This window comes from Symphalangus syndactylus, chromosome 17, assembly GCF_028878055.3.
Source record: "Symphalangus syndactylus isolate Jambi chromosome 17, NHGRI_mSymSyn1-v2.1_pri, whole genome shotgun sequence".
In the NCBI taxonomy this organism is placed as follows: domain Eukaryota; kingdom Metazoa; phylum Chordata; class Mammalia; order Primates; family Hylobatidae; genus Symphalangus; species Symphalangus syndactylus.
The window spans coordinates 36812556-36872680 of NC_072439.2; the positions used below are offsets into that span (position 1 = coordinate 36812556).

General features: G+C 51.1%; 3 protein-coding genes across 5 annotated transcripts in view; all 3 read left to right on the forward strand.

The window, feature by feature from the left end:
• The window catches only part of KRT74 (keratin 74), an 8007-nt gene extending 209 nt beyond the window's left edge, over positions 1-7798 (forward strand). The window contains exons 1-9 of the mRNA XM_055247992.1: positions 1-328; positions 968-1182; positions 1631-1691; positions 2162-2257; positions 2784-2948; positions 3619-3744; positions 5192-5412; positions 5887-5921; positions 6412-7798. The exon at positions 1-328 is cut by the window's left edge and continues 209 nt beyond it. Of these exons, the coding sequence (XP_055103967.1) occupies positions 1-328; positions 968-1182; positions 1631-1691; positions 2162-2257; positions 2784-2948; positions 3619-3744; positions 5192-5412; positions 5887-5921; positions 6412-6611 (1447 nt within the window). The 3' untranslated portion in view covers positions 6612-7798. The remainder of the gene's footprint in view (positions 329-967; positions 1183-1630; positions 1692-2161; positions 2258-2783; positions 2949-3618; positions 3745-5191; positions 5413-5886; positions 5922-6411) is intronic.
• Positions 7799-19583: 11785 nt separating this feature from the next.
• LOC129465838 (keratin, type II cytoskeletal 71) lies at positions 19584-28831 on the forward strand. Its single transcript, XM_055248450.2, has 9 exons — positions 19584-20098; positions 22489-22703; positions 23379-23439; positions 23945-24040; positions 24423-24587; positions 24757-24882; positions 26227-26447; positions 27142-27176; positions 27997-28831. The coding sequence occupies exons 1-9, from the start codon at positions 19652-19654 to the stop codon at positions 28206-28208; spliced, it is 1578 nt and encodes a 525-aa protein (XP_055104425.1). The 5' UTR covers positions 19584-19651; the 3' UTR covers positions 28209-28831.
• Positions 28832-52196: 23365 nt separating this feature from the next.
• KRT5 (keratin 5) lies at positions 52197-58049 on the forward strand. Of its 3 annotated transcripts, XM_055247362.2 has the most exons (11): positions 52197-52681; positions 52718-52899; positions 53474-53688; positions 54472-54532; positions 54643-54738; positions 54880-55044; positions 55402-55527; positions 55777-55997; positions 56804-56838; positions 57372-57413; positions 57465-58026. In XM_055247362.2, the coding sequence occupies exons 1-11, from the start codon at positions 52345-52347 to the stop codon at positions 57680-57682; spliced, it is 1698 nt and encodes a 565-aa protein (XP_055103337.1). In that variant the 5' UTR covers positions 52197-52344; the 3' UTR covers positions 57683-58026. The 3 variants fall into 3 exon arrangements, with proteins under 3 accessions (XP_055103337.1, XP_055103336.1, XP_063476201.1); XM_055247361.2 differs by having other exon boundaries at positions 52197-52899; positions 57372-58049; XM_063620131.1 differs by having other exon boundaries at positions 52197-52899; positions 54880-55050; positions 55408-55527; positions 57372-58026.
• The last annotated feature ends 2076 nt before the right edge of the window (positions 58050-60125 follow it).

A 60125-nucleotide genomic window follows, 5' to 3' on the forward strand; every position in this document is an offset into this window, starting at 1 on the left:
GAGCCTCTATAGCCTTGGAGGGAATCGGCATATTTCTTTCAATGTGGCTGGTGGCGGCGTTCGGGCTGGAGGTTACGGCTTCAGGCCTGGCTCTGGGTATGGAGGGGGCCGGGCTAGTGGCTTTGCTGGCAGTATGTTTGGCAGTATGGCCCTGGGGCCTGCATGTTTGTCTGTGTGCCCGCCTGGGGGCATCCACCAGGTCACTGTCAACAAGAGCCTCTTGGCCCCCCTCAACGTGGAGCTGGACCCTGAGATCCAGAAGGTGCGCGCCCAGGAGCGGGAACAGATCAAGGCGCTGAACGACAAGTTCGCCTCCTTCATTGACAAGGTGGGTCTCATATGAGGAGAATGAGGCAGCCCCCTGAGGCCTGAGCAGTTTTCCTGCTGCCTGGGAATGGACTGCGCACTGTGGCTGGAAAGGTGCAGCTGGGCCTCAGGAAGGGCTTCCTCATCATTAGGGAAGAAGAACAGGTCTGTGAGCCACAAGAGGACAAAGGAATACACGAATATATTGGCTTTTTTGGCGATTTTGCAGGGAAGGATGGGAAGCTGGGTAAAGAGCAGGGCCCTTCTTTGACAAAAAAGTGATGAGTTTCTTGAGGACAGCTGGATCTTCCAAGAACATGAAAGGCTATAGAATCCAGCAGTGTTCAGAGGGAAGGGCTCGTGGTACAGGAAGAGACACTTAGTTGAGACATAAGGAAGGACATCTCCTGGGACCAGGGCCGAGCAACAGGAGAAAGCTGTGGAATCTCCTTGAGTGAGTTCTCAGTGACGGCTTGTCCAGAAGGCTAGGAAATGAGCACTTGTAAAGGATCTAGTTTGTGTGGAATGGCAAGGGTGGAGAGTCAAGACATGAGCAAAATGACTACAACAATCTATGGCAAACCTGGGGAGTCAATGGTTTGTGTCCGGGGGCATGACTGCACCCATTGTGGTTCCAGGTGTCTGTTTATTTGGGTTCCAGGTACGGTTCCTAGAGCAGCAGAACCAGGTTCTAGAAACCAAGTGGGAGCTGCTGCAGCAGCTGGACCTGAACAACTGCAAGAAGAACCTGGAGCCCATCCTTGAGGGCTACATCAGCAACCTGCGGAAGCAGCTGGAGACGCTGTCTGGGGACAGGGTGAGGCTGGACTCGGAGCTGAGAAGCATGAGGGAACTGGTGGAGGACTACAAGAAGAGGTGAGCAGGCCCCACCCGAGGGTCACAGACCATGTTCCCCTTGCCTCTGGGCTCACTTGATCTCTATGCCATTATTTTTTAGGAGATGGGGGAGTACACTCCGGGCTCAGGAGCTCACATCCCCTTCTCTGGCTGGGGGGAAGGGCCTATACTGTTTGATGATAACTTCCTGCCTAGTTGATAGGAAGCAGTTCCTGTGCTCCTTGACCCACTGAAATGTTCAGTTGCTGGTGTCGGGGGCCCAATAGGCACCTGGGTGTTTTCCTAACATGCAAAGAGTAGGAGGCAAGTGAGGCAACTCAGAGATATCTTACTCCTGTCACTAGCCTCTTACTGCTCATCCCAGAGACCCTGCAGGGACCCTGTATCCCAAACATTTGCCTGGCCAGCAGGAAGAGGAAGTTCCTTGGCTAAGGGGGCTAAGGCCATCTTCTATCCCTGCTGGCAGATATGAGGTGGAGATTAACCGGCGCACAGCAGCAGAGAATGAGTTTGTGGTGCTCAAGAAGGTAAGGGAGGGAGGATCTTCCTTATTAGGGTCTCTTGCACTCCCATCTTAACAACTGTGCTCAGGACTTCAGCCCAGGAGGCTGGGGAGGGGACTGGTGCCTGGTGAGGCTGGAGTCATAGTCCTGGCCTCCAGTGAGTTGGAGAGGAAAGACACACTCGGGAAATGGACAGAGACAGACAGAGAATTCTGGTCTGGGAACTGTGAAACTCGGGTCCAGCTCAGCCTTGCTGTGTGACCTGAGGAAACCTACTACCTCTCTGGGCTTTGTTTTCTCCAGGCATAACAGCGCTGCCCCATCCTCCTTTCCCTATTCCCAAAGCTTCAGGGAGTCTGAGAAGAAATTGATATTGAGTGAGCTTTCCTTTGTGGGCAGAAAGTAGAAAATCAGGTGGCTTTGGGGCAGGGGTTGGGCAGGGCAGCTGTGGGATGAGGGTTGCATCCCCCAATGACTCTGGGGCCTCTTGGCAGGATGCAGATGCAGCCTACGCGGTCAAGGTGGAGCTTCAGGCCAAAGTGGACTCACTGGACAAAGACATCAAATTCCTCAAGTGTCTGTATGATGCAGTAAGGACACTCCTATCCCCCCACCCTCACCCTGCCTCCTTCCCGACTCTTCCAGGGAGATACCAAAAGGAGAGATTTAGGATCAACAAAATGAAAGATGTTTCAGTAGAAAGGTGCAAAACCCTGCACCAGGAGACTATGGAAGTGCAGGATGCTGGTCCTTGGAGGCCATACATACAGAAGGAAATTGATCTCAACCACAATAGTGGCCTTGCCCACAGGCAGGAAAAGATAACCCAGTGAGGTCTTACAAAGCACAGACCCTTGGATTCTGTGAAATTGTGGGAAATGCATTCTTCACCCATCTGCATGTGCCAGCAGGCATCTGCCATATGCAGGGGTTCCTGCTGCTGTGAGCTGCTCTCCCTCAGCTCTGTAGACACATCCCAGAGGGCACTTCTTCCCCCTACTTTGTCCCCGTGGATCCTAGCAGCCTATTGGGCCAGGGACCATGGGCCCAGAAGACTGATGGGGCAGAAGAGGGAAGCCAGGGGGTTGCTGAATCTGTCTTCCTATCTCAATGCAGGAGATCGCTCAGATCCAGACTCACGCCAGTGAGACCTCTGTCATCCTGTCCATGGACAACAACCGGGACCTGGACCTCGACAGCATCATCGCCGAGGTCCGCATGCATTATGAGGAGATCGCCCTGAAGAGCAAGGCCGAGGCCGAGGCCCTGTACCAGACCAAGGTGGGCACCAAGCGGATCTCCTCCCACAGCAGCCCCTCACTTCCTAGGAAGGGTCACCTGCAGAGTGAATGTGAGGAATACTTTTGTGGGCATGCTGAACGAAAGAAAGTTTCCAACCAATGCTTCAAGGACAAAAGGAATTCTTAGCAGAGCTTGTTATCAAAGATAAATCATGAAACTGGTAGGGATTGAATATGTGCAACAGAGAGGATCCCTCACTTCTTTCCTCCATCCACGAACTGCCTGTCTCTCTCTGTTGCATGTGAAAGAAGTGAGGGGGTAAAACAAATACACTTATAGGAATGGGGGCATGCTGCCACAGGGCAGAGGGAGAATCACAGACTTGCGGGAGCACAGCCATGGGTGAATTTGGTGGGGGTCGAGTGAGAGAAGGAGAAGCCTGTAGCTTTTTCCTGATCCCCACGGGAAGACTTTCAAAAGGAAATGGAAGGCAAGGAGTGCTCTGAGTAATGGAACTATGCTTTGGGTAAACTGTTTTGGGGCTGTCAGGGAGAAAACCCCTTACTTGGGGCCCCAGGACCCTGTTCCAGCACTCCTCTTCAGCTCCGTTAAATCCCACTGACAGCCAGGGTGGCAGGGGTGGCTTATTTACAGGACCCTTCCCCACTGCCCTTGTCTCATCGCCAACTTCCTATCTTTGGGAAATCAGATCCAGGAGCTGCAGCTGGCAGCCAGTCGGCATGGTGATGACCTGAAACACACCAGGAGCGAGATGGCGGAGCTGAACCGGCTCATCCAGAGGATCCGGTGTGAGATCGGGAATGTGAAGAAGCAGGTGAGCAGCAGCCCCACAAAGAACTCTCGGCCTCCACGGCAGGCTCTGGGATGAGGAAATGGGGCCTGCCCTTTGGGAACAAGCAAATCTCCCCTGCCGGGCTTAGGGGTCCCTCGGCCACCCACAGTCTCCCTTTCCCACCCTGCCTCGGTATCCCACCATCAGAGCTGGCACCCCGCCCAGAACTGGGAGGAGCCTCAAACCTATTTCTCTGACTCCTCATTTTGCAGATAAAGCAACTGGGCTAGGAAGGGGAAGAGACTTACCCAGAGCCCCAGCTGATAATGAATGGAGCTAGGATTAGAACCCAGGTTCCTCTTCTGCAGATTTTTTCTGTGTCCAATGAACCTGCCCCATGTCCCCTTTGGGTGTCCCCTCTGAGGGCAGACCCTCTGTCTCCTCCTCCCACTGGACATGGAATGTGTGTGGGGTGCAGGGAGTATGCATCAGGCGCCTCTGTGGCCACACCAGGTTCCTGCCGTTGGAGTGGGGCATGGTCTGGCCACTGAGGAACACAGCCGTCGATGAAGCCTTCCTGGGTTCCCTTGCCCTGTGCCATGGTACTACTTCCATGTTAGTGGGCGGGGTGGGGGGGTCTGTCTTACCTGACAGCAGCAAATCTTAAACACTGCATCAGTGGGGAGATGATTTTGGAGGCTGGAGGATCCTTCCTGTGACCTGAGAACCAGGTCTGCTCTGCTAGTGATAGAATTGCCCAGGGGAAAGATCTAAGCCTATTCTTCTTCTGGTGACCCTCCATGCTCTGCAGGGGAACACAAGGACAGCTCTACGACTCTACATTTGGCCGATTCACAAATTCCATGAGCATGGTTCCTCCTCCTCTGTTAGCACCAGGCATCGCAATGCCCCCCAGATGTTCATAAGAGTCCAGCTTCTGAGGTTGTGCCTATAATTTAGGGCCTTACCCTCCTGCTCTAAGGGAAGGCCAGATGTGGGAGCCTTCAGACAGACCCTCCCCAGAGTGCTGGAGTCCAGAAACACTCATCTGGATGCTAATAGATCAGAAGGATCCCCAGTGGGGAGAGATCCTACAGCAGGAATCTGATTGCAGTGGGACAGTGGCATACTGTCTTGTCCCTAGGGCTGGCCTTGCTAGGGGATCAGGCATGATTTTCCTGAACCTGGAGTATTTTGAATCTATAGATACTGGTGGCCTACAGTCTCAGGCACTACCTAACTTTGCAAATGTTGACATTTCTTCCCGACCTCCTGAAATGCAACTGCTTCCACAGCTTCATGTGACAACAGCTTTGAATATTCCTCTGCAATAGAAAATAGAAGAGACAAAGTTCTGATGTTGGCCTTGCAGCTGTTACTCCTTGTCACCTAGGGCCCCATCTGCAAAATGAGGGCTTTGTTCTACTTAACTGGTATGAGCTAAATGTAATTTTCTGTTCTGATGGTCTCTCTGTTCTTTGCCCTTCAGCGTGCCAGCCTGGAGACGGCCATCGCTGACGCTGAGGAGCGGGGAGACAATGCCCTGAAGGACGCCCGGGCCAAGCTGGACGAGCTGGAGGGCGCCCTGCACCAGGCCAAGGAGGAGCTGGCGCGGATGCTGCGCGAGTACCAGGAGCTCATGAGCCTGAAACTGGCCCTGGACATGGAGATCGCCACTTACCGCAAGCTGCTGGAGGGCGAGGAGTGCAGGTGGGCGGGGTGGAGGGGAAAGTGTGAGAAGAGACTCGGTGTGGCTCCTGTTTGGCTGAGGGGCCACCTGGAAAACAACATGGTTAGTGCCAATAGAAGCAAGGGATGTGGTGATTTCGTGAATTCAGAGGCAGCTTCCTGCAAGGGGTTGTTGGACATGAGCCATGAAGCATAGGTGGCCGTGTGCTGCTGTGAAGAGAACGAGGGGCTCAGACAGACCTGGGGCTAATGATTGGCTATACAGCAGGGGCTAATTATTGGCTTTACCCCATGCTAGTGGTGTGTTCTCAGTAAATCATCTAGTATCTCCAGGCTTCTTGTTTTCTCATCTGTAAGATGAAGGTGATAGTGTCAGTTTCATAAGTTGTTATAAGAATGAGTTTAAATGATGCATGTATAAAAGCAGGAGCCCATTAATGTTCAGTGGAATCTCGACACTGAGTTTTTATCTTTCTCTAACTTTCTGTCTCACAGGATGTCTGGCGAGAATCCATCCTCTGTTAGCATCTGTGAGTATTCTTGAGAGATGCCTTGGGTTGGGAGAGCCAGGGACCCTGGGACTAAGTGATGTCACCTCCATTTACTGTCTCACCCCCCAAGAAGCTTCTGTTACTGTCTTGGGAAGGTTTCCGGGCTTCAAAGGAAATGTTCTCCCTTTTCATCCTATGAAATGGTGACTGAGGTCATGCCCACCCCTTTCCCTTCCTGTTTCTTCCCTGGGGTGTTGTCATTTGGAGAAAGGGTTGGTGGACATGGATTTTCCTAGAATTTCCAGGAGGGCAGGGACTATATCTATCCTATGGGGTCTTCACCTCACACAAAGTCCAGCCCATAACAGGCTCTCAGTTCATCTCTGTAGTGCTTCTTGGCTACTGAGGGTCGTTCTGCGGATTAAATGGGGTGTTGTTGTAGAGAAGCCCTTGGGGACAGCCGTTACCATAGCTGTTATCTGCTGATTGACACTGCTCCTCTCCTCTGCTCTTGGCCCCTCCTCCTCAGCCGTCATCAGCAGTAGCAGCTACAGCTACCACCACCCCAGCTCTGTGGGTACTGACCTCGGGGCCAGCGCTGTGGCAGGCAGCTCTGGCAGCACCCAGAGCGGGCAGACCAAGACCACAGAGGCGCGAGGGGGAGACCTCAAGGACTCCCAGAGCAAGAGCACCCCAGCCAGCATCCCAGCAAGGAAAGCCACCCGCTAGACCCATGGCCTCACCCACCTCAGCACCTGGAAGCAGAGGTGACTTTGCCATCCCCAAAGGTGTCTGCCACACCCAAGTTCCCAGGCCCTGAGTTTTAAAACTGTCTGTAGTACACTCAACTGTCTGCATCATGGTTTAGCTTTTACTTTCAAGCTCTGATTGACACAGTCACCTTCCCTGTTTCCTTAGGTCCCATGTGGACTAACGACTTCCCATTTTCCTTGCTGCCTTTGGCTGGCAGGAGGCTTTGGAGGCACAAGCCATTATAACCTTCTTGGCCCTAAGGAAGCTGTGATCACCCGTAGAAAGAGGGAAGGAGCAGGAGAGGACAGGGGAGGGGCTGGTTTGTTCGGTGCTTAGGCCAAGTTAGCTACTGTCTGAGAGGTTTTACATCCCCTGGCAGCATGGTGGGGTGACATGAGACCTGTAAGCAGGTGGTGAGAAGTTAGACAGCCTTTACTTGCTCCATCAGAAACAACTTTGCAGGATGACGCCAATATTTAGGACACCGTGTGTACATCTGTAGACCACCAGCTGCACCCATCTCCACAAAGCCAAGTGAAGGTGTATTGGGGATTCTCTGCCAGCCTGTGTCACCCACCCACCTCCTTCATTATCAGCAATAGCTACCATCATTTGTCAAGCACCTACTAGATGCCAGGCACCCTACATGCATTGCCTCCCATTCTCATCCAGTCCTGCAAAGAAGATGCAATCAGCATCCTTAGAACAGACTGGGAGCCTGATCCCAAGAGGCTGCAGAACTGGCCCCAGTCACCCACCTACGTGCCAGAGTCAGGCCTGGCTGACACCAAGATCTATGCTCTTTCTGTGGTGTGTCACTGCCTCTTTAACAAAAGGGCTGTCAAAGTCACCGTTCTTTTCGATGAGGGCAGCGTAGTTACATTGCCTTTTGTCAGGACTGTGGGTATGTGATTTGTTTTCTGCCATCTCTCTGGGGCTGTGTCCTACATAGCTTCTGACTCTCAATTTCTGGTGCCATGAGCTGAGCTCAGTGAGTGGAGCTGGCTTTTCTGTCGCTGAGTGGTACTGCCTAGTCCAGGTGTCGTGGCTCAGGGTGTAAATATTCCTAAGAATGGCAGCATCTATTTCCTCTTTTGCTTGAATTAAAGACTCTGAATCTCTGCTGTATATTCATCAAATTGTCCTTGAGTGGTGTCAGAGGTATGCTTCTGTCAGTCTGTCAATCTTTCCAAATGTTCCACCCTCTAGTGATGATGTGCCACCCTCCATTTCTCCCCAGCAAGCGTGCAGGACTCCTGCTGGGAAGCTGCAGGCCAACTCAGACGAGGCTGCTCTGGAGGCAATCTCAGGCTGCTGGAAGAGACAGATACACACTCGTGTAAATTAGGGAAGGGCAGCCTAGGGCAGCAATGCTATCAAGAGACTGGAATAGAGAGGCTAAGCAAGGAAGGCTTCCTGGAGAAGAAGGAGGAGAGTTTAATTAGATAACCAGAAAGATGGGCACATAGGCTCCTGGAAAGAGAATTTAAATCACAGCAACATAGTAGTTTGGACACAGGCTTTCATGTGCTTATTTAGTAGTGGGTGGGAGATCTTTCCGAAAAGACCACATTCCCAGTGAGGGACCCAGTAAGAGGGCCTAAGGTGAGAGAGGGAATGAGACCCACAACCTGAAATAGCCTTTGGAGAAGTATTAATACATGAGCCTCCGTGAAATCACTTCTTTCAAGGCTGCTGTGCAGCATGCCCCTGACTACAGGGCACACCTGAGCTGGTGCTGTTGGGCTGTGATGGCTGCATGTGCACGTGGCTCTTGATGCAGAGACGAAGAGCTAAGCAGATGTGATACGGTGTGTCCTCTGCTAGAGTGCTGAGATGGGCAGAAGGAGCAGCCTCTCTGGCTGCAGCTTATCCACCTGAGAAATGGAGAGATTCTCTGCCACCTGGGATTATGAAGATGCTGAGAGGTGCACAGGAGTGACTGTGCTCTTGCTTTTGGACTCATAGAGTCCTCTGAAGCCCAAGAGGAGAAATCATGAAGGCAAGACCAGAGGCAGTTGTTAATTTCAATTATTTACAGTTATGGCCATTTTGACACGGTACCAAGACCATTCAATGGGGGAAAGAATAGCTTCTTCAGCAAATGGTGCTGAGACAGTGAGGTATCCACATGCCAGAGAACGAGGTTGAGTCTCTATTTTACACCGTATACAAAAATTAATCAGAATGAATCAACAACCTAAATATAAGAGCTAAAACCATAAAACTCTTAGAAAAAATGTAGAGGGAAATCTTAGTGACTTTAATTTGGCAATGAATTCTTGAATATGACATCCAAAGCATAAGCAACACAAGAGAAACTAGATAAATTGGACTTCCTCAAAGTTAAAAAACTTCTTTACAGTAAGGGACATTATCAAGAAAGTGAAAAGACAACCTGCCAAATGAAAGAAAATATTGGAAAATCATAGAGCTGTAAAGGATCTAGTATCCAGAATATATAAAGTACTATTGCAACTCAACAATAAAAAAACAAACAACTCAGTTAAAAAATGAGCAAGTAATTTTAATAAACTTTCTTTAGAAGATACACAATGGCCAAGAAGCACAGGAAAAGATGCTCAACATAATTAGCCATCAGGGAAATGTGAACCAAAACCATAGCTATGCACCAGTTTATACCCACTAGGATGATTTATAATAAAAATAACAGAAAATAATGAACGCGGTGAGATTATGGAGAAATTTGAACATTCATACATTACTGTTGGAAATGTAAACTGGTTCAGTCACTGTGGAAAATTTGGCAATTCCTCAAAGAGTTAAACAGATTTGCCATATGACCCAGCAATTCCACTCCTAGATAGAAAGCCAAAATAATTGAAAACATGGCTGAGCCCAGTGGCTCATCTCTGTAATCCCAGCACTTTTGGAGGCAGAGGCTGGAGGGCCGCTTGAACCCAGGACTTTGAGACCAACCTGGGCAAGGGAGGTTGCCCTTGGGCAACCCAGGGCAAGGGAGATAGGGAGACTCTGTCTCTTAAAGAAAAAAAAAAAAGCTAGGTATGGCGATGCATGCCTGTGGTGCCAGCTACTTGGGAGGCTGAGCTGGGAGGATGACTTGGGCCCAGGAGTTCAAGGCTGCAGTGAGCAGTGATTGTGCCACTGCACTTCAGCCTGGGTGGCAGAACAAGACCCTGTCTCATTAAAAAAAAAAAAAAAATTAAAACCAGGTTGCTCAAACAAAAACAAGTACATGCATGTTCACAGCAGCACTATTCACCATAGCCAAAGGTGGAAACAGCTCAAATGTCCATCAATGAATGAAAAAAAAAAACTGTGGTATACACTTTCAGTGGAATATCATTCAGCCATAAAAAGGAATGACTTAAGTGATATGTGCTACAATGTGGATGAATCTCAAAAACATTATGCTAAGAGAAAGAAGCCAAACAAAAAAAGCCACACATTATATAATTCCATTTATATGAAATGTCTAGAATAGGTAAATTCATACAGATAGAATGCAAATTGGTGGTTGCAGGAGTTGGGGAAGGGGAAATGGGGGTGACCGCTAGTAGGCACAAGGCTTTCTTTTGGGGTAATGACAATGTTTTAGAACTAGATAGAGGTTATGGTTGCACAACATTGTGAACATACTAAATGCCACTGAATTGTTCACTTTAAATAGTTAATTTTATGTTATGTGAATCTCACCCCAATAAAAAATAAAATAAAATTTGGGAGTGCAGCAGGGAAAAGGCCAGAGAAACTGTATCCCTGGACTTTGCTTTCCATCTTCCCTACCACGTGGCAAATAGCAACCTGGCATAAAGACAGAGTTGTCCAGGGCCAGCAGGGGGACAGACACCACTTACCCTCATTTTGACTGGCCAAGGCAAGCCTGGGGGAGCTGGACTTCTGATGGCCAAGAGCTGACCATGTCTCTGACACTCAGCCGCCACCCAGGTGAGGGCAACCACTGGCTCTCTCTCGGCTAATTAAGTGCTTGCTTAACTAACCACCTGAGTCTCAGACTTTGGTTATGAAGAGCAACTCAGTGCCCTCGAGTGGCTCTCATAGCTCTTGCTGATGCCTGTTGAGTTGAAGCAACCGAGGCCAAAAAACTGCAATATTTCTTTTCTTTGTCAGGGTCATGACTTCTGCACAGTGACTTGGATTAAGATTTTAACTGGACATCCAAAATCTTGCTTAAGTTCCCAAACTCACTCTATCTTGGTTCATTAGCTGAAGTGAGCACAAAACCCAATTGCTACTGGAATCTTCTCTCCACCTGGGGTTTAATGAAAGCTACAAGGCTCTGCAATGGCAGATCTATCTGCTGGACTGAGAAGTCCTCAAAGGCAGGCTGGTGTCTTCCTCTATCCCTGTATGTGGTAAATGCTTGGCACAGAGAGGCTGCTTAGTAAGTGTCAAATGGATCACTGAACGCAAAAGAACACAGCAATCAGTGTCTGGGTACTGTGTCCTGGGACCTCATCCACCCTTTCCTGCAGCTTCTTCCTATGCCTCTCCCTCTGCCTCTGACCTTCCCATTTTCTGATTTTTCTAACCATTCTCTCTAGGTTCCAAACTCTTTGTTGCAGGAGGCTTTAACTGAGTAATCTGTGTTCATTGGTAGAGAAAGTCTCATTGAAATGCATCCTCTGTGACCTTGAAAAGTCACCTTGGCCATCCTCCTGCCCTGGGGAAGGGATGTTCTTTCAGGTCTAAACTGTCGTGACTTCTCCTGCTTTCATGGTCTCAGAGATGTTGAATGAATGAATGAATGGATTTGATTCCCTCACTTGGTCACCAGCTGGGAGTCACTGCATTGCTCCCTCCCCTCATGGCTATTATTGAAAAAGAATATATTGAAAATATATGAAAAAGGGACAATCAGCTCCCTGTTAGAAACCACTAATGGAGAATAATGGAGACTCAGGGGTCTGAAAGCAACAGCTAATAGAAGATGGGAGCAATTATCAGGTGCAATGTCATCAGAAACCCATGTACACATGCATAGACATGAGGCTGTAGGCTCACAAAGCTGATGTCTATGGAAGATGCAAAACATTTAACAGCTGGTACAAGCAGGCACTAACCAATCAGAGATGTCAGCCATGGACAACCAGGACAGCCATGTTCATAATGGCTGGACACCTGTTCTGCTCCCAGCTGTTCACATACAGATGTGCACACACATCTTCCGATATGCCTTGGAACATGTCTGTCAGCTGGTAAGACATGCAGTGCCCACAGTTCACGCATTAAGCCCTGGAGCCTTTGGTCATTTTGGGGTGGAGGGATGCTCCCAGAAACTGAGCAGCAGGAGAAAGCTGCGGCCTGACCCTTACAGGGAAGGGGTGGAAACCAGGGGAATTCGGGAGGGCTTAGGGGAGGCTTCTTGGAGTAGCTATGTCCTGCCTGGTAGGCAGGAGGCTGGGAGAATTGCCCAAAGCATGACATCAGGAAAAAGGAAGCTGCCCATAAGAAACATGTCAGGGCCTCACAAGCATCCCCAACCCCATCCTCACCCAGGTCCTGAAATAACATCTATTTTCTCCAAAAGAGCAAAGAAGGCTGAAAAGGGGACTGAGGGGTCAGATATGGCTGGCTGGAGGGTTGTGACAGCAAGACAGGAGTGTGTGAAACGTCGATCCTGGAAACCATAGGCTTATAGGGTGGGCTGGCGGCAGGACCACCCAAGAGGCTGCTGCCAGAATTCCAGAGGGGAGAGGATGAGGGGCAGTCTGGGCCATGCCGTGGCAATAGATGCAGAGCAACTGCCTTAAGAGACGGCAGGTGACTTCTTGAGAGTGGGGAGCACCTGGGTGAGTGGGGGCATGGGCACTTGTGGGGTGGGAGGGCATATTAGGGATAGAAAGTGATGACCTTAGCTTTTCACACTGTGGTTCAGGTGTTGGAGGGACAGGAGAGAGCAGAGACCAGAGCTGGTGAGGGTTAGAGGTGGGCATGCTCACCTGGGAATAGGACACACAGGGGCACTAGACATTTGTACTCAAGAAAGCCAGGATGGTGTGGAGGCTAAGGGCACAGACTGTAGCCAGCCTGCCTGGGTTTGAACCCTGGCTCAAATCCTGGTTGAGTGCTGAGCTCAGTGGTTCACACTTGTAATCCCAGCACTTTGGGAGGCCAAGGTGGGCGGATCACTTGAGGTCAGGAGTTTGAGACCAGCCTGGCCAACATGATGAAACCCTGTCTCTTCTAAAAGTACAAAAATTAGCCGGATGTGGTGGCCCACACCTGTAATCCCAGCTACTCGGGAGGCTGAGGCAGGAGAATCGCTTGAACCTTGGAGGCAGAGGTTGCAGTGAACTGAGATCGTGCCACTGCACTCCAGCCTGGGCGACAGAGTGAGACTCCATCTCAACAACAACAACAACAACAACAAAAATCCTGGTTGAGCTACTCTCTTGAGTAAGCTGCTTAACTTCCTGTGTCTCAGCATCTTCAACTGTAAAGTGGGGACAATAATGGTACCTACCTCATAGGGCTGTTGTGAGAATTAAATGAATTAATATATGTGAAGCGCTTAGAAGGATGCCTCACAGCACTCACATTGTATATGTGTTAACCACTGCTATTATTATCATCATCACCATTATTCTTATTTACAAGGTGCCTCCCAACCACCTTGGGGAGTAGGTGGAGCAGGTGTTGGCACCCCCTTTTTTAGAGATGTGAAAACAGAGGCTTAGGAAGGCAGGAGACCTGCCCACAGTCACGCGGCTCATGAGTGGCCAAGGCAAGACTGGGACCTGGGTCCTCAGAGTCTCAAGTCCATGCACTTTGCCAGAGGCTTGGCGCGGGGCTGGAGCATGGCTCAAAGGAGGTGCTCCCAGCCATGGAGCTGAGTGAGGAGGAAATGAGGAGAGGGGCAGCCCGTCTCTGTCAGAAATACGGCAGAATGGGAGGGGAGCTGTGCCTGGAAGAACAGCCCTCCTGTCCTTTATATCCCAGCTCCTCTGGGGTGGGCACACCCTCAGCCTTGGCAGCTGCAAAAATGCTGGGCAGCTGCAAAAATGCTGACCAGCTGTCCTGCCCCCTGATGAGCGGCGGGTTGTGGCCAGGCCCCCGGCACTGTGCTCCATCCGCCTGGCTGGGGCTGAAAGCTCTGCGTATCTGAAACCACTGGAAGATGAAGGGGGTACCAGGAGGGGGGCTTCTGGGGGATCCATAGATGACATGCTCATTTCCTGGGTTCATCTGCTGAGGAGGGCTGGCAGGACCTGGGCTGATGTCATCCAAATAGCTCAGTTCATTCTCTCTAATTTTGGAGACAATTATTTGCTCAGAGAACCACCTGCCCCTCTCTCGGTGCCTCCAGCCTCTCTCCACCGCCACTAACCCTGCCCACATAGCACCTGGATTCTGCTGCCTCAAACATGGATTGCTCAGGCCCTTCCTGGCTCAGTAGCCCTCAATGGCTCCCCATCACTCGCCCGCCCCATCATGTGCGCAGCCTGGCATCTAGAGTCCCCCAACCCAAAGTCGTCCTTTATTCATGATTGCTCCAGCCTGGTGGGTCTTTTCCTCACAAATGACCTGCCTCCTGCCACACAGGGCAGTTTTCCTCATTCCTCCATGCCTGTCCATCCAAGCCTTCTTCCCTTAAGAGACTGGGATCCAAACTGTGTCCTCCAGGCAGCCCTTGTGCGTTCAGTGTCCCCACATCTGTGCATTCCCCTTTCCTCTCACCCAGCAACTACCCTCTTATATTGTACTCAGTTTTCTTGCCCTGCTCTTGGAGGCCTTCTCTCTCCAGACTTATCAGACCCAAGAGCACTGAGAGGAAACAGCAAGATACAAATTAGAGCCATGGGTTCACACACAAATGTGTCAAACTGGTCACGATCACAGACACAGAAACAACAATCGAAGGAAAATTACAAATTATACATGTAAGCCAAATTAAACATGTGGCTATAAAACCAAGAGCCACACAAATGTAATGTAACACACCATTTAATTTTTTTCTTGAATGTCCAAGCCAGATGTTCCTGGTATCTTAGGGGTTTGATCCTCTGATATGATGCATTCCCCCGACTGTTTCACAGATGGGTATAACTGGCCCGGAGATGCCCACGCCTGCCCAAACATTGCTCAGAATTCAATTCTCATGTGGAAAGCTGGACCCCCTCCCATGGAGGGCGTGAAAGAAAAACAAAGCCAGATGGGCAGCTCAGATCCTGCCTCTCCACCAGGCCAGAGGACTCCCCAGGCAGGGGTGCTGGCTCCTCCCACCCCTAGATCTTCCCAGATCTCGGTTAAAGCGGGACTGCGGGGAGTGGGGGTTTAGTCCCCCTAGTGAGCTGTGGCCCTGTCCTGGTTTCCTTCAGTTTCTCCTTTTTTCCCTCCAGAAAAACACAGGTACCTCAGGAGCCCCACCTAGGTCCTCCCTTCCTGTGGGAGATCCCCAACTCTCCTTCCTTCTCTATCACTGGCCTCATCAACAACACTCGGTGTCTCATGCCTAATGGCCAGTGTCTGATTAACTAATTCATGCTAAGGTGTTAACCACTTGTTAATAGCTTGATGAGCTGCTTCTCCCAGGGTTGCTTGCATTTGGAGGGATCCAGAGACTAAATCCTTTGAGGGCAGGAAACTTTTTATGGCCCCCCTCAGCACTTGGTAGGTGCCCAATAAATATTTGATAAAAGGATCAATACCAAAAGATCTGAGACAATGTCTGTAAAGTGCCTCCTACTGAGTTTTGTACTTGGCTAGCACTTATTAGATGGTGGATGCTGTATTTATTTATTTATTTATTTATTTATTTTTGAGATGGAGTCTCGCTCTGTCGTCCAGGCTGGAGTGCAGTGGCGCGATCTCGGCTCACTGCAAGCTCCACCTCCTGGGTTCACGCCACTCTCCTGCCTCAGCCTCCTGAGTAGTTGGGACTATAGGCACGAGCCACCATACCCGGCTATTTCTTTTTTTTGTATTTTTAGTAGAGATGGGGCTTCGCCATGTTGGCCAGGCTGGTCTTGAACTCCTGACCTCAAGTGATCCTCCTGCCTTGGCCTCCCAAAGTGCTGAGACTACAGGCATGAGCCACCACACCCGGCCTACTATTTTTATTTTTAATGGCGAATTTTCAAATATCAAGGAGGGTCTGAGTCGGCAGATTCTTTGAGCCTGGGGCCTGTGGGAACCCCACTCCCTTCCTTTCTTCCAACATCAGATGACACTGTGTGGGAATGTGCTGGTCCAGAGGAGAGAAAGGAGAGAGGGGAGGACAGGCCAATTCCCCAATTCTACTGAGCTCTCTGCTTTCAGTTGTTGATAACATTTATTATGTATTTTATAAAGCAGGCACTTTCTTTGGATTAATATGTGTTATCATCACAACTATCTCACCAGGAGTTTATTTCTCATTTACAGCTGGGGAAGTTGAGGCTTAGAGAGACCAAGCAAACTGTGCTGCTGAGTGGTGGCGTGGAATTCAGATCCCGGCAGCCTGGGCTCCAACCTGGTGCCACTCTAGGTGGACACAGGCCTAGAAGTCCCTTAAAGATGCCCTGACTCTGCTCTGTTTTGTTGCTTCTCCAGGGGAGGGGATGTTCAGAGGCTGGTCCTGGGCTCTCAGGGAAGGCACAGAGGGAGGAATTGACTGGGACATGGGGCCCTCCCCAGGACCCAGGACCCAGGCCTTAGGAAACAGCAACCTGCGCATAGGTGTCAAGGGACAGAGGAGTCGGGACGCTGGGGAGGGGAGACTGCAAAATCCAAGGTTTTAAGCAGGAGTTCAGAAGAGCAGTGGGATCGGGGTCAGAGGAGATAGGGAGATAAGGGGTTCCAAGCTGAGTAAGAATAGCTTGGCAAAATTTTGGAGGTAGTTGAAGATGGGGCCAGTGGGTGAGATGTCCTTGGCAGGGGCAGGAAGCATTGAGGAAGGAGGTTGTGGGATGGGTTGGGGAGGCTGCAGCAGCAGCAGAGACACTGACGGCTGGGCTAGGGCTCTGCCATGCATGTCAAGAAATGCAGTCAGCAGAGCTAGAGATGGAGGACCACATGCAAGAGCTCTAGAAAACCTTCAGATCTTCAGTGCACACCACCAACTCCTGTGTCCCCAGTGCTGAGCATGGTGCCAGCATACAGCAGGCACTCAGTAGAAGTCCACCGAAGGAAGAAAGGAAGGGTGGGAGGGAGGCAGGAATTCTAGAACCAAACTGGAGTCCACTTGCCCGGCCCAGGAAGACCAGATATCTACAGTGAGGTTTGCAGCAGTGGAAAGGAAGGCTTTTATTTGCAGGGCACCAAGCAAGAAGGACCAGGCAGCTAATGCTGAAGTCCCAACCTCTCTGATGGCGTGAAGATTAGAGGCTTTAAAGGCGGGGTAAATTTCAGCAGAGCAGAAGTTACAGGCAAAACTCAATACATGAAGGCTACACATTGGCTTTTGCCTAGAAGGGCAGGATGTCTTTTTTTTTCTTTATTTTATTTCTAAAAAAAAAATAGGATACCTGTACAGAACGTGCAGGTTTGTTCCACAGGTACACGTGTGCCATGGTGGTTTGCTGCAGCTATTGACCCATCCTCTAAGTTCCGTCCCCTCACCCCTCCCCCCACAACAGGCCCTGGTGTGTGTTGTTCCCCTCTCTGTGTTCATGTGTTCTTAATGTTCAACTCCCACTTATGAGTGAGAACATGCGGTGTTTGGTCAGGATGTTTTAAATTGGGAGCTTACAGGTCATAAACAGATTCAAAGATTTTCTGATTTGCAATTGGTTAAGGAAGAGAAACTTTGTTTAATAATTTGGGGTCAGCTGAAAAGAATGTTGGCTCTGGCTTGTGGGTGTGACATTCTCTAGGCCCCCCGGGAAGAAATTTAGAACAAAGAGTGGTGGTCAGAGCTCAGTGCCGAGTGTCCCTTTATCTGAGGTCTATGTGCCTAGGCATCCCTTTTGGTGGGGTTTGGGTTTCTGACAAACAAGTCAGGGACATATGTTAAGATGCTATCTTTAGTTTCTATAGGGAAACCAAATATCCCATGATTCTAGCTTTCGTGGCTGTTGTTTTGGGCTACTGTTACCTTCTTGCTTATCAAGTTGCTTATTTATTTCTCCAGGCTAGCAAGGTGCCCAGAATTTCCCTTGAAGGAACTGAAGATTTTCCTTTAGTTCCATGCTTGAGGGGACCTGCAGGCTCCTATGAGGGGGTCCCTGCTGCATCTCAGAGTGCACTAGGTGGCCTCTAATCTGGAGAAGACTCTACCAGCCTTACAAAGAAAACCTAAGATGACATGTGACATGACTTCCGAGGAGCCCCATAGGAGCTGTCACAGAGTTGCTGCCCCTCCAGCACATGCTAAGGATGTGTTCAGAGTGGAGGGAGGTGAGGAGAGCTCAGAGCTGGCCTGTGTGGGTGCAGAAAGACCTCCTGGAGGAGAGCAGGATGGGGAAGTGACGGAACAAGAGATGGCGAAAGGCTGAGAGGGAAGGATGGAGGGAAGATGGATGGGAGGGATGAGGAGGGATGGGGAGAGAAGGTGAGAATGAGAGAAGGGAGGGATAGAAAAATTCTGGTAGTTTCAGTAAGAACGAAGAAGACAAAACGGCAGGGGCAAGAGTAGAGGAAGGAATGCAGAGGAGAGGGAGGGACTGGGGTCCAGGCTCTTCCCCTAAACAATATGAGAGAGAGCCCCAAACCAGCCTGTCTCCAGATTTTCTTCCCTCCTGAGCCCCACCCAGCCAAAAGCTGCAGCTCACCCATGGGGCTCCAGCAGGGATCTCTGGGCTGGAGCTGGTCATCTTCAGCTGAAGCTGGGTGATCTTCAGGGACAGAACTGCCTTGGGTTGAATAGGACCACAGTGGCAATGGCGATCATGGGAGTAGCTGGGGAGCAAGTGGCTAGGATGCAGGGGCCACAGCCAGAGTCTCTGGGGCTGGCATCAAAGGACTGTTTGGAGTAGAATGACATCGTGCTTACTGGGTCGCCCCCATTGGATCTTTCTGGCCTTAGCCTGCCCGGAGGCTTGCACTCCTGGGGAGGGCTCAGCCAGCCTTGTTCTTGGCCCACTTGGGCCTGGAGAGATGATGCAATAGGAGTTAAGTTTCATGTTGATAACAGCTTCTTTATTTGAACTCTAAACAGATGCTTACTGTCCTCACTTTGTTCCTAGTCTTATTAGCAGATACACATTGGAGGAGAGACAGAAATGATGAAGTGGACCACCCAGGAATCTCCATAACCCTCCAGGCCATGGGCCAGCCTCTGTCTTTGTCTTCTCTGTGCCTGCTTCCAGTTGAGTCCCCGAATTTCTCAGCCACCTGCCCCAACTCCATCCTCCTTTTCTCTTCCTCATTTTCTCCAGTGTTTGAAGCCTCCAGCCTGCTTTATTATTGGTGTTTGAGAGGGGTGAAGTGAGGATAGTGCCCATGGTTGGCTCTGGCCTGGGCTGCTCCTGTCCCATGCTAGGGAGAGGATCACTCCACCTCCTAATACGCCCATGGGTGAGAGCAGCTGCCCTCTATGGGTTATGTTTCCAGGAGGCCTGGGGAGAGGTGATGCCTGAATGATCAGTCCATTTCCACGAAGGAGGAGAACAGAAGTTGGAGGCCCCAGTACTCTGCCCAGTGTCCTGAACTATCCAGGAAAGTCCATCCCGTCTTCACCTGCTGCATCCCCAGGAGGAAGCCAACAACCCAGAGAAGATTAATCAGGATAGGAATGGTGCAGTGCCAGTGACATCCCCCCGGAGAGGCTGGGGCCTGGGGCAAATTACCCTATAACAGCAGGTTAATCAGATAAGACCCAAATTACATGAGCAAAGCTTGCAAGCCCAGCAATTTGAGGGTTTCATGTTGTTTCAGAGGTGGAGAAGTCTTGATCTCTAGCTCAGCATAGAGAAAATGACTTCTTGCTCCCAGGCAAGCCAAACCCACGAATTAAGCTCTTGACTGCCCATCCACAAGCCCCAGTGCCAAGCACATATAAAGGCACCTGCCAGTCCTCACTACAACCAGCAGAACCTTTTGGGATTTTGCCTTCCTCCCTCCTGCACCTGAGCTTTGTCTCCACCAGCAGCATGAGCCGCCAATTCACCTGCAAGTCGGGAGCTGCCGCCAAGGGGGGCTTCAGTGGCTGCTCGGCTGTGCTCTCGGGGGGAAGCTCATCCTCCTTCCGGGCAGGGAGCAAAGGGCTCAGTGGGGGCTTTGGCAGCCGGAGCCTCTACAGCCTGGGGGGTGCCCGGAGCATCTCCCTCAATGTGGCCAGTGGCAGCGGGAAGAGTGGAGGCTATGGATTTGGCCGGGGCCGGGCCAGTGGCTTTGCTGGCAGCATGTTTGGCAGTGTGGCCCTGGGGCCTGTGTGCCCAACTGTATGCCCACCTGGAGGCATCCACCAGGTTACCGTCAATGAGAGCCTTCTGGCCCCCCTCAACGTGGAGCTGGACCCCGAGATCCAGAAAGTGCGTGCCCAGGAGCGAGAGCAGATCAAGGCTCTGAACAACAAGTTCGCCTCCTTCATCGACAAGGTGAGTCTTCTAGGACCTGGGGAACTTGTGAACAGCCTTCCTCTTCTCTTCTTGGAACATAAGATTTTGTTACAGCAGGAGAGATTGAGGTTAGATGTCAGGAAGACTTTACTGTGGACAAGGTAGGTACATCCCATCAACAGGGTGACCTGTATAAGGTTCTCTGTGTTGTCTTTCCAGAGAGAAAACAGAGGCAGGTCAATTTCTACTGGCAGAGGCTTCTCAGGGCTCCCAGCAAGAGACGTGGTCCTTCCTCTTGAGGACTAGCTTGGTACCATTGCTAGGCCTGCAGGCCATGTGCAGAAAAGGCCTGTGAGAGCCAGTCTCACCCAGAGTAAGCAGGGAAGCTGTCCTCCTCCCCTGGCATGCTGTCCTGCCCACTAGTCACTTGCTCAGGGGATCAGAAGCAGCAGGAAGGGGCCGCTTCAAGCCCTCTGATTGGGCATTTGCTCCAGTCAGTTGAAGACTTTCTTGAGGGGCAGAAGAGGGCACTGGGGAAGGGGACTCCACAGTGCTCTCGCGTCACTGCTGGCCAGCTGAGTGGCTCTGGGAAGGCTATTTGCCTGTCCGTGTTGCCATCTCCTCATCTCTATAATGGAGATAATAACCTCCGTCTTGGGGTTGTTGTCAGGCTTATAAAAGAAAATGCAGGTGAAGATCTTGTCACAAACCTGACGCACACTAAGTACTCCAAAAATGATTGTGATTGTGACTCTCATTTCTTATCTCTGGAAGGTGGGGGAGGGAAGCTCGGGGGAGGAATCAAAGGTGTCTAGAGACCTGAAGAGATGACACAGCAGATAGGCCCCTGACTTCTGGCAGAGAAGAAATGATTATCCCTATTGTATGAGTCACTGAAGGCATGGAGGTAAATGGCATTCCCAGGGTCATTTGGGGAAAAGGAAGAAAGAGGCTGGACCCTCAGCCTTTTGCCTCCAGACCCAGAGGAGGATACTGGAGGGCTCTGTTGGCTCTGTGGCAGTCAGCCACCAAGGACGGGTCAACTCAGGACAAAGCCTATGGGTGAGACGGTCATGTGGCCATCAGATCTTAGCCAGCTCCTGCAGCTCAGACTTCCTGCCTGGAGGAGTCCCTGCTGCCCTTGGCTCAGCCTCAGGGGCTAGGACTGGCTCTGTGGCTTCTTATTCTTCTAAGCCTTTTCATATCTGGAAGATCAAAGTGTTCTGAGGTGGGGTCCGGGCGATCAGAAGTGGACTGATTGGTTCTTGGCTTGGCTGGTCAAAACCTACAGAGGGATAAAGTCTGGAGACATGGGAAGAAAGATGAACATGAGGATGGTTACATCTTGTTTATAAAGATGGTCTGCCCAGAAGGAAGGGAAGGAGGCTGAAAGGCTTGGACAGTTCCCAAATAATTTCAGTCTCCAGAGATCAGTCCCTTAACCTCAGGCAGCCAGAGAAGACGGGTAAATCCTTTCGGCATCCAGATGTGTTCAGTAGTGCAGGTGTGTATTGTGGTGTCTCACATGCAGGATTTACTCTGTGGTTAATGCTCAGCCTCATAGATCACATGAAAAATTCAGGATTGGTTAAACCAGACCAAATGCTGGAAGACGGGCTAGAGACAAATTTTCAGGGAATAATTATATCTCAACACTGAATCTTAGATAGTTTTCCCATGTCTTGTGTTTCTGATCTGGGGGAAGACAACCTTATTCAAGCAGTAGCTGTGTTCATGTAGATTAAGGGAAGTCACATTTTAAAAACTGTGCTCCCCATCCCCAGAAACCAAACAAGAGGTGTGTATGGACATCTCCTTCTGGTTGGTTTCCTGGCTCAGTGAGGGGCTACAATGGGATCAGCAGCTCCATCTGTCCATGGTGTTCCATGTGCCATGCTTGTTGTAGAGAAGATGGTTCTGGGGAGCAGGACCAAGGAGGGAGAGGAGAGGCTATAAGCAAAGATGAAGCTGGTGCCTGCTCTAGGCATTTAAAATACCTAGAAGCCCTTGGCCCAAGCCTTACCGAGCTCTGACATGCCCTGAAATGAAGAGCAGACTTTGTTCTTCAGGATGGTCAACTGTCCAAAATGGTGGACCCATCCTGGCTTCTCTGCTGGTATTTTCAATCACACCCATGCCCTGAGTTGGTGCGGCCATGGTGAGCGCTGGGTGATTGGATGCACAGGTTACAGGGACACGTGTCTAGATTCGGTTCCGGGCTCCACTGCTTCTTAAACTGTTGGGCCTTGGAAAGAGGCTAAGTTGCTCTGCGTCTCAGTTTTCTCTCCACGGCAGAGGGTAATAATTTGCCCACCTCCTTCAGCTCTATTGAGGAGAAAATGCAGATAGAAGCTTTGCACAATGCCCCGTGAGAGACATGTGTGACTATTACTGCGGGGGTTCAGCAGTTTCCGGGATTTGGGTTCCAGGTACGGTTCCTGGAGCAGCAGAACCAGGTGCTGGAGACCAAGTGGGAGCTGCTGCAGCAGCTGGACCTGAACAACTGCAAGAACAACCTGGAGCCCATCCTTGAGGGCTACATCAGCAATCTGCGGAAGCAGCTGGAGACGCTGTCCGGGGACAGGGTGAGGCTGGACTCGGAGCTGAGGAATGTGCGGGACGTAGTGGAGGACTACAAGAAGAGGTGAGCAGGAGGAGACCCCCTGTAACTGGACAATGGCCCCTGTCCCTCTGAGGGACCCCTGGCAGTCACCCCAGCTTAAACATTTTGGAGGTCGGTGGGGGGCATTGTTCTTGGTCATACCAAGCAGAATCACCCCAACAAAACTCTGGAACTTGCTCTCTGCTCCTCCAGCCTCTGGCCTGACTCTTAGGACAAATGCCCAGTGAGCTGGGCAGTGGGCCGAGGGTTATCTCTGGCTCTGAGTTTAGGGAATGTTTGGGGAAACCACTCACGTTCTCCTCTCATGTAAGAGGAGGGTTAAGTGCATCTGGCTCCAAGACTGCTCTCAAGGGTAACTGAGGAAACGCAGATTGGAGCACTTTGTCATTTGTAAAGCTGCAGTCAAATTTGGGGAGGGCGGTTCACATCTTGCTTCCTCTGAGAGTCCCGCAGGGCATTCGCTCCATGTGCTCCTTCCTCATTTGCCAAGCTGGATCTTTAACAGTCTCATTCTTCCAAACTGGTTAGCATGTTCCCTCCTCTAGGAAGCCTTCTCCCACTCACCCCTACCCAGTACTCTGCGGCCCCCATCACCTGTATCTTCTGGTGGACATGCTGCTCCTTGCTCAAACTCTGCCCTGTGCAAGCAAGGGCTTTCAGTGAGATATTAACCAATGAGACCTTGCATTCCCACAGGTATGAGGAGGAAATCAACAAGCGGACAGCGGCAGAGAACGAGTTTGTGCTGCTCAAGAAGGTGAGGGGAAGGCAGGCCCTGAGTCCTGTGGGCTGGCCTGGGACCTGGAGGAACGGAGACTGTCAAGGTGCTCTGTTAGCCCCCTCGAGGTGAACTGATTCAGGAAGAGCGAGGTGAAGGCAGAGAAAACTTGATGAAAGACTATCCAGAAAAAATAATGAAAAGGCAGGGAGGGTGCCGGTGAGAGGATGCCTGACTGCATGTCCAATGCAGCTGTGGTTTGAACACGGAGAAGAATACAGAGGACAACACTGAGAGGCTCCCCTGCAGCCCCGGGACCTGGCTCAGACACCACAGGCGCTTCATTCCTGCTGAGGGAACAGATTCCCAGGGTGGGGTGGGGTGGGGTGAGGTGGGGCTGGGCCTTTGCTCCTTTATCTCCTTTCCCAAGGCAAAGTGAAGAGAAGAGAGTGACGCCTTCCTCATGCAGGGAACCCAGGCAGGGATGGCTGCTGCCTTCTTGGCTGTACTGGCAGTGACAGGGGATGGTGGGGGCATCTTTCAGGATGTGGATGCGGCTTACGCCAATAAGGTGGAACTGCAGGCCAAGGTGGAATCCATGGACCAGGAGATCAAGTTCTTCAGGTGTCTCTTTGAAGCCGTAAGTCTGTGTCCACTCGGTTCATCTGGAGGAGGCTGGTGGGTTAAACTCTATTCTAGGGGCTGCAGGAGACATGGAGGCCCCAGCCCTCAGTGAGACCCCTCAGTTAGCCAACCATCTCCCACATCAGCCCTGCGAGGCTCCTCGGTCTGCACCCTCTGAGCGGGAAGGGAATGGGCCAGGCCCTTGCTCCACGGCAGTGGGAATCTGTCTGGGCCCAGCAGGGAACTTCCTTGGCTGCAAAGCAAACAGCCCTGGAAGGCAAGAGCCCTGGGTTCCAGCCTCCAAGACGGCATCACCAGAATTTGCTCATCTTTTGTGGGGGAGGTGGTTGGCCTCCGACAGTGGTTGAGCTGAAAGACCATCTCTGTGTTCCCTGCAGGAGATCACTCAGATCCAGTCCCACATCAGTGACATGTCCGTCATCCTGTCCATGGACAACAACCGGAACCTGGACCTGGACAGCATCATCGACGAGGTCCGCGCCCAGTACGAGGAGATTGCCTTGAAGAGCAAGGCCGAGGCCGAGGCCCTGTACCAGACCAAGGTGAGCTGGGCTGATGCGGGGCCAGGGAAGGTGATGCCAGCAGGCAGTAGACAGGGACAGATCGTGCCCAGAATAGAGGCAGTGTCCTGGTAAGTGTCTGTTGTGTTCTGACCCTGAGATACGTGCACTCCCACGACACACTCATGACTCTGTGCTTTGGGGTCCTCAGTTCCAGGAGCTGCAGCTGGCAGCTGGCCGGCACGGGGATGACCTCAAAAACACCAAGAATGAAATCTCAGAGCTCACTCGGCTCATCCAGAGAATCCGCTCAGAGATCGAGAACGTGAAGAAGCAGGTGAGAGCACCTTGGCCTTGGCCTGTGGTCAAGTGCAGGGGAGCATCAGTAGAGGGGAGATGAGCTGCTGAGAATATGGACCTCCCAAATTGCTGCCTGAGAGAAGAGAGGAGGCCAGTGAGGTCGCTGCCTCAAACACCTGTAGCAGGACATCCCTGGGGGCTACTCATCTCCGACTCACTCCAAGGACCTCGGCCACGAAGCCCCTCCTTAGGAAGCCTCCTCGGCACTGGGCTAGGACCTTCCCCCAGCGATGTACCCTCCTGGCACCTGTGCTTCCCTGTACTTGTCACACTTCCTGTTATTACTGACACTGCCACTAGACTGAAAGGGGGCAGGGAGCTGGCTGCTTTGAACCCTGTTTCCCCAGCATCTAGCATAGTGCCTGGCACATAGTCAGCTTGATAAACAACTGTGGAGTTAATGACAGACGGAGAAATGGGCTCAGGGAGCACCCATTAAGGTGTCTTGTTAAGGATTGACTAGGGACTGCTCCCAGGATTATAGGATGCAGCCTTGGCTTGTAGGTGAGACACAAGATGTACATATATGATAACAATGGCAATGGCACCTATTCTTCTATCACACTTCATCCTCACCAAGACCCCAAGAGGCAACAGTTGCCCTCGCTGTTGTTACAGATGAGGAAACTGAGGCTCAGAGAGGATAAGGGGGTTACACAGCTGGTGAGTGGCAGAGCTGTGATCTGAACCAAGGTTTCCTGACTCCTAGTCCAGTGATCCTTCTATTCTCTTGTGGGCTTTAACACTTAGTTGCTTTGTGACCTTGGAAGGGTTACTTCTGCTCGCTTCACAGGGTGTTGCAAGGACTAAATGTGCTAAGCTATGTCAATGGTATGTACAGTATTGAGCCTGGTGCTGGCATACACTAAGTGCTTGGCAAATAATAGTTGCTCCTGGGGTGTGTCCTTCCCTGTCCCCTGGACTGTGGTGCCATGCTCCTGGGCAGCTGCTGCCCTTGCATCTGCCACAGCATATTCAACCATCTCTCCTCCCAGACCTAAACAACTCAAGAGCATTGCTGTCATTCATTTCGTGCCCTTGGCACAATATGGCTGAATAAATGTCTTTATACAGAACTAAAGTGGCACTCAGGAGGGCAGGGCTGCATGATTTCCATCACCCGCACATCCAACACAGGGAATGGGGCTAGAGCTAAGGAGGGACATGCCAGCCCCAGAAGGGGCTCTGCTGCAAAGAAGTGTGATGGTGTGTAGGGTGGAGGCGGGCCACTCTGCCCCACTCTAAGGACCCAGAGGGATTTGGATATGGATGGTTGCAGTGGCTTCTCCAAGTTTTTCGACTTCACCAATTCCTTCCTTAGGCTTCCAACCTGGAGACGGCCATTGCTGATGCTGAGCAGCGGGGAGACAATGCCCTGAAGGATGCCCGGGCCAAGCTGGACGATCTGGAGGGCGCCCTGCACCAGGCCAAGGAGGAGCTGGCGCGGATGCTGCGCGAGTACCAGGAGCTCATGAGCCTGAAGCTGGCCCTGGACATGGAGATTGCCACCTACCGCAAGCTACTGGAGAGCGAGGAGTGCAGGTGGGTGGGGCGTGCCCAGGCAGGAGGGCCCCAGGGGTTTGGGAAGACCCAAAGGAGGAAGCCTAACACATCTCAATCCAGAAGACACGAGTTCTTAGGAAGTGATGGGGTGATGAGGATAGAAATAATGATAGTAATTAACAATACTACCATGAGTGGACATGAGCAACCACTCAATAGACTGTGAGAGCTTGCTTCATGGCAGGCACTGTGCTATGTAGTAAGCTATGCAGATTTGCTCATTCTTCCCGGGCATACTGGAAACATCCACCGCCCTGCTCCCTGCAAAACCCCATTACTCTATTAGGCATTCTTGTTCAGTCTACCTGATCTGTCCATGTGCAACATGGGCTTGTTGGGGGTGTGCCAGGGCAGCCACCCCAGCTTCCCCAGGGCTCTACAGGGATGGCAGGCTGGTGTGTGGACCTGATACGTGGGAAGTAGATACACTGCCCCCACATGTGCACCTCTTGTAAACTATTGTTTGACTAGGGTTGTTGTCTGGTTACCCCAAAGATTTGGGGGTAGTCTCCAAAACTTCTCAGGCTCTGCTTGCATCAAAGAAGCTTTGGAATTTCCACGGGTGCCTGTTGGGTTCAAAAACCCACATAAGGCTGATGGTGGCAGTAGCTTTGAAGAGACTGTGAGCTGGATGACTTCTCTTCTCCTCTTATTTTATTTCTCTCCTTAACAGGATGTCAGGAGAATTTCCCTCCCCTGTCAGCATCTGTAAGTATTTGTATACTTTGACCTGAAATTGTAAAATCTGCAGACTGGAAAGGACCTTAGTGACACCCTCTGTGTGTAGATGAGGGATCTAAGAACCAGAGAGGGAAAAGCTTTGCTTGAGATCACAAAGCCAGATGGCAGAGCCATGGCCAGAATCAGCTTTCCTGACTCCCAGGCCAGGCCTCCTTTATTCTTATCCCTCCGACTTTCTGTTCCTAGGGGATGGCAGCAATGGAAAGCTATTGTCATGGGAAAGCAAGGGTCATGTTGCAGAAAAATGATGCATGGGTCTGTGTGAGGCTTAGGGAGTGAGGTTTGCAAACTGCAACCAGACCTGGGCTTGGGAAGTAGGGAGGGCTGAGGGAATGAGAGAATAAGGGATCTCACAGGTCAAGCTGGCAGGATCAGATCACTGCATTGCTTAGCAGGGCTAAAAGAGTTAAACCAGAGCGTGGGAAAGATGCCTGCTGTGGGACAGCTAGTAGGAGGAAGAGGTTAGAGGCTGGGAAATTTAGCAAAAAGACTAATAGAAAGGGCAGTGGGTGGGTGTCCAGGAGGACAGGTAAGGGTATTGGTACCTGGACCAAGGAGTAGGGCCTCTGAGCATTAATGGGGCAAGACTCAGCCAGATTGGATATAAGCCGAGCAAGCCAAGGACAGAGCATTAGGGAAGCTATCTTTGGTACATTCTCCCCAGGGGGAGGGAGAGGGTGTGCGCCTCCCCACTCAGCTCCTCCAAGAAGAGCCCTGTCTGCCCTGGGGAAGGGAGGCCTCCCCAGCTCTCTGCCTGAGTGGGTGTTGGCTTTGGCTCCCCCTGCAGCCATCATCAGCAGCACCAGTGGCGGCAGTGGCTATGGCTTCCGGCCCAGCACGGTCAGCGGCGGCTATGTGGCCAACAGCAGCAGCTGCATCTCTGGAGTGTGCAGCGTGAGAGGCGGGGAGGGCAGGAGCCGGGGCAGTGCCAACGATTACAAAGACACCCTGGGGAAAGGTTCCAGCCTGAGTGCACCCTCCAAGAAAGCCAGTCGGTAGAGAAGACTGCCCCAAGCCCCGCCTCATTCTGTGACCCAGCTCTGGATCCCACACTGTACTTCCCACAGCCCACTCTCAGCTCCACCTCCACCCTGCTGGTCCTGCTCCCGTACACCTGGCACTGGCCTTGGCCACCCACTTCTCCCAGCCTGTGTCTTCCTGAGCCTGGGAAGGCCTGGATGACCAAGCTTGGTGAAATTCCTCCTTGTACACACCCTATTCACTCCTTGGCTGTGGTCCCCCAGCTACACCACCAGCCCAGGTCCCAGCTGCCAGCTTTCCTCCTCTGCCCGGCCTCTGGCTCAGTTGCTAACTACTCTGCTGGGCTCCCTGGGTCTCTGCCCAAGGCCCCGCACACACTGGGGCCTAGCATAGTTCCTGCCTATGCTAGGAGCTGGCTCTGTGTTCAAGAAAAGGAGGACTGAAGGACAAACAACCAAGAGTGGCCCGGTCCCCACCCCCACACCTAGCTCAGTCTCAAATCTGAGTGGGACCAAGTACAATTCAAGGCCTTTTTCTCCACTCACCTGCACCCAGAAGCAGAGAAGAGCAAGCACTGTTCACTTTTCCTTTATTCTTAACGGCCTTCCTCTGTTTCATCCTCAATAAACAGCACAATGTCATGGCTTGGTCTCTGAGTATTCAAAGTATGCACATGCACCTCAATTCACTCACATGAGCGCGCACCATGTACATTCATGAATGCATGAAGCACAAATACACACACACAAGTACATCACTCTGTATTGCCCATGCAGCCTATATGTCTGTGTTAATTTTCAGGAGGCAAATGGGGTGTGAAGCAGGGTCTGGGAGGAGGGGCAGGGAGGGAGGAAAGGAGAAGCCCAGAAAGCATGTGCATGTACTAGCTGGAGGCTTCAGCAGATGGACACACACAAACTGTGTCCTGTGACAGAAATGATCGTGTTCTTGACCTGACCTTGCCTCTTTCTGAGACTGCACCTTTCCTCATCGGAAGGTGGGCTTAGTGCACAGGTATTAGCATTTGTCCAGCCCTTTCCTCACAGCTCGGAGGCCTGGCATCCTGGGGGGGATCAGCAGGTGGGAGTCCCACACTCTTGGCTTCTCAGATGGAAAGATAAGTAACAAGTCTTGGAAGTTGGGGCTGGTGTAGAGAGGAGTGAGCTGGGGTCCCACCATGGGGTGGGGGTGGGCTATGAATTTCAGTGACTGTGGGGTTGGCACTTCCCCAGACATACTCCTATCCCACCTTCCAGAACCACTATGGTGATAGCCAGTCCTGCCTTGGTAAGGGGTGTAAGGAGAGTAAACAGACAGATTCCCCAGGCCAGCTCTGTGTCTTGGGTGGGCAGGGGAGGTGTAGGAGGCGCAGGGCATTTGCAGGTGGGTGGGAAGCCAACGTCTTTGCAGTGAGTGGACAGTGATCTAGTCTCACGGTAGCCACACTAATGACGTCATTTGGGGGAAGGAAGAGGGTTTCAGTTTCATAGAGGAGCAGGGAGGCCTGGTGTTGGGGCTGGACTGGAGGAGGATCAGAGGATGAGGGTTTGGGGCAAGAAGACCAAGTATAATGGAAGAGGAAGACAGAGGGTCCAGAAGAAGGGACGGATGGTCTGAGTTGACATCTAGGACATTTAGAGTAGTGACTGGGGCTCAGGGCAAGGCTCAAAAGCCCCTGCCCAGGAGATGGTCAGAGCCGGAGACTCTTGGCTGTCATCAACCTGTCAGCACCATCATCTAGCAGGTGGGTAAGTGGAATAAGACTCAACAACATGTTTGCCTCCTTGGTTGATAAGATGAGGTGTGTGTGTGTTTGCATGCATGTGTATGTGTATTCAGTACTAGGCACAGACATTGCCATTTCCTCAGTGAAGGCACCATGCACACCTGCTGCCTTTGCTAGCCTCCTGCCTTTGCAACAGTAGGGACCGAGGTTGGATAGCAGAAAGAACTTTCCAGTTGAGAGGCTAAAAGAAATGGCTAGATTCTCAAATGCGAAGGTGGAGGCTTCTCTAGATGATGCTGGTTTATCTCACAGATTTGAGGAGGGAGGGAAGAACTCCCTTTATGCCCCAGGGCTCACAGAGGTCTCCTGAGTGGGCAGGGTTATCCTGGGTTCTGAGTCTGTTTTCTAGAGCCATAAAACCAAGTGCCAGAGACTGGAGCCTCCTGCAGGATACTCAGAAACCCAGCACTGGGGCCCATGGCAGGGGCCTGAGCTATCAGCTTGACAGGTTCCAGCATGAGAGGGCAGGGCTCGATGGACAATTTTGGGAGCAAGTGAGGGCTCTGAGGAAAGGAAATAATGACAATGACTAGCAGACAAGGAGGCACCATGTGAATCTACATGATAATTTAGTTATGGCTGCCAAGAGTAGTAGTTCTTTAAACAGGCTGAAAAATAACCTGGAAACTTAGAAAAATACTCCTGTCTAAGTCTCTACTCCAAACCAATTAAGTAAGGCTACCAGAAGTAGGGCCTAGGCACTGAATGGTATATTTTAAAAGTCAGCAAAGGGGTTCTAATGAGCAGACAGAGCTGGGAACCATCAGCATAAACTGTGATTTGGGGAATGCTATGGTGGCATCCAGATACAGATGGAAAGAATGGTTTGATCGATTAGTAATGTCTGCCACGGTCACCAGTGGAGGAAGTGATAGTGCATATTTTTCTTCTGATGGGTGCCTACCTGTTGCTTTACAGTTTACAAAGCATTTTCATACCCAATGCCTAAAACAGCTCTGGGAGTGAAGGACTGTAGTTACGGCCATTATACAAATGAAAAAATTGAGGATCAGAGCCCCAGCCTATCTATAGCCACCCGGGGCTAGACCTCAAGGATACCCTGTGTATTGTCTGCCTTTTAGGGGGCCACAGGGAGGACAATGGGTGCAGGCCTCTGGCTCGCAAGTCTAGACAGGAGTTCGTCCTTGGCAGTGCTGCCACCTGCCTGCTTCTCCCAGCTGGAAGGTTCCAGGAAGAGGCCATTGCAGGGTAAATGTGGAAGAGGACTAGTGCTGCAGGGACTCTTCACAAGGCCCTGGTGTCCTGATGGGGGGTGGCCTCTGTACTATATAACAGGAATTGCTCCGTTTAGTTTACCAGCAGGAACAAAATGTCAGTGGGTCAATCCCAAGGTGAGATGGAGATGCTGGAGGATCTCTTGGGCTGGAGACAGAGACTGGCCCAAGACAGCACTACAAGCAACTGGACAGCTTCATTGAGCAGGAGCGCTTTGTGCAAGAGGGAGCCTGGGGCGGGGCTGCGGTGCTGGGGCGGGGTGAGGAAGGCATCCAAGGGCAGAGGGGGCTGTGATTGCAGGACTATGGGAGACGAGGAGAGGAGTCATAGTTTGTTTGCTATGGAGTCTGTTTCCTCAAGTGCAGACAGTGAAGGCCCGATGCTTGACAATTGCCACTTGGGAGAGAGCCCTTCTCTCTTCCAGTTACTCCCACAGAAAGGACTTACTGGTCCTTTCTGGCATCTCTCCTAGTGCCAGTGACCAGAGGCTGGATTGCCTTCATCTTCATATTCCCAGCACATGCCTGGCACCCATTTGCACTCAGCACGAGCTGATGGCCTATCTCTCCTCCCCATGGGGCTCTGACTCCAGGCTTTCTCTGCGGACACTGACAGGAGCCGGTCCTCAGGACACCCAGCTGGAGGGTGCCTGCAGCAGTCCAAGCCAGACACAGCAGCCCAGAGGGGGAACCACCAGGGGCTGCTGGGGGTCAAGCCGGCTGTAGACATGGAGGTTGGCACCCTCAGGACACCTCTGGGGCTGAGAGCAGCAGGTTCCCATGGCATCTGGGGGTCTTGGCGAGGTGGTGGAGGCCTCCCAGCCTTGGCCACTGCTCGGCTACTTCTCTCCAACTGCAGAGCCTCACCCCCATGGCTTGTCCTGCACTTCAAACCCATAGTACCGGGCAGGGGAAATGGAAGCTGATGTTTGTGGAGCACCTTCCATGGGCCAGGCTCTGGAGGCTGGGCACAGCTCCTGCATCATCCCTCTGAGGTGTTATTATTCCCCAGGCAGAGACATACCAACCCCAGGGCTGCAGAGCCAGAATCCAGTGAGGTCTGTCTCTCCATAACCCACACTCTTTCCACACCACTGCCCTGCCTCCAGGGATGGGAACGCTGTGCCCCTGCGGCTGCACCTTTCCACCCTCCCCTGATGCCCTGCAGGCTCCCTGCCCATTTTCTGTTGGCACTTCTATCATATTCCATCAGCCAAAGCCTGATGTCTCTGGGTCCCAGGCACTGGCTGGGTCCCTTTTCCCTGGGCTTTCCTACTGCAGGTTGCCTGCAGAGGCTGTGGCCCATTGTCACTTCCAGGCCATGGAGGTGGATCCTCTCAGTGTTAGGGGTGTCTGGACAGTGCCTAGGACCCAGCTCCACTTTTACCTTCCTTGAAGCCCTGGTCCAGAGGTGGCCAGAGCAGTGGAGGAGGTGTGGGCCCCACAGGAAGCAATGGGGACAGGGAGGAGGTGGGAGAGGGAGGAGGTGGTGGACTGAGGTGGAACTGGGGTGCGGAGGGTGGGCATGACTTTGGAGGGAGAGAGGTTGGAGCAGACTGGGGTGGGCAGCTTATCCTGAGCTGAGTTAACTGGGAGCAGAAGCATCAGAACGAAACCTGAGACCAGCAAGAAGGCTCTGGAGAGGCAGAGAGGAGATGGGGCCGGCCGTGCAAGTGGCCTTTTCCGGGCACTGGCCTTTCTTCAGACATTGGTGTGGTGGTCCAGCGGGCTGGAGACAGCCATCTTGGTCACCCTCATGTCTCCCACCCTGGCTTTAGAAAAGTTCCACCTTACATCTGACCTCCACCCTCCAGCCACACAGGCCCTTGCTCCCAACAGCTCACTCCCTCCATGGCCAGCAATGAGGACTGTCTCTTCCCAGCTGGCCCTACCCTTGGCCTTCCCAGGCCCGCAGCCTGACCCAAGGCTCACTCTCTAATGCCCCTTCATTCAATTGTGGTCTTCTCATAGTGCCAGCTCAAGGAGAGATGCATTTTCAAGCCCAGGTTTCTGCCATAACTATTTCTTGTTCCCTTGGTCCTTGACTAGAGTACAATTGCAGCCCATGGCTGGTGCTAGTGAAAGCGGTAGAGAAATCCACTGATGATCCAGAAATGAAGGCTACACCATAACACAGAAACTTCAGGATCACAGCTGAGCCAAATGGGAACCAGCTGCCGTCACTCGATCCTGATTTTTTTTTTTTTTTTTTTTTTTTTGTGGTTTGAATAGATCTTTAATGGTCTTGGAATCCAGCCAAATGGGAAGAGAGGGGCCTCTGAGATGCCATGGAAAATCCTTGAAGCAAATAAAAGGTGGATGAATCATAACACTGGACTGCTTCAGGGATGGCTGGGACAAGGGAGGGTAGAGGGAAGATTCTTTCTCGATTTTCTCCCCCACCCAGCAAACAAAGTGAGTACCAGGGAAAGGGGCCCCATGCAGGCTGAGGCAGGTTTAGAAAAGAGAGTTGGTGGGGACGCTGCACCCTCTGAAGCCAGAAAGGCTGGGGCATTTCCTCTGTACATCCTCGCAGGCAAGTCCAGCTCAGCCTCAGGGCTCTCTGGATCTGAGACCCCTTAATCCATGGTCAGGGGTAATGGAAGGCATTTTCCCTGCTCAGATGGAGGTGGCAGGGCCACTACTTTAGAGCATCCTTCATGTTTGTGGGCAGCGTAGGTGTCCCTGGGTAAATGCTTTGGCTGGAAGAGATGTGCAGTGAGGGAGCCCTGAGCCAGCCCCAGAGCCTCCAGACCACTAGAGTCAGACGTTAGGAGTCCACCATCAGCAAACAACATTTCACATCAGCTGCTGGGGCTGATTTGGAGCTCCAGAGAGCCAGCCTTTTATTTTGCCAAAATTGGACATTAAGAGTGCAACAATCACCACCCACTACAGTCATCATTTCATAAAGGGACAATTTAACAGTAGGAAGGGCATTCTCTCAGACTAAGCTCAGCCCTTTAGATAAAGTCAAGCTAGCCCCATGAAAGATTTACTGCATTGCACTTACTTTTCTCAATTGCTTCAGACTACCGAGAAACACATCAAACCTGCGCCCTGTCTCAGCATTTCCCATGCCACCTCTTTGTACCTCAGGGTCCTCAGCTACATGATGGGAATATGACCACTCTGTCAACTGCACAATGTTCAGAAAATCACCAAAAGGGATGGAGAAGGGGAAGCACGCAGAAAAATACCAGGATCCCCTGCCTGTCAGGAACAAGGATAGCGATGATGAGGGTGAACGACGATCCTCAGGAGTGATGCCTTGCAGGGGTGAGGGGCCTGGCTCTGGGCCCAGCCTCCAGCAAGGCTGCCACACTTAGCAAGTTCTTTAATCTTTTTGTGTCTCTTTTTGCTTCTGTAGAAGTGAGGATAATAATAACAATAACAGTAATAATAACAATAATAACTACTTCTTTGCATCTTTTTGTTTGAGACATAAAATCCCAGGCCCATAGTAAGAGCTCAATAAATATTAGCTATAACAATAAATGATTACTATTATTAGATACAATAATACCTACCCTAGAAACTGCGGGTAATTTTTAGGGGTTCACTGGGGACTCTAGTCCTAAATCGATTTCCCAGCAGCGGGAGTACTTGTCTCCTCCTCCTTCTTCTTGTGCCCCAGACCAGTGTATTTTAGACCATGTTTCTGAAATGTTGCCTCCTCCAGGGGACTAATCAGAGCTTCAGTCTCTAACTTCCTTCTCCATCTCGCCCCACTGCAGTGGAACTTCCCCCTGTACTTCTCCCTGAACCGAACTCTTGGAGTCTCCTTCTAAGGCCATGGCTTGCTCCCAAGTTCATGATTTACTTTAAACAGGATTGCTACTTCTACCGCCAAGTACCCCCTCCTTGCCCTTTAGAAGTCTTGATCAATGTGTCCCGTGCATCCTGGAGGTTCCTGGTGGGCACAGCTTGGATGGTGTAGTGTTTTTTGTGTGTGGTATTCATGACAGAATTGCTGCAGGCTGCACAAGGTGTTTGCAATGATGGCGATTACAAGAAACCTGCAGAGCCGCAGAGCTGTGTCCCCAGTGCTCTGGACACCATTCACCGGCACAGACTCCCCTCTCTGTGATGGGGGCACCCCTTGGTCTTGCTTCAGAGCTATCTTTGATGGGGTTAGAAAAGACTAGCAGGCAGGGGGGAGACCTAGTCACCACCTGACATCCCCGAGGGCCAGGCCTGTCAGCAGCCAGTGCCGAAGGGCAAGAGCAGGCAGGCAGGGCTGGGGCTGAGTGCCAACCTGGAGAATGACATCCCTGTGGCACTGTGGTTGACTATCCAGGGCACATGTCTACAAACTGGGATGGGAGGCAGGACAGTGGAGTGGATAATAGACTGAAAAAGATGTCCAAAGTGGAACAAAGGGAGGAGGGGAAGAGGAGGCCCAGGGACCTCTAGTTCACACCTGTGAGGCCCTGAGGATTTGGAAAATGAAAGAAGGGAAGGGACAGGCTGTCAGTGCCACAAAGGACAGTGCCTGGGCAATAGGCTCACAGGTAGTGGGAGGGGTGGAGACAGTGGTGTGCTGGTAACTAAAGTGTGCTGCTGAGCCTAACAACCAGCTCTCTGAAAAAATGCATAGATGTGTATATATACAAATATATATACATGTAATTGCGTATTTATGTTTATGTCATAAGTTTACTAGAAGTTTTACTGCTATATTAGATATACAGCATACAGTTTACAAATAATAATAAAATCTACGATACTCTTTTTTTTTTGAGACGGAGTCTTGCTCTGTTGCCCCGGCTGGAGTGCAGTGGCGCCATCTCGGCTCACTGCAAGCTCTGCCTCCTGGGTTCAAGCCATTCTCCTGCCTCAGCCTCCCGAGTAGCTGGGACTATAGGCGCCTGCCACCACGCCTGGCTAATTTTTTGTGTTTTTAGTAGAGACGGCGTTTCACCGTGTTAGCCAGGATGGTCTTGATCTCCTGACCTCATGATCCACCTGCCTTGGCCTCCCAAAGTGCTGGGATTACAGGCATGAGCCACTGCGCCCGGCCCTACAATACTCTCTATTATAAACTTGATACAGCCAAGTGACCCTCACGGAATGCTTTCAGTTGGCTTTTGCCAAACTCTTATGCCCATGGCTGGCCAGTGGCTGCAACCAACAAACCAGCATAGCCCCTACGTGGATGTTAGCTCCCATGTTCATCTTCACAGTTAAGATGAATGTGAAACGATGAAGATGAATGTTGGAACTTACTTGTTCCTAAATGATGTGAGTGACTTCTTGGCTGAATCAGATAATGGGTTTTAAATACTGGGAGATTACTTTGTATTTTTTGGCTATTCATAATATTATTATCAATGGGCACAACATACTTTTAATTTTAATCTACATTATAAACATTTTCCCCATCCCTTTATTAAATTTAGACCAGAGCTGTCCAGTAGAAATGCAATGAAAGCCACAGATATTATTTAAAATCTGCTAGTAGCTACATTAAAAAAATAGACGAAATTAATTCTAATATATTTGACATAATATATAGAAAACACTATTCTTTCAATAGATAATCAATATAAACATTTTTGATGATATATTTTACATTCTTCCATTCTGAATCTTCGATATCCAGTACGTATGACATATCTAAGATTGGACTAGCCATATTTCAAGTGCTCAGTTAGCCACATGGAACTAGTGGCAGCTGTGTGAGGCTGTGCAGCTCCAGACAATCAACCAAACAATAAATCAAGCTGTGATTTGTAGTGCTTGCCAGTTCGCTTGGGGTAAATTCTCCCACAAAGGTGATTTCAAGCTACCAACATGATGTCACTGATTGCAGGCTGGAAAGGGATGTGAACACCATGGTATGGGATTTCTGTATGTAGATTCAATAAATGTCAACAACCACAAGAACTTAGATAATAGTAAAGTATAATAAAATTAGAAAATGATGAGTTTTAAGCATTTCTTCCCTTTGTTTTTAATGCAATGTATTTAACTATAATTTTACATAATTTAATTTGAATTATGGCTATGTTTAATAACAACTCACAACGTCCTTGAAAATTTAACAATTGGCTTTTGCAAACCCTTTCAGTTTGCTCTACCACAACAGCAGTCAGATATAAGAACACAGGGAGGTCTTCAAATGAGATGTGTGGTTTTTTGGCAAGGATCAAAATGGGATTTATGTTTAGTGAAACTTAACAGACATTTATTGAGGTACCATCTGGCACAGGGATGATGCTGGAGGGTTGGTGCAGGACAGGGTGGATACAGAATGAACACAATATGATTCTGGCCCTCAGAGGTCTTGAGATTCTAAGGAGGCACAGATGATCACAGTAATAATAATATGTGCAAGTTAAAATGGTGGTCCTGAGGGTTGTGGATCCCAGAGGTGGCAAGGTTAAAGGGCATTTGGGTTCCAGATCTGGGTCTGTCTCTAAGTCACTGCCTCATTTTGCCCTCAGTTTCCCCGCCTGTTAAATGAGGGGGTTGAGCTGGGTGAACCCCTAGGTTTCCGTCCAGCCTCCAAGGTGGGTCTTCCAATATAGCAACTGAAGAGGGTGGCTTTCTGGATTAAAGGGCATTGGAGCTGGGCTTTAAAACACTGCCTTCTCCAATGTCAAGAGCTGTGAAGGTAAAAGGGGCAGGAACATGAAAGAAGCTTTGGGAAGATGAGATCCCTGGGCTGAATGCAAAATAAAGAAGGAAGAGTAAAGGGGGTAAGTACCAGAGTTTTAGGGGTAGGAGTGATCTTAGAGTTTGTCTAGAGATCTACTAGGCCAGGACTTCAGTTTACAGATGGCGAACCTGAGGCTTAGAGACGTTAAATAACTTGCCCCAGGTGACGCAGCCAGAGGGTGGCAGAATCAGGTCCGCATGACTCTATATAGATAAGGATATATGCAATGTATGCTTTTTATGCCCAAACTCACACCTTCGGGTGGCTATTCCAGATAACAACTTATTTCTAAATGTTTGGGTCTAGGATAATCGTGGATGAAACCAAAACTAAAATTTTTCTTCTTATATGAAGATGGTTGGGTCCAGGATACTCAAAAGGATGTCCTGAGAAAATGGCATGGAATATGGGGCAAATTCTGTGAAAATGCCTAAGGAAAACATAAAAACTGATAAAGCTGATAAAGCAATTTGCTTACATTAGCCCCTGAGAAAGGTCGAGGTGTTTGGGTACCTCAGCTTTGCATCTGCTGTCAGGAGGCCCCAGCAGCTTCCTCTTTGCATCTGAACACTTAGCCCAGCTGGCCTGGTGTCAAGCAGAACACAGCCAGCAGGCTGGGAGCCCAGGCAGGCCTATTCCCTCCATGCACTGAGACAAAAGCTCCACTTCTAAAATGTCTCTAGGCCAGTGGCCCAGGAGGTTTGAATCTCCCACAGACGGACCCAGTAGGCCAGGCTCAGTTGGAGATTTTAATTTTGGACTGGTCAGAGTTCCAGAACTCTGGAATGTGGCAGCATGGAGAGAATTCCCAGCTCCTGGCCTGCAGCCTGCCCCTTTCTCTTCCTAACCCTGGCTTTGTCCCCTTGCCTACACAACCGCAATCTGCAGACAGCCTAGAGGTTGCGCCGAGCATCCGGCAGTCTGCTCTCCAGAGAACAGGCCTGAGCGTGGGCTGGGAATCACTGGGGAGGGAATGCTGGGGTTTTAGGTAGCTGAGCGGGTCTAGAAGGGGAGTGTGGCCCCCATGAGCATGGCCCTTGGCCCTGCAGACTCCTCACTCTGCAAAACAAGGGCAACTAGAAGGCCCAAGGCAGGGGCCCCTCTTGACCAAGTCTAAGGGGACTTTGGAGACAGCACCCACACTTGGGACACCAACTGGGGGAGAACCAGGCACCCAGGCCAAGCTTCTGGTGTCAAAGGACAGGAGGACGGGATAGGAAAGGAGAGGTGCAGAGCCCGTCAAGGAAATGGGAATGGGAAATAAACACGGAGATAAACCTTGAAGGTGGGAATAGTGATCATCGCTATAGTTAATTGAGGGTTTCCTGTATGTCAGGCCATGAGCTACGTTCTTTAAGGATATTCCTTATAAAATCCTCAACAATCCTATTAGCACCCGCCCCCACCAATTTATATTAATAAGGAAATTTAGGGCCAGAGGGACTATGAAACATGCTTAGGGCCACCAGGGTGAAGTGGCCGGCCATATTCTCTCCTACCTAGGGAGAGAGAAATTTTACTGTCTCCCTCTCATGTCCCAGATCCGGCACCTGAAGACACAGGACCAAGTCCTGGAGTAGCAAGGGTCCTTAGGGCTTCCAGAGAGGAGGGGTACTCTGTGTGGGGCCAACAGTAAGGGTCTGGGAGGGAAAAGGGTGAAGATGGAGTCAGCCTTTGGGACTGGGCAGGAACTGCAGAGATGGTAAAAAACAAGCAAGGGGTCCAGTGACCCAGGGAGGAGCCAAGTGCGTTAGGGTGAGAAGCTTTTCAGGTATTTGTCCCAGGTCTTGCCAGAGGGCGGCGAGAGTGGTTCCCAGCATCTCTCTGTAGGCAGCACCTATCACAGGTGGGGTGGGGTAGGGTGGGGCACCACAGCCTTCTCCCCATTCCCTAACACACCCAGGCTGAACCTCCCACAGCCCCTGTTGTTTTGACGGCTTGGTCAGAAGCTGCAGTTTGCCACACTCACCCTCTCACCCTCTGAGGACTACAGTCCAACTTTCCAAGTGCTCATTTGTGGTTTCCAGCCCCTCAATGGTGTCATTACAGAGATTCCCCCATGCCACCCTGACTCTGCGTCAGGGGTGTGTGTTCATCCAGGCACACAGCTGGACACTCAGAGGTTTAAGGCGGCCCAGGCGTGAACCCTGGCCCCACAACCCAGCCCTCTCCTAAGTGCTGCAGAGGAGGTTCCTCGTGCGGAGGGAGAAGAGGCCTGAGATCAGAGAGCAAGGGAAAGGCTTGGCCTTCCAGGCTGGAGAATGAACAGGGACCCAGGAAACAGGAAAGGTCTATCTCTAAAGCTACTTACTCAAAGGAGGAGCCCAGACGTATGTTAGAAGGGGTCTGGGGCCAAGGCTTGAGGAGGGGCAGAGGGGAGGGCAGATGTGGTAAAGCCGAGCTCCCTTGGCAGAAAGGGTATGCTGCTGCGGGCACACAAAATCACTTCAGGTTGCATGGCACAGCCTGTGTTATGGTCATGGCATGATTTTGGTGTATATTAGAAGATATGTAAGTCAGTAGTTAACAGAGTTTCCTTGTCAAACAAATATACTAGGTCAATATGTAAGCCAATTAAACAAGATACATATTACAGAAAATAACAGGACAAGTGGTTTGTGGACACAGGCAAACTTCTGATGTTGGCCCCTGAATGACCGTAGCTTGGGAAATATTTGAGTCATATAAATGTGAAAGAGGGCTGAAGGGGCACCGCTGGAGAGGCCAGCAATGCCAGACTGGGCTTGCGTTTGTGGTAAGGGCTGCAGACACTCCTGAGGGCTGTGAGGAGCTGGGTCAGGAAGCTGCCGGTGCAGACAGCCTAGGATTTAACGTCTTCTCCCTAGGAGTCAGTGTCCTTGGAGTTGGAGGAGGGAGACCAAGAAATGCCCACAAACACAGAAATACTTGTCAAAGAGGAAGAGGGTCTGATTCTCTTCTGTGAAACTCCACAGAGTGGAAAAACAACGTGGAAGTGGATGTTAGAGGGAGGCAGATTTCAACTCACAATGAGGAAGAACACGCTGGCCGTGAGAACCGCCAGCAGCTGCACTGTGGGTCTGGTGCGTGCGTGGTGAGCTCCATTTCGCTGGTGCCTCCCAGCAAGCACAGTGCAACTGTGGTGCTCCAGGAAGGGGAGGTGGAAGGGAGACACAGCCACTCTGCTTTCAGAGGCAGGTGGGGGAACATGTCGGCGACCAGGCGGCCAGTGTCACTTACGGCCCAGCCACGTGCTGATGAGAGATGCTTCCCAGGCTGGTTAAAGGCCAATTCTGCTTCAGAGCAAGATGAATAGGAATAGGGAGTATAGACTCTGAAGCCTGATTGACATGCTCCTGCCCTCAGCCCTCAGGAGGGTTTTGGAGACAGCCTGCCTCAGCCATCTTAGGATTCTTGTCCATGGAAAACAACTGCAGGCTGGACCTGAGCCGACAGGAAAGAATCCTGGGGCCAACCTGCTGCCCAGCCCAAGGCCAAGCTGGGCTCTGGAACCTGACCGAGGCAGGTAATCGATGGCGCTGGAGGCCTTGGGAGGCACCAGCCCCACTGACTCACAAGGTGGGGCTCAATTTGGTAATGTGAACCCCAGGATTGGGGGTTAGAACTCCCATGTTGGATTGGCTTCCTCAGGGAGGAAACTCAAGGTCTTGTCTACTGTTTCCCTTCCACTTTCATCTAGAGCTGTCCCCCAGCAGTGGGACCCGCCATCCTCATTTCTTGGAGGGGAGTGGAGAGGGTGCAGGCTGTGGGAACCCTCACGAGGGTGTAGGGTGAAGTGCAGGACAGAATTCCTGAGCAGCCCAAAGCTATTTTCAGATCAAATACTTTGTCTTTAGATTGTGCTCCCTGCTGAGGTCATGGTGAGATAAACCTATGTGGCATGCCCCTCTTCTCCTCAATGAGTAGACTCTGTCAAGATTCTACACAAAGGATGCCACAGTTCTCTGCCAACTAAGAAGGCTATGGGGCCTTGGGAAGATGGACAGAGTCCATTTCTTTCAGGCTGAGCCTTCTGGGACTACATGGGGGGAAAGGTATGCATCAGGCTGCTTTTTACTGCCTCCCCACAGGAGCTGGGCCTCTCAGGAAATGTCTCCATTTGTCTGCCAGGGCAACGACCTCAGAGAAATCCCAGTTATGGTGTCATATTCTAGGACAGACACATGCCTCACCAACCAGACTATTCCCTGCAAGCTGCCATCTTGCCTTCCTTGACCTTTCCAGAGTGAGAACCTGTACCTGGCAGTCAGCGATGGGAGAAGAACCAAAAGTGGACAAAAGCAGCAATGGGTGGAGCCAGTTGCCTGGGAAATGAGGCCACCGAGCTGCTGGGAGACCAATCCCCTCCACAAACCAGGAGAAGGCTGGGAAGGTGGGGTGCGCTTCACCAGACCTCAGGGTGGAGCAGGCATGGATTTGAGGGCTCACTGCTATCAAAGAGTAGCCAAAGGGTGGGTCTAATTCCAGCCCCAGTTCTTCCTCCCCTCAGCCAGACAGTGAGCACCTAAGCCTGGCAGTCAGCACAGGGCACAGCTCCTGCTGAGCCTCGGGGCAAAGGAATGTGGAGGGATGGGGAGAGGAAGTTGGTACTGAGGAAGGTAGACTCAGGGACCAAATCCACAGTGAGCTTTCGATCTGAGACCGGTCGACAAAACCCTCAAACACATAGAGATGCTGGGGCAGTAAAGCACACGTCCCGCAGAGGGTCCTGGTAGATTCCCCAGTGGATGGTGAAGGCTGCCTGCTCACTTATTCCATAGACCTAGTCCAATGCCTGGGGCTACACAGTGGTGCTCAGCGAGGTCTGTGGGGTAGGCAAGTAAGTGAGGTGAAAATTGGTCCTCAGGAGGAGGCCACCTTTTGGAGGGAGCTTCCAGGAGCAGAATTCATCATGAAGGAAGGGCAGGCAGGGCTGGGAGGCAGGGCCAGGGGAGGAGACCATGAAGGTGTGGAAGAGGGTCTCCTGAGTGTGGCGGAGAAAGAGAAGGCTCCCTTGGCCGCAGCGGAATGTAGATAGAGATGGTGTGTCTAGACATGGTTTCTTGTTCTTGCTGTAGTAAAGTTACCCTAAATTCTGGTAAGATGGCACAGATTTAAGATGTGACGGATCTGGAGGTCAGAGTCTCTCTGGGCAAAAATCAAGGTGCTCGCAGCTCTGACTTCCCCTGGAGAACCTGGGGTAGAGTCTGCTTCCCTGCATGTCCAGCTTCTAGAAGTTGCCCACATTCCCTGGCTCATGGCCCTCCTCCCTTCATCAAAGCCAGCAACAGGGGATCAAGTTCACCCCAGATGGTGTCACTCCAATCTTCTGCTTCCCTCTTTCACATTTAAGGACCCTTGGGATTATATTAGCCCCACCTAGATAATCCAGAATAATCTCCCTATTTTAAGGTCAGGTGGTTAGCAACCTTCATACTATCTTCAGCCTTAATCTGTCTTTGCCATGTAACATAACAGATGTACAGTTTCTGGGGATTAAGATGCGGTCATCTTTGGGGGCTATTATTCCACCTATCATAGATGGTAGGAGGGTTGATGAGGAAGGGGGACCCAGAAGAACGAATTGTTGAGGATAAGGCCAATAAGAAGCTACTGTGCATTCCTGGGCAAAGGAGGGCCCCGCTTCACCAAAGGACTGGGGCTAAACTTGGTTCTCAGAGTGAGAGTGAGATCATTTTCCAGATTCAGAACAATGGAGCCATGTTGTATCTGAGGACTTGCATACCATGACGTGTTATTGTTCTTTGCTGAGGGCGGCGTGCCAACCTGCAGGAGGCCATGACTGATGCCAGAGTGAGGGGGCTCAGCCCTCAGGGATGCCCAGGTCAGCTGTCTAAGAGGACTAGACAGGTCATGGCATCTGCTGCGTGGCGTCAGTGGCTGCTGAGTGTCTCCCTAGCCCTGGACACTGAGGCCTTCCCTTCCAGGATGGCCTGGGGATGAGGAGGCTGATGGCTGGGTCAAGCCCTCAGAGCAGATTGAGAAACTGACTGGGACTCCTGGGGCAGGTGGCTGAGGAGGGAAGCAGGGCATGGTGGGGGCGGGGAGAGGGTCATGGTGAATGGAGCTTTTGTTCACTCCTTGGCACAGCCCTGCCTGGGAAGGCTGATGGGTAGGTGGAGAGCATTTGGGGCTCGTAGATCCAGAGAGCTCGCAGCTGCATCTTGCAGGGGGCATTGCAGCATTGATGACCCTAGTGGCACCCCCAGAATTTCTTCCTGGGTAAGGCTTGGGGCTTAGAGGTTAGGAGGGGTGGTGGTGTGGCAGATCTGTGTCAAAGCTGGTTTGCAGAGGAGCATACCATTTTGTTTAAGTGGTGTGTCTATTTGCGTGACTTCAGTATATGGGCTGCGGATGTCACTTACAGGGATACTGGCTCTTCAGGGGCCCCTCAGCACTTCCCCTTCTGTGCTGATTGACAGCATAAGCTCTAGGAGCAGCCATACCTGGGGTCAAATTCCAGTTTTGACAAATATTATCCATATGATCTTAGGTAAGACATGTTCCTTTCTGAGGTTCAGAAAACGGGAATAATACTAGTGCTGATCACCTGTGGATGAATAGTAAGTAAGATAACGCATGCTTCATTTTGGCACAATGTCAGGCACACAGTAAGCACTCAGTATCCATTCACTTCAAAGAAGGGCTGGAGGAAATCAGGTCCAGTATCACCAAAAGCAACGAGGCTACATATCTCAGTGAATGGTGCCAATTTCTTTTCTAAGTGGGGCAGCCTCATGCAAGGAGCTGGTCAGTCTCTATGAGGCCACAGGGTGGTTTGGCCCATCCCAAAGGATCCAAAATGCCAAATAATGCTCAGGCTGGGTTATTCCATTTCATACCCTCCTGATCATGGCGTCTGCTCATCCCGAACAAAGTGTTGCAGGGCCCAGTTTGAGTGTCTTGGCCATAAGTGGTTGTGGGGTTTGGAGAGGGGAGGAATAGAGGGAATCACTGAAGCTTGGGCCAAGACACTGGGCTACTCCTGAGGTATTAGGAAGTATCAGCAGTTGTTAGCCATGTCTCAGGCATCTGGAAGGACTGCCCCAGGAGGCATCTGGGCTTTGCCCTGGGCCTAGTGCCAGGGTAGGAGGGAGATGGGTGTCAGGCGATCCCCAAGCTTCACCCTTGAGGACATTGTATAGGATTTTATAGGGAACCCCAATCCCCTGAGTCTTGCCCCAGAGTCTTAGCGGCCCTGCCCTGGGTTCTGGCAGTTCAGAGAAGGGAGGGGGTCTCCAAGGGCACCTCCCCTGTCTATACTCCAGGATAGGAGTCCTCTCTCTTGGGGTTGCTGGAAGATGTTGAGGTATACTGATTGCTGAGTGGTATCTGGGGCCCTCTCTGTTTGCTGCCTTCACAGGCTGTCTGGAGATTGAGGCCTCTGCTGAAATCGTCCTCTTCAGAGTCAAATCACAAGTCCTGCACTGAGAATCCAAGTGCCCACAATGGTGATGACAAGGGCTTTTGGAGACACCCTTGCTGGGCTCTTACCTAGGCTCTGTCACTTGCCAGTTGCTTACCCTCTCTGGGCATCAGTTTCCTCATCTGCAAAACAGGGATCATCATAGGCCCACCCCACGAGGCTGTGAGGAGTAAATGAGTTGATACATCCAGAACCATGCCTGGCTCACAGTCAGTGCCACTCAAGTGTGGCGATTGCTGTCATCTTTCACCAAGCCACAGAGCACATCGGGGGCACAGGCTCATCCCACGCTGTGAGCTTTTTGGGGATCGTGAAATCCAGAACTTCAGAGAGACAAGCTGCCTAGAAATCGTCAGCTACATCTCCACATCTCCCCCATTTGCAAGAGACTGCCAGAGAAGGCATCTGGGTCCTTGTTTCATGTTTTGTGCCACAGAGGATGGGAGTGGGGAGGCACAGTGTAGGGAGGGAGGGAGCAGGCAGAACCAGCACTGAGCACTGACCCTCTAACATTAAATCGGGAACCGGCAGGCATGGGGTTGAGGTTGTGAAGGGATCCACCTGGCTGGAGAGTGGAGGTGGGGCTGAAAGGCCCTGGGGACCAGGGACTTGTGAATGAGCAAGAAATAGTGGGAGTCCTTGACAACTGTTTCAGAGGATGTGGGTTTGACTGGAGGCCCAGCCAAGCACTGTGGGGCTCTGGGCACGGGCAGAGGGAGTCATGTGTAAATTCTCACGCTTTATATCAGCCAGTGGAGTAGAGGCGATCAGCGTCTGCAGACTGGTGGGACCTCATGGCCTAGAGCAGGCAAATGCCTTGGAGGAATAGGCTTCGGTGCTAACTTAGGCTTGAAGGCCAGTCTGCTCTCTGGAAAGACCCAGACCAGCACCTGGACATGAGGGCTCTGGACAGGGGAGGGGTGGGGAGCAGTAAAACCACCCTCATCCATCACTGTCACCTGTCAGCCCTGTCATGCACACAGCCCTCGGGAAATGGCTCTCTGAAGGAGACTGAGACATGCAGCCTTGGATTGGGAGACAAGTAGGCTCTTGCCTGAGGCCCAGATGGGCAGTGCAGGGCAACAACAGCATGTGGGACAGGACCAGGACCCAGGCTTGGCTCTCACCTCACCTTGCCGAGGGCTTGGCGTTAGGCTCCACCTCCCTGAACTCAGCCTGTTCCTCTATGGATGGATCACTGGGCTGATTTTTTTCTCTGAAACCAAGTCAGGCCAGCTTCCCTAACCTGGCTCTTGCACAGTGACCCGTCACTGTCAAGTGGTGTGGGCCACCATCCTGGGTCTGGTAAGGAGACCCTAGAGGAGACCCAGCCCTGTTCGCAGTCCTGGAGTCTAAGGGAGGACATGGGGAAGGACACAGGGTCACACAACCAGAGTCCAGAAGTCCAGTGCACGGCATCTGCCTTGGCCAAGTCACACATGTGGAACAGGACCTGATTCAATGAGTGGCATGAATTGAAACGCTCCTGCACGCTCTCTTTTCTCAGTTGCTTTTCACACTGCATCTCCCTTGGAAGAAGCCTTAACCTGTTTTCACAAACCCTCAACAGTGATCTTGGTCCAAGTGGACAGTGAGCAGGTCAGTGTTCCCATGTGCCCACGGAACGTGAAGCTGGGAGCTGCGAGTGTGTCCCGGAGTCTGAGGGAGGAAATGGGGAAGGACACAGGGTCACAGTCTCACACAGACGATGGGACTGGGGCCAGCAAGGTGTCCCCTGGCCTTGAGGACTGTGCAGATGCCAAGTGCATTTCCTGAGGGTGGCCCTGGGAGAGGTAACAGCTCCAGCCTCAATGCTGTGGTTTACTTTCTTTTCTCCCCCACCATATTACCACTGTCTGTACGGATTCACCCCACCTGCCCTCCACCCATGATCAGAGCTCACCTGACTCACCCCACCTGCCCCCCACCCATGATCAGTGCTCACCCAAAGCAGGAAAGCCAGATGGAATAAGCCTCTGTCTCCGGCACTTGCTCTCCCTCCCAGGACCAGGAAGCCCTGAGCCAAACACAAACTCGGAGTGGGGCAGCTGCAGCGTCTCTTCTGCCTTCCCATTCCCAGCTGTGGCTACTGGTGAGAGAACAGAAAGTAGCAGGGAGAAATGGAACAGAGGGTGAGTTGGGGACATCAGCAAGCTTCCTTCTGCACCTCTGATCCTGCAGGGATACAACCTGGTGTAAATGAGTCATGTCTCTGCCTCTCTACTGAAGAGGGAGGCTGCAAATCCCCAGAGTATGGGACACAATCACACCTACATTGGATGGCCACGCTGAGGAAGTGCTAAGAGCCCTTCTTTGCATGCTCCAGTTTCAGATTCATATATGTAAAGTGTGAAGGGCAGTGCCTGGCACATGGTCACTCCTACGTACGTGTTTATTTAAAAAATAAAACCACCCTCTATGAGAAAGCAAAGTGCAGAGGATTTTGCTGTATATCCTTTTTTAGTCCGTCTGACTAATTAAAGTATTGGTTGATTTCCAGCCCATAGTTTCAATTAACCAAGGGGGATTTTCAAAGAGTTTGGTATGCCATGAGCAAAACACCTTTCATACGAGGGAAGAACATTCCTCAGACTTGCAGGGGCCTGCTGGAGGGAAGCGGAGGGCTCTGCTCTGCACCCTCTCCTGCCAGGGCCAATCGGCTGCTGAATCTAAGGGATGGGGGCCAAGGCTGCTCCCCACAGCCCCCTGCAGGCCTGCCCCTCCCTTCCTGCTCAGCCCCAGCCAGCTCAAAATTAAATTCCAGCTTGCATGGCCCCTCCAATGAGCCCAGGCCCCTCCCTTCTCTCCCAGCTCCACAGGGCAAAACTATGCAGTGAGAGGTTGGGCAACTTGTTCAGGGTCCCAGACCCATCCAAGGACTGGGTCAGGACCAAGACATGGTCCGGAGTGGCGCCACATGCTTTTGCACCTATGCTGTGACCCACAATGTGTGCGAAGCCCGTGCACAAGAAAAACTCAACTCCAGGGGGTCACTTGTCACTATGACCTCAATAATGGCAGCAGGGACTCACCTCCAAAGGCCTTCTGAGCCAAGGCTGAGCAGTTGCTTTACTTCTGGACATTTGCCTTTCTACCTAGTCTGGTTTTCAGACTGGGGTCTGAAAGCCCTAGAGACATTGGGCTGCATGAGGGAGGGGGTAGTGTGTCCAGCTCTGCAGATCCACAAAGTGGCCACTCCCCTCAGGGCCCTGTGATCCTGAGAATCTAGCTAGGACCAGAGCTGGGACCCAGGTTGGGATGGGGGCAAAATTCCGCTGGCTTCCCTCAATTCCCCCTAAGGCTAGGGCTTTGTGAAGAGTTATCTGGGGCTGGCCCGCTGTTCCATCTGCCCTTCCCCATCCCGTGAATCTGGCTGCAGGCTCCCTGATGGGGCTGCCAACCACAGCCCAATGAATAGGGTGACTCACACCTCAACTATTGCTCCCCACTTTTTGTGCTGAACAAGCATGAGGTGGAAGGGCTGCAAAGTTGAGGCCCCTAAAGCTTTCTTTCTCTCCTGGAGGGGCCTGGGGGCTGGGGTGGCACATGCAGGCTACTTGTTAGTGGGCTCAGATGCAGCACGCCCTCAGAATAAGGGCGAGGGGAGAAGAAGGATGGAGGGAAGCCTAAGGAATAAAGAATCCTAAATGCTAGATTAAATCCTAAGTCCTAAACACAGAGCATACCCGGTGTGAAGGGGATAAGAGACTCATCCTGTAGACATGGACTCAGAGACAAAAGCAGATGGATAAGGCTCTGGGACTCAGCATAGCGCTGGAGGATTCACAGAAATATATGTGAATATATATAATGTATATACATTCTGTTATATATAATATGTAGATATAGGTTGGTGCAAAAGCAATTGAGGTTCTTGCCATTGTGGGCTTCACATAACAATCTGGGGAAGGAGTGGAGGAAGAGGATTTTGTGTCTGTCAATTCACTCCAAAAAATATCTGAACACCTCCGGTGCCCGACGCTGGGCTGAGGGTGTGGGCCACGCAGAGATGTTCCCTAACCTTGGAGACTGCCCTGTTGGGGGAGACTTAGAGGATATGTACAAATGCTGTTCTATTGAACATGTTTTATTTATCACGCTCTATTAAATGTATCTTCTACTAAAGCCCTACAGATTGGAGTGGAAGCTCTGAGGAGAAGGAATCCTGGGCTGGGATGGCAGGATTTGCCTAACCCTTGTTCCACGAATGGATACCACCCTCTGCCTGGTGTCTGTGAAGGCCTTCTCCACGTATGAAACGCTGACCAGGTCTCTCGCACAGCTCTGTGAGAGAGGTCAGGGCAGCCAGCTTACTGTCCCTTCTCTGATGGGGAGAACAGCAGGGCGGGCCCTGCACTGTCTTCTGCTGACGAGGAAAGCAGCACCCAGAGGAGAAGCTGAGCAACATGTCCCACCAAGCCTGGGAATTGCCTCTGTGGGGTGCCCAGCAGAAAAGCTCCCTGGTGAGCCTAACACAATCCCTCCCTTCCTGCCACAGTGAAATTCCAGGCTAGGGTGGGGCTCTCCTGAGCTGCAGTGGTGCTGGTGCCCGGCTCCCCACTGGGAGCGGCTCCATTATTTATACCTGTCCAGATTTTGCATTGAGGGAGGGGCTGCCCTGCCTGCTCACAGGAGGATTCCCATGAAGCTCGGACAGAAGAGTGCTGCTGCTTCTCCTGTGGAGCATCCACACGCTCCCTGCTCCCGTGGAGCATCACACACTCACCGTTGGTCCCTGGCATATGGATCTGAGCTTGGCACACTCTAGCAATCCTCAGATTAGCCAGAATGCATTCCTGCTCTGCCAAGTCCTCTTTCTTCACAACACAGCTGGGAGGAGAATGAATGGGGAGAAGAGAATGTCCCAGTGTCTCAGGAGGGGTGGGGCTTCCCTGAGGGCAGTGAGGCCTGTACCCGGGACCTGTGAGTGTATGAGGTGGTGGGGACACACCCCGATATCGATCTTCGAGTGGAGAGGAAGCATCCCACTACGAGTCCTCAGACACTTGCTTCAGGCTTGGATCTGTTCTGTTCTATCAGGAGCCAAGGGTCCCCTGGTATGTCTCAGGCCTCCAGGACACTCACATCTGTTCCCCAAAAAGCAACCAAATGTGAAAACGGTGAGCTCAGCACAATTCATCTCTGAGGGTCTTGGAAATGCTCCAGCCAGGGAGGCCACCCAAACCACTTTGCTCAAGACCTGTAAGACCGGCTCCGGCCATTGGTCTGTCTGCCGAGATTGACCTGTCAGCTGCTTGCTCATCGCAGCCCTCTAGTGAGAAGTCACTGTTTCAGCTGATCCTCAGCACCAGGGAGTCATTTTCCCACAGCCTTGGCTTCCTTGTGGCCAACCGCAGGCCCTGGTGAGAGATTCCTGAGCCTGGGTCTGGTCCTGTTCTTCTACTCTTGAGAATATAGCCCCTCCTCCCTGAAGTTTTGAACCCATCCCCATTGCATTCCTACCTCCAGCCTCGGGCCACAGGCCTCCCCCACACCCCCGCAGCTCTGAACGGCCCAAGCACTGTCCTGCCTGAGAGCCCTCCTTCTATCTTAGGGGACGGCAGAGAGGTGGCCCCACTCAGATCTGCTGCAAAAAGAGTGGGTGTGGTTTAGAACAGACGTGTGTTAAAACCTCATCAGAAACCCCCTTTCTTCCACCTGGTTCCACAACCCCCCAGACAAGTTTTGCAGAGGGGATCTCACAGGGCCCTCCCTAAAGCAACTGGCAGATTGTCATGCCAGCTGCCTGGGCCCACAGGCTTGCTCTGGCTAGCCTTTCTGGCAGGACAATCCATAGACTCAGAATCCCGTTTTCCATTGCCTTGGCCCTGAAGGAGACTTTGGGCTACAGCATAGAGAAAGCAGAGCAAGTCCCGCTGCTTGGAACAGGGTGGTTCGCCGTTATAACAGGCCATCAGACTCTCAACATGTTCCTGATGAGATTAGAAGCTCCTGCAGGTATGTGTTTGTGGCGGCCTTCAGCCTGTATCAACACATACGATGACTCATTTCTTCCCTAGTGGAATAGAGTTTGCTGGAACAAAGCTGGGGGGCTGGGGAGCCAGCAGAGTAGCTGCCCCTGAAGAGAGACGCTATAGCCCATGAGTCTCAGGGGTTTTTTAAGGGACTGCATGGGATCCCTGGGTTTCCTAAGCCCCCCACAGTGTCCTGCGCAGGCCAAAGAGCATGGAAAAGCTCAAAGGGCAGAAAAAATGCTGAGTTAGGAGCTGTGGAAGGATAAACCTGGCCCTAAAGAGGTCAAAGTGGTTTATAGGGGGCGCTGAGGGCTTCCCACATTCTCTGGCCTAAACCTTGCAGGCAGAGCTGCCCAGTGGGCTCTGGGATAGCTGTGCCTTCCTTAAGAAAGAAATTGTGCAGTAAAGGATGAAACTCTATTTTCCCTCTAGCACATAACCAAGATATAACTCTACAGATTGCCTTTCCCAGAGGGGAAAACCCTGCAGCAATCTGCTGCCTGGAAAAGTGCAAGAGCAGATCACTGTGGGGAATCGTTTGCCCCCCGCTGATGGACAGCTTCCCCAAGCTGGAAGGGCAGGTGCTCAGCATGCACTGTACTGGGATGGTTGTTAATACCTGTCGTCCTGTAAGAGTCCCCAGGACACTGGCCATGCCAATGCCCCCTCACTTCCTGGCATCCTTCTTGGGCTGCTCACAGCCCCCAGCCTCTATGGTGAAGATATACTTGCTGGCAGCGTCACCAACTTGCTGCCAAGAGATCAGTGCTGCAAGGCAAGGTTATTTCTAACTGAGCAGAGCCTGCCAGGAAGAAAGCGTTTGCACCCCACACCACTGTGCAGGTGTGACGGGTGAGCTCACAGCTGCCCCCCAGGCATGCCCAGCCCACTTAATCATTCACAGCTCGACAGCTCTCTCGCCCAGCCCAGTTCTGGAGGGGATAAAAAGGGGGCATCACCGTTCCTGGGTAACAGAGCCACCTTCTGCATCCTGCTGAGCTCTGTTCTCTCCAGCACCTCCCAACCCACTAGTGCCCGGTTCTCTTGCTCCACCAGGAACAAGCCACCATGTCTCGCCAGTCAAGTGTGTCCTTCCGGAGTGGGGGCAGTCGTGGCTTCAGCACCGCCTCTGCCATCACCCCGTCTGTCTCCCGCACCAGCTTCACCTCTGTGTCCCGGTCCGGGGGTGGCGGTGGTGGTGGCTTCGGCAGGGTCAGTCTTGGGGGTGCTTGTGGAGTGGGTGGCTATGGCAGCCGGAGCCTCTACAATCTGGGGGGCTCCAAGAGGATATCCATCAGCACTAGTGGTGGCAGCTTCAGGAACCGGTTTGCTGCTGGTGCTGGAGGTGGCTATGGCTTTGGAGGTGGTGCCGGTAGTGGATTTGGTTTCGGCGGTGGAGCTGGCGGTGGCTTTGGGCTCGGTGGCGGAGCTGGCTTTGGAGGTGGCTTCGGTGGCCCTGGCTTTCCTGTCTGCCCTCCTGGAGGTATCCAAGAGGTCACCGTCAACCAGAGTCTCCTGACTCCCCTCAACCTGCAAATCGACCCCAGCATCCAGAGGGTGAGGACCGAGGAGCGCGAGCAGATCAAGACCCTCAACAATAAGTTCGCCTCCTTCATCGACAAGGTGAGCTACGATCTTTTGTAAAAAATCACTGTGGGTCTGAAATAAATGCCAAAGAGAGCGGACGAGGGAAGATGTTTTGACTTTGTGCAAATACCTTTATAGCTGTACAGTTTCCGTTTGTTTCTGTGCCCTGGATTTGTGGACATGTTCTGAATTAGACTGGCAGCTGGGAAGGGAGAATTATTTCTTCCCATTCAGAGGTTAACTCACAAGGGCCTCTTGACAACTGTTGGACAGAGAGATGAATTCCATGCCATATATAATGGGGCTGACTGTACAGGAAGGTAGACAAGTGGATGGGCAGCAGCCTGAGTGCCTTTGCAGCCACCACTGAGCCGGGACACACTCCAAGCAGCACTCCTAGTTCTTTCTGTGCCCTGGATAGGTGTCCTATCTCCCCCTGGAAAAGTGAGTTTGGGTGCCTCAGTCTGCACCTCTTCTCCTGGGGCCCAGGGCCAGGCACGGTGCACAGGAAAGCTTTAGAGGGACAGAAAGAGGTGGGAGGCACCTTAGTGAATTGATCATAGAACATGAAATCCAAGTTTCTCTATCTTCAAACTCTGCTCCCCTCCAGGTGCGGTTCCTGGAGCAGCAGAACAAGGTTCTGGACACCAAGTGGACCCTGCTGCAGGAGCAGGGCACCAAGACCGTGAGGCAGAACCTGGAGCCATTGTTCGAGCAGTACATCAACAACCTCAGGAGGCAGCTGGACAGCATCGTGGGGGAACGGGGCCGCCTGGACTCGGAGCTGAGAAACATGCAGGACCTGGTGGAAGACTTCAAGAACAAGTGAGTTGGGGTGGAGGGTGGACACAGGGGAGGGTGGTGTCTTCTTGGCACCAGATGGGCTTCGTTACTAGTCTACTACCATGCCTTCCTTGGGGGCTGGGAGGATGTACCTTCCATGGACACCTCCAGTACTAAAACAAACAAACAAATACACAAGCCAGGCTCACGTTTAGAAAGTTCCAGCCCCAGGCTCAGGCCCTCTGCAAGGAACTTAGCCAACAGCCAGAGCAACATGCTCTGTACCCTTGGCACTACCTGGTGAAATCTGCCCTGATGTAAGGCTTGCTCTCTGGGGCTTTCCTCCCCGGTACATGGGCCTTTGGATAGCTTTGTCTCAAAGCAGGAGCTGGTGACATAACCCAGCTTGGTGGCTCAAATAATTTGTTTAGTCTTATGAACCAGCAACTAGGCTGCTAGATTTAATTTTGTTTCTTTTCTTTTCTTTTTTTTAAGCCTCTGAAAGCTCAAAAAAGAACACTAGAGAAATTGACTAGGTAATGCAGTTGGGGAGAAGCAGCACAGCTTTTCTGCAGGAATCTGCTTGAAACAACTGAATTAGAGCAATAATAGAATTATTATATGGTAGGCAGTTACAGAGAAAGCAGTATTTAAATGGGGAGGGACCTTGGCCAGAGGTTCATGCTACCAGTGTCCCCTCCCTCTCTGCCTATGAGGAGTAGCCCCTTCCCACTGCAAAAGTGGGCTTACAGTTGACTGCATAATAAAGACTCCTTACCTGTTGCTCATCCTCTGACAAATACTTCCCATCCCTTTCACCACCAGGTATGAGGATGAAATCAACAAGCGTACCACTGCTGAGAATGAGTTTGTGATGCTGAAGAAGGTGCGTGTGGGTGGGAAAGAACCAGCAGCCTGCAGCTATGCTCTCTAAGCGTGGAGCTCATTTAAGTAGGGTGACGGTGTGTGCAGTGCCAACCATCCCTGTTTCCCCAGGATGTGGACGCTGCCTACATGAACAAGGTGGAGCTGGAGGCCAAGGTTGATGCACTGATGGATGAGATTAACTTCATGAAGATGTTCTTTGATGCGGTAAGAAACTTACCTAAATGTTTCACACGGGTGGGTTTTTTTCCTCAAGTTGTCATATCACAATGAGTGCAAGATTTGAATGGAACTGACATTAAATAACATAACACAGAACCAGATGACCGACTCCAAATCTCCCTGCAGGAGCTGTCCCAGATGCAGACGCATGTCTCTGACACCTCAGTGGTCCTCTCCATGGACAACAACCGCAACCTGGACCTGGATAGCATCATCGCTGAGGTCAAGGCCCAGTATGAGGAGATCGCCAACCGCAGCCGGACCGAAGCCGAGTCCTGGTATCAGACCAAGGTGGGTGCTCTGATGACTGTCTCCCGAGTGAGGGGACACACCCATGTCTAGGATTCTAGGCCATGATGACACTAAGAATGGGGCTCCTGGAACCTGCTGAGGCCCATTGGTATGCTTTATAGGAATGGCCTTGTAGACAATTTCCATCTAAACCCAAGGAGCTGAGAAAGAATCTCACTCTGAATCTCACACCAGTGTCTCCAGGAGAGCAAAGGCACTAGACTAGCTCGACCTTGGGAAAGCCTGAACCAGCCCCACACTATGTGCCACCACTTAGTACTCGCTGCCTGTGAACTTTGGGAAAGTTCTTCCCATTCTCATATAAACAGAATCTTTCCTCTTTCCTGGCCGCATCAGTATGAGGAGCTGCAGCAGACAGCTGGCCGGCATGGCGATGACCTCCGCAACACCAAGCATGAGATCTCTGAGATGAACCGGATGATCCAGAGGCTGAGAGCCGAGATTGACAATGTCAAGAAACAGGTAGGGTGAGATTGAAAGAGGGCAAGGAAGGGGCCTGAGCTCTAAAAGGGACACCTATTTTGTTTTATTTTGTTTTACTTTTGCTAAACACACGCAGCTAGATCCAGTACCAGAGTTTCAGTGTCCCGCCACCCATGATGTACTGGTTTCTCTCTGGGATTCATGATAGTTTGGTTTGCCTGACTCAGAATCTCAGAAGGAGACACCTCAGGTCCCAAGCAACCCCACTCTCCTCCTTTCTATCTGTAGTGTGCCAATCTGCAGAACGCCATTGCGGATGCTGAGCAGCGTGGGGAGCTGGCCCTCAAGGATGCCAGGAACAAGCTGGCCGAGCTGGAGGAGGCCCTGCAGAAGGCCAAGCAGGACATGGCCCGGCTGCTGCGTGAGTACCAGGAGCTCATGAACACCAAGCTGGCCCTGGACGTGGAGATCGCTACTTACCGCAAGCTGCTGGAGGGCGAGGAGTGCAGGTGAGTAGACAGCATGAACTCAAGATGGCCCTCAGTTGATAAAGCGAAGCTGCTCTACTGTGGGGTGTATGACACACATACATGTGATCAATGACTTGTGCATGATAATGACACATTATCAACACTATTTCAGTCTGACTCATGGCCATATAGCTGACCTCAACTCACTTTTCTGATCTCTTTTTCCCCACCAGTGTTCCTGGGCACTGGCTGTCCTCCAAGCACCTGAGCAACTCAGCAAACATGTCTTGACACTTGTGCCTTTCCTGCTTTTGCCCATGTTCTTTGCTCAACCTGAATATCCACGTCATGCCCACCTCCATCCACCCTTGTCCTCCAGTACCCCTTCCTTCAGGAAGCCTTTCATGTTTACTCCAGCTGAGTTAAACTCACCTACCTTTGGATTGTCAAACTACTGTTTGCTTCAACCTCTGACACTGCCCATTGCCTGCTTTCTGTTGGAGGAATTTCTGTCCGTGCCAAGTTCTCTCACAGAATGTAACTCCTACAAGGCAAAAACTGCTTTCGACATAATCATATTTCTCAAATCTTTTATACTTTCCCTATAGTGGGTGGAGGAGAATGTGAATTATAATTCTTTCCTAACAACTTGTTTCTAGGTCAATCCCTCTTCATTGGAAAGTCCCTCTGGAGAGTTCTCCCTTCCTTTAACTTAAGCAGCTTTTGGGTGTACAGACTCCTGGCTTATGGAATGAACTCGAATCATGAGGATGGGAGTTAGCCACATAGACTAATACTGTCTTTTGGGGAGCTGTTAACCCTAAATTCAATTTTTCCCCTTTCAGACTCAGTGGAGAAGGAGTTGGACCAGTCAACATCTGTAAGTAGCTTTGAACAGACATTAACAACGACAATAATATGGGATATGTTTAGTGCCAACTCAGAATTCTGCTATTTCTAGATCCAAACTTTTCCCATCCCAGCATATGGTTATTTACAATAATACACTTAGTAAGGTGTGGGTGGTGGATGGGAAGGACAGATTGGGACAGGAAACAATGTGGCTCATGTCTCATCTCTTAAAGGGTAAGCCATACATCCTATGCTTCTTGGACCCTGCCTTGCCCCTAGTACCTAGCTCCCCCCAGTACCTAGCTCCTCCCCTCAGTACCTAGCTCCCCTCAGTACCTAGCACCCTGTAGTACCTAGCTCCCCTCAGTACCTAGCACCTTGCCTCTTACACTCACCCACTTTTTTAGGGACCTTAACTAAATGACAGTTCTTCTGGGCCTTGTTTGCTACTCTGTAAAGGGGGCCCAGTAGAGTGCTCCAACACCAGCAGATCAAATAAGTGGGCCATGCAAGATCAGTGTGGCGGATGGTCTCACTGAGTCCTCCCTCCTTTCCCTGCAGCTGTTGTCACAAGCAGCGTCTCCTCTGGATATGGCGGCAGCAGTGGCTATGGCAGTGGCCTTGGTGGAGGTCTTGGCGGCGGCCTCGGTGGAGGTCTTGGCGGTGGTCTTGGCGGAGGTGGCAGTGGAAGCTACTACTCCAGCAGCAGTGGGGGTGTTGGCCTAGGCGGTGGGCTCAGTGTGGGGGGCTCTGGCTTCAGTGCAGGCAGCGGCCGAGGCCTGGGGGTGGGCTTTGGCAGTGGCGGGGGCAGCAGCTCCAGCGTCAAATTTGTCTCCACCACCTCCTCCTCCCGGAAGAGCTTCAAGAGCTAAGAGCCTGCTGCAAGTCACTGCCTTCCAAGTGCAGCAACTGGGCCCATGGAGACTGCCTCTTCTAGGCAGTTGCTCAAGCCATGTTTTATCCTTTTCTGGAGAGTAGTCTAGACCAAGCCAATTGCAGAGCCACATTCTTTGGTTCCCAGAAGAGCCCAATTCCCAGCCCCAGGTCTCCCGTGCCACAGTTCTATATTCTACTTCAAATCAGCCTTCAGGTTTCCCACAGCATGGTCCCTGCCAACACGAGAACCCAAAGTTTTCCCAAACCTAAATCATCAAAACAGAATCCCCACCCGAATCCCAAATTTTGTTCTGGTTCTAACTACCTCCAGAATGTGTTCAATAAAATGCTTTTATAATATAACCTGGTGTGCAGAATTTTTTTTTTTCTTCTAGGTTTACAATCAGCCTAGAGATACCATGCGGGTCAGTCTACCCAGATGTGATTGGTTCTTTTGATGATTCACAGGGAGAATGGGATAACATTTAAGGGAAAGTGGCTATTGGGGGTGGCCCAGAGACTCCAAGAAGCACAGAGATTGTAAAGTCTCTACAATGAAGGAGTCTCTGGAGGGCATTAATGGGCATGTGCATTGTACTGCAATTTAGACAGATTTTAGAGCCTTTTGTTAAAGAGGGCCCTATGCAAGGTGAGATGATTTGCAAGTAGCAGCATATTTGGGCTTAAGTAAAGTTTGTAAATGAAGAATATGTTGCCTTCAGGACCTCAAAAGACCTAAAAGATGTTGGGCCTATTGTAATATTGTGGGCGCTAAGATGCTCAATAGCTATTCTTTGACAGTGTCAGGGATGGAGTAGCTCTTGGTTTACCAAATAATTTCTGAAATTTAATGGAGGTTGCAAGACTTTGCATGACCTGTGGGACAATGACACATCCTTTTTTTCTGAGCTGCTTGGTATCTATATATCCTGAATGAGTGTATCAAATGCATCTCTTTGGAGGAGGATTCAGTAATGTAAATCATATCCGTGCTCCTGAAGAAAGTCAGATGCATTTAAGAGCTTGACTGCAAAAATTGCATGTCATGGCAGGGCTGTTGAGGCACTTCCTGAGTATCTGGGAAAGCTGCGTCGTGCCCCCTTGGTGGTGAAGCGAGTTGTGACTGAGAGGCTGTTGCAATGGGCATTCAACAGAATATTCGACAGCCAAATCCGTAAGAAGGAAATATCTACCAGCTGCCAATTGGATAAGTCAATAATTTCAGTAATATTGGGTATGGAGCCTTAGTAGGCATGACCATGACATTATGGTTGTGGTAATCCACTGTGAGGTACCATTCATTTTTCCCCAAGTTTAAAAATAGGCCAAATTAGGTTGTTGATGGAAAAATAATGGATATAAACAACCCTTCTCTAAATAGATCCTATTTAACGGGCTTCACTCCTTAAAGGTCCTGTTTTAATTTACACTGGGGCATATTAACCATTTTAACTAGGGGTTGGGGAGGCCCATGGTGTCCATTTTGTCAAACCAACTTATAAATGCCAAGGACTTGATTTAATTTTAATTTATTACTTATTGGGTCAGACTGTCCATGCCCACTGTGGGATACTTTAGAGGATGCTATGATCGTGGGAAATTTAAGCAAGTCAGTAGTTCTGCTAATTAAAGTGAGGCATGCCTGTTTGTTCTCTATTTTGTGTTCCATAACTTCCCCAAGATTACAGGGGCACCTCGTTTAAATTTAATAGGATCCCCAGGTATAAGTATTATTTGAGCTTCAGTATGGATTAAGGCCATGAAGAATTGTCAATTATTGTATGTCAGCAAATGTGAAAGTAAATTCAGAATTTATGTGGTGGAGACACCAAGACAATCTGCACACCTTTTTATCTTTTAGATGTATAAATTATTTTAGCCAATTGTGGACTTCCAATTGTATCAAATTATGGACCTTTGTTTTAATTTTTTGTTTCTTCTCCCTGTTTTCAGATTTCTCTCTCTCTCTGTCTTTCTTGTGGTTTCTGAATATAATTTGGCAGGAGAGGAATTCTCTCTACTCTGCCCATATTTATATATTTATTCCTCCAAGGAGCCTCAAATCTGTACTGTCAGGGCTCCAGGCCTCCCCCATGGAAATAGTTGAATGAACCCTTTGGCTGTGCCATGTGTGTTTTTCCCTATAGCCCAGAGGATGAGGATCTTTTCTGGTAACAGAGGCATAGGCGGCAGCAGTGGCGGCAACAGCAGCAACAGCAGCCAAGGCATTTTACAGGACTCTAGTTAGTAAGCCCTCTGGTTTTTTGTTTTTTGTTTTCCTACAGAGTTTTGCTCTTGTTGCCCAGGCTGGAGGGTAATGGCGCAAACTTGGCTCACCGCAACCTCCACCTCCCAGGTTCAAGCGATTCTCCTGCCACAGCCTCCCCAGGGGAACTGGGATTGCAGGCATGCGCCACCATGCCCAGCTAATTTTGTGTT

Excerpts from the sequence above, each read along its gene's own strand:
- KRT5 (XM_055247361.2), top strand. The coding sequence starts at position 52,345 with ATGTCTCGCCAGTCAAGTGTGTCCTTCCGGAGTGGGGGCAGTCGTGGC. Across the intron at positions 55,998-56,803 it reads CTGGAGGGCGAGGAGTGCAG|ACTCAGTGGAGAAGGAGTTG; the intron begins GTGAGTAGACAG and ends TTCCCCTTTCAG. Across the intron at positions 56,839-57,371 it reads AGTTGGACCAGTCAACATCT|CTGTTGTCACAAGCAGCGTC; the intron begins GTAAGTAGCTTT and ends CTTTCCCTGCAG.
- LOC129465838 (XM_055248450.2), top strand. The coding sequence starts at position 19,652 with ATGAGCCGCCAATTCACCTGCAAGTCGGGAGCTGCCGCCAAGGGGGGC. Across the intron at positions 22,704-23,378 it reads GTGGAGGACTACAAGAAGAG|GTATGAGGAGGAAATCAACA; the intron begins GTGAGCAGGAGG and ends GCATTCCCACAG. Across the intron at positions 27,177-27,996 it reads TCCCTCCCCTGTCAGCATCT|CCATCATCAGCAGCACCAGT; the intron begins GTAAGTATTTGT and ends CTCCCCCTGCAG.